Source organism: Apodemus sylvaticus, chromosome 10, assembly GCF_947179515.1.
Source record: "Apodemus sylvaticus chromosome 10, mApoSyl1.1, whole genome shotgun sequence".
NCBI classification, from domain to species: domain Eukaryota; kingdom Metazoa; phylum Chordata; class Mammalia; order Rodentia; family Muridae; genus Apodemus; species Apodemus sylvaticus.
In genome coordinates, this window is record NC_067481.1 from 111,156,541 (window position 1) to 111,228,629 (window position 72,089).

Sequence of the window (72,089 nt, forward strand, 5' to 3'; positions counted from 1 at the left end):
TTGTTGTTTAGGAGATACAAGCTTATATTTTATGATCCGTCATTTCTTCTCGTAAAGTGTTTCCAATATTTACGTTTTTGTCTTTACTCTGCAACACTGTATTTCCTTATAACGTTGTAGTCTTACATGTTCCTTCGAGAGAAAACTCTCCTGTGCATTCTCTTTTGGGGCTACACGCTTAGATATACATGCAACACCAAAGCTTTTTGAGTTACAACGTGTTGTTTAGGAAAAACAAGATAATTTTGCACGATGCGGGATTTCCTTAAAACGTGGTTATCTAATTTTGATGAAAGAAAATTCTCCTGTTGGTTCTCTTTTGAGGCTACACGTTTAGACGTACACGCCAAACCAAATCTTTTCGAGTTACCACGTGTTGTTTAGGAGATACAAGGTAATTTTGTATGATGTATTATTTCTTCTCGTAAAGTGTTTCCAATATGTACTTATTTGTCTTTACTCTGCAAAATTGTATTTCCTAATAACGTGGTATTCTTACATATTCTCTCGAGAGAAAACTATCCTGTGCCTTCTCTTTTGAGGCTCCACGCTTAGACATACACGCAGCACTAAAGCTTTTCGAGTTACAATATGTTGTTTAGGAAAAAGAAGATGATTTCACACGATGCGGGATTTCCTTAAAACATGGTTCTGTGAAAAATTTTGATGAAAGAAAATTCTCCTGTGGTTTCTCCTTTGAGGCTACACGTTTAGACGTACAGGCCACACCAAATCTTTTCGAGATACAACTTGTTGTTTAGGAGATACAAGCTAATTTTGTACTATGCGTTAATTCTTCTCGTAAAGTTTTTCCAATACGTACGTGTTTGTCTTTACACTGCAACATTGTATTTCCTAATAACGTGGCATTCTTACATATTCTTTCGAGAGAAAACTCTCCTGTGCTTTCTCTTTTGAGGCTACACGCTTAGACATACACGCAACACCAGAGCTTTTCGAGTTACAACGTGTTGTTTAGGAAAAACAAGATAATTTCGCACCATGCGAGATTTCCATAAAACGTGGTTTCTGACAAATTTTGATGAAAGAAAATTCTCCTGTGGGATCTCTTTTGAGGCTACACGTTTAGACGTACACGCCACACCAAATCTTTTCGAGTAACAAGGTGTTGTTTAGGAGATTCAAGCTAATTTTGTACGATGCGTTAATTCTTCTCGTAAAGTGTTTCCAATATGTACGTATTTGTCTTTACTCTGCAACACTGTATTTCCTTATAACGGGGTATTCTTACATATTCTTTCGAGAGAAAACTCTCCTGTGCATTCCCTTTTGAGGCTACACACTTAGACATACACGCAAACCAAAGCTTTTCGAGTTACAACTTGTTGTTTAGGAAAAACAAGATGATTTTGCAGGATGCGGGATTTCGTTAAAACGTGGTTTTCTGACAAATTTTGAAGAAAGAAAATTCTCCAGTGGGTTCTCTTTTGAGGCTACACTTTTAGACGTACACGCCAAACCAAATGTTTTCGAGTTTCCACTTTTTGTTTAGGAGATACAAGCTAATATTGTATGATGCGTAATTTCTTCTCGTAAAGTGTTTCCAATAAGTACGTATTTGTCTTTACTCTGCAACACTGTATTTCCTTATAACTTTGTATTCTTACATGTTCTTTCGAGAGAAAACTCTCCTGTGCATTCTCTTTTGAGGCTACATGCTGAGACATACACGCAACACCAAAGCGTTTCGAGGTACAAGTTGTTGTTTAGGAAAAACAAGATAATTTCGCACGATGCGGGATTTCCTTAAAACGTGGTTTTCTGACAAATTTTGACGAAAGAAAATTCTCCTTTGTGTTCTCTTTTGAGGCTACACGTTTAGACGTACACGCCAAACCAAATCTTTTCGAGTTACCACGTGTTGTTTAGGAGATACAAGCTAATTTTGTACGATGCGTTATTTCTTCTCCTAAAGTGTTTCCAATATGTACTTATTTGCCTTTACTCTGCAAAATTGTATTTCTTTATAACGTGGTATTCTTACATATTCTTTCGAGAGAAAACTCTCCTGTGCCTTCGCTTTTGAGGCTCCACGCTTAGACATACACGCAACACCAAAGCTTTTTGAGTTACAACATGTTGTTTAGGAAAAAGAAGATGATTTCGCACGATGCGGGATTTCCTTAAAACGTGGTTTTCTGAAAAGTTTTAACGAAAGAAAATTGTCCTGTGGGTTCTCTTTTGAGGCAACACGTTTAGACGTACACGCCGCACCAAATCTTTTCGAGTTACAACGTGTTGTTTAGGAGATACAAGTTAATTTTTTACGATGCGTTATTTCTTCTCATAAAGTGTTTCCAATATGTACGTATCTGTATTTACTCTGCAACACTCTAATTCCTTATAACGTGGTATTCTTACATATTCTTTCTAGAAAAAACTCTCCTTTACATTCTCTTTTGAGGCTACACGCTTAGACATACACACAACACCAAAGCTTTTCGAGTTACAACGTGTTGTTTAGGAAAAACAAGATAATTTTGCATGATGAGGGATTTCCTTATAACGTGGTTTTCTGACAAATTTTGAAGAAAGAAAATTCTCCTGTGGGGTCTCTTTTGAGGCTACACTTTTAGACGTAAACGCCAAACCAAATCTTTTCGAGTTACCACTTGTTGTTTAGGAGATACAAGCTTATATTTTATGATGTGTCATTTCTTCTCGTAAAGTGTTTCCAATATGTACGTATTTGTCTTTACTCTCCAACACTGTATTTCCTTATAACGTTGTATTCTTACATGTTCTTTCGAGAGAAAACTCTCCTGTGCATTCGCTTTTGAGGCTACATGCTGAGACATACACGCAACACCAAAGCTTTTCGTGTTACAAGTTGTTGTTTAGGAAAAACAAGATAATTTCGCACGATGGGGGATTTCCTTAAAATGTGGTTTTCTGACAAATTTTGACGGAAGAAAATTCTTCTTTGTGTTCTCTTTGGCGGCTACACGTTTAGACGTACACACCAGACCAAACCTTTTCGAGTTACCACGTGTTGTTTAGGAGATACAAGCTAATTTTGTCCGATGCGTTATTTCTTCTCCTAAAGTGTTTCCAATATGTACTTATTTGCCTTTACTCGGCCTAATTGTATTTCTTTATAACGTCTATTCTTACATATTCTTTCGAGAGAAAACTCTCCTGTGCCTTCGCTTTTGAGGCTCCACGCTTAGACATACACGCAACACCAAAGTTTTTTGAGTTACAACATGTTGTTTAGGAAAAAGAAGATGATTTCGCATGATGCGGGATTTCCTTAAAACGTGGCTTTCTGAAAAAATTTAACGAAAGAAAATTGTCCTGTGGGTTCTCTTTTGAGGCTACATGTTTAGACGTACACGCCACACCAAGTCCTTTCGAATTACCACGTATTGTTTAGGAGATACAAGCTAATTGTTTACAATGCGTTATTTCTTCTCGTAAAGTGTTTCCATCAAGTATGTATTTGACTTTACTCTGCAACACTGTATTCCCTTATAACGTTGTATTCTTACATGTTCTTTTGAGAGAAAACTCTCCTGTGCGTACTCTTTAGAGGCTACACGCTTAGACATACACGCAATGCCAAAGCTTTTCGAGTTACAATGTGTTGTTTAGGAAAAGCAAGATAATTTCGCACGATGCGAGATTTCCATAAAACGTGGTTTTTTGAAAAATTTTGACGAAAGAAAGTTTTCCTGTGGGTTCTCTTTTGAGGCTACACGTATAGAGGTACGAGCCACAACAAATCTTTTCGAGTTCCAATTGTTGTTTAGGAGATACAAGATAATTTTGTACGATGTGTTATTTCTTCTCTTAAAGTGTTTCCAATACGTACGTATTTGTCTTTACTCTGCAACACTGTATTTTTTTATAACATGGTATTCTTACATATTCTTTCGAGAGAAAACTCTCCTGTGCATTCTCTTTTGAGGCTACAAGCTTAGACATACACGCAACACCAAAGCTTTTCGAGTTACAACATGTTGTTCAGGAAAAAGAAGATGATTTGGCACGATGCGGGATTTCCTTAAAACGTGGTTTCCTGAAAAATTTTGACGAAAGAAAATTCTCCTGTGGGTTCTCTTTTGAGGCTACACGTTTAGACGTACACGCCGCACCAAATCTTTTCGAGTTACAACGTTTTGTTTAGGAGATACAAGCTAATTTTCTACGATGCGTTACTTCTTCTCGTAAAGTGTTTTCAATATGTACGTATTTGTCTACTCTGCAACACTGTATTTCCTTATAACGTGGTATTCTTACATATTCTTTCGAGAGAAAACTATCCTGTGCGTTCCCTTTTGAGGCTACACACTTAGACATACAGGCAACACCAAAGCTTTTCGAGTTACAACATGTCGTTTAGGAAAAACCAGATAATTTCGCACGATGCAGGATTTCCTTAAAACGTGGTTTTCTGACAAATTTTGACGAAAGAAAATTCTCCTGTCGGTTCTCTTTTGAGGCTACACATTTAGACATACACGCCACACCAAATCCTTTAGAGTTACCACGTGTTGTTTAGGAGATACAAGCTAATTTTGTATGATGCGTTATTTCTTCTCATAAAGTGTTTCCAATACGTACGTATTTGTCTTTACTCTGCAACACTGTATTTCCTTTTAACATTGTATTCTTACATGTTCTTCCGAGAGAAAACTCTCCTGTGCATTGTCTTTAGAGGCAACATGCTCAGACATACACGCAACACCAAAGCTTTTCGAGTTACAAAGTGTTGTTTAGGAAAAACAAGATAATTTTGCACGATGCGGGATTTCCTTAAAACGTGTTTTTTTGACAAATTTTGACGAAAGAAAGTTCTCCTGTTGGTTCTCTTTTGAGGCTACACGTGTAGAAGTACGAGCCACACCAAATACTTTCGAGTTATAACGTGTTGTTTAGGAGATACAAGCAAATTTTGTACGATGCGTTATTTCTTCCCTAAATTGTTTCCAATATGTCGTTATTTATCTTTACTCTGCAACACTGTATTTTCTTATAACGTGGTATTCTTACATATTCTTTCGAGGGAAAACTCTCCTGTGCATGCTCTTTTGAGGCTGCACGCTTAGACAAACACGCACGCCAAACTTTTCGAGTTACAACGTGTTGTTTAGGAAAAACAAGATAATTTCGCAAGATGCGAGATTTCCATAAAACGTGGTTTTCAGACAAATTTTGACGAAAGAAAGTTCTTCTCTGGGTTCTCTTTTGAGACTACATGCGTAGAGGTACGAGCCACACCAAATCTTTTCGAGTTACAATGTGTTGTTTAGGAGATACAAGCTAATTTTTTACAATGCGTTATTTCTTCTCTTAAAGTGTTTCCAATACGTACGTATTTGTCTTTATTCTGCAACACTGTATTTCCTTATAACGTGGCATTCTTACATATTCTTTTGAGAGAAAACTCTCCTGTGCATTCTATTTTGAGGCTACATGCTTAGACATACACGCAACACCAAAGCTTTTCGAGTTACAATGTGTTGTTTAGGAAAAACAAGATAATTTCGCACGATGCGCTATTTCCTTAAAACGTGGTTTCAGACAAATTTTGATGAAAGAAAATTCTCCTGTGGGTTCTCGTTTGAGGCTACACTTTTAGACGTACATGCCACACCAAATCTTTTCGAGTTACAACGTGTTGTTTAGGAGATACAAGCTAATTTTTTACGATGCGTTATTTCTTCTCGTAAAGTGTTTCCAATATGTACTTATTTGTCTTTACTCTGCAAAATTGTATTTCCTTTTAACGTGGTATTCTTACATATTCTTTCAAGAGAACACTCTCCTGTGCCTTCTCTTTTGAGTCTCCACGCTTACACATACACGCAACACCAACGCTTTTCGAGTTACAACATGTTGTTTAGGAAAAAGAAGATGATTTCGCACGATGCGGGATTTCCTTAAAACGTGGTTTTCTGAAAAATTTTGACGAAAGAAAATTCTCCTGTGGGTTCTCTTTTGAGGCTACATGTTTAGATGTACACGCCACACCAAATCTTTTCGAGTTACAACGTTTTGTTTAGGAGATACAAGCTAATTTTGTAAGATGCGTTAATTCTTCTCATAAAGTGTTTCCAATACGTACGTATTTGTCTTTATTCTGCAACACTGTATTTCCTTATAACGTGGTATTCTTACATATTCTTTCGAGGGAAAACTCTCCTGTGCGTTCTCTTTCGAGGCTACACGCTTAGACAAACACGCAACACCAAAGCTTTTCGAGTTACAAAGTGTTGTTTAGGAAAAAACAAGATAATTTTGCACGATGCGAGATTTTCATAAATCGTGGTTTTCTAAAAAAATTTGACGAAAGAAAATACTCCTGTCGGTTCTCTTTTGAGGCTACACTTGTAGAGGTACGAGCCACACCAAATCTTTTCGAGTTACAAAGTTTTTTTAGGAGATACAAGCTATTTTTGCACGATGCTTTATTTCTTCTCTTAACGTGTTTCCAATATGTACGTATTTGTCTTTACTCTGCCACACTGTATTTCCTTATAACGTGGTATTCCTACATTTTCTTTCGAGAGAAAACTCTCCTGTGCGTTCTCTTTTGAGGCTACACGCTTAGACATACACGCAACACCAAAGCTTTTCGATTTACAACGTGTTGTTTATGAAAAACAAGATAATTTCACACGATGCGAGATTTCCTTAAAACGTGGTTTCTGACAAATTTTGATGAAAGAAAATTCTTGGACCTGGGAGCGGCGGCAGCAGCAGCAGTAGCAGCAGCAGTGGCTGGTCCAGAGGAAGGGCCATCAGCAGTAGAACCAAGCGGACAGTGTCCAGGCAGACCCGGTGCCCACGACCACTGGCCATCGCTGGCCAGCCAGGCTGCAAGCAGCGGCGGATTTACGGTGCCTTTCACCACACAGAAGCCACATCAGAACTCTGCCTCCCGCCAGTCAGTTACGAGGGCTCCATATTGGTTCTCGGTTGCCAGAGAAATCAGACTGAGGTACGCAAATATAACCCGAGACCAACATCGCGGGGGTCTAAGCCCGACGGGCGTTGGCCTGCACCCAGGCCCTGAGCTGATCGGGGGTCCACCGGGGTGCAAACTCGGCCAGGAGGTTTTTTTCCTCCCGGGACGGCGCGCGCACCACCACCATTTTGCCTGGGGGAAGCCAGGGAGACCTAGCAGGCAAAACCAAACCGGCTAACAGGCATAGCCCGAGGCGGACATAGCAGGGGTCTCAGACGGTCAGGCCCTGGACTGCCCCCAGGTCCTGGGCTGCTCGGCAGGCCATCTGTGTGCCGACCCAGCCAGGAGCTTGTTTGCCTCGGCCGGCGCACACCGCCGCCATTTTGCCTACAGGAAGCCGGAGAGACCTAGCAGGCAAAACCAAACCAGCGAACAGGCATAGCCCAAGGCGGACATAGCAGGGGTCTCAGATGGTCAGGCCCTGGACTGCACCCAGGCCCAGGACTGCTCGGTGGGCCATCTGTGTGCTGACCCGGCCAGGAGGTTGTTTATCAGAGCCGTTTGCGCACCACCGCCATTTTGCCTACGGGAAGCCAGAGAGACCTAGCAGGCAAAGCCAAACTGGCTAATAGGCATAGCCCGAGGCAGACATAGCAGGGGTCTCAGACGGTCAGGCCCTGGACTGTCCCCAGGCCCTGGGCTGCTCGGTGGGCCATCTGTGTGCCGACCCGGCCAGGAGGTTGTTTATCCGGGCCAGTTTGTGCACCATCGCCATTTTGCCTACGGGAAGCCAGAGAGACCTAGCAGGCAAAACCAAACCAGCTAACAGGCATAGCTCGAGGCGGACATAGCAGGGGTCTCAGACGGTCAGGCCCTGGACTGCCCCCCAGGCCCTGGGCTGCTCGTTGGGCCATCTGTGTGCTGACCCAGCCAGGAGGTTGTTAGCCCAGCAGACTCTCCCAGCACTCTCAGGGAACTCGCACACGCCACCATCCTAGCCACCTGACACACCCAATTAACACCCACAGCTGAGGGGAACTTTGCACCGACATTGGCCTGCCAGGCTTTTGCCTAGACTCAGGGCCTGGGCAGCTAGGCTAGCCTTGTGTGCACCAACGCAGTTGGGAGTTCTGCTGCCCAGATCAGCCTGGGCGGCAGCACCACATCTCCAAGTCCTGCAAGTGGCTAGCTGGGTTTCCGGGCGGCCAGCTGGGAGAAGTCAGTGTGCTCCAGTGAATCCAGTGGGCCCCAGCAGGAGCCTTCGGGTGCCTGCTTTGGGATCTGAACAGCCTGGGCAGCAGCACCCTGTCTACAAGCAGTGCAGGAGGTAAACTGTGCACCAGAGGCCAACGGGGAAGGGGCAGCTTGCACTGGTGAGTCCAGCACTGACCAGACAAACTAACACCAGTGAGAAGTAGATGGCAAAAGGCAAACGCAGGAACGTCACTAACAGAAATCAAGGCAATATGGCAACATCTGAACCCAATTCTCCTCTACCAACACGTCCTGGATACCCCATCACACCAGTAAAACAAGATTTGGATTTAAAATCACTGGTCATGATGCTGGTACAGGAACACATGAAGGACATACTTAAAGAAATTCAGGAGAAAATGGATCAAAAGTTAGAAGCCCTTGCAAGGGAAACACAAAAATCATTGAAAGAAATCCAGGAGAATACAAAAGTCAACAAGGAGGAAATGCAAAAAACACTTAAAGAAATACAGGAGAACTTTGGTCAACAGGCTGAGGTCATGAAAGACGAAACACAAAAATCTCTTAAAGAAATACAGGAGAACTTTGGTCAACAGGCTGAGGTCATGAAAGAGGAAACACAAAAATCTCTTAAAGAATTACAGGAAAACACAAACATGCAAGTGAAGGAGCTAAGCAAAACCATCCAGGATCTAAAATCAGAAGTAGAAACAACTAAGAAAACTCAAAGGGAGACAACTTTGGAGATAGAAAGCCTTGGGAAGAAATCAGGGGACAGAGATGCAAATATCAACAACAGAATACAAGAGATAGAAGAAAGAATCTCAGATGCTGAAGATTCCATAGAAACCATGGACTCAACAGTTAAAGAAAATGCAAAATGCAAAAAGCTTGTAACCCAAAATATCCAGGAAATCCAGGACACAATGAGAAGACCAAACCTAAGGATTATAGGCATAGATGAGAGTGAAGATTTACAACTTAAAGGGCCAGCAAATATCTTCAATAAAATTATGGAAGAAAACTTCCCTAACCTAAAGAGAGAGATGCCCATGAATATACAAGAAGCCTACAGAACTCCAAACAGACTGGACCAGAAGAGAAATACTTCCCGTCACATAATAATCAAAACACCAAATGTTCTAAACAAAGAAAGAATACTAAAGGCAGTAAGAGAAAAAGGCCAAGTAACATATAAAGGAAGACCTATCAGAATCACAGCAGACTTTTCACCGGAGACTATGAAGGCTAGAAGGTCCCGGGAAGATCTCATGCAGACTCTAAGAGAACACAAATGCCAACCAAAACTACTATATCCAGCAAAACTCTCAATCACCATAGATGGAGAAACTAAGATATTTCATGACAAAACCAAGTTTACCCAATATCTATCCACAAACCCGGCCCTAAAAAGGATAATAGGAGGACAACACCAATACAAGGAGGGAAACTTCACCCTGGAAAAAGCAAGATAGTAACCTTTCATCAAACCCAAAAGAAGTTAAGCATTCAAATTTAAAAATAACGTCAAAAATGATAGGAAGTAACAATCACTATTCCTTAATATCTCTTAACATCAATGGACTTAATGCCCCAATAAAAAGACACAGACTAACTGAATGGATACGTAAACAGGACCCTACATTTTGCTGCTTACAGGAAACACACCTCAGGGTCAAAGACAAACACTACCTTAGAGTAAAAGGCTGGAAGACAATTTTACAAGCAAATGGTCTCAGGAAACAAGCTGGAGTAGCCATTTTAATATCAGATAAAATTGACTTTCAACCCAAAGTCATCAAAAGAGACGCTGAGGGACACTTCTTGCTGGTCAAAGGAAAAATACAAAAAGAAGAACTGTCAATCCTGAACATCTATGCCCCAAATGCAAGGGCACCCTCTTTCGTAAAAGAAACTTTATTAAAACTAAATTGCACCTAACACAATAATTGTGGGTGACTTCAACACTGCACTTTCCTCAATGGACCGATCAGGAAAACAGAAACTAAACAGGGACACAATGAAACTAATTGAAGCTTTGGACCAATTAGATTTAACAGATATATATAGAACATTCTATCCTAAAACAAAAGAATATACCTTTTTCTCAGCACCTCATGGTACCTTCTCCAAAATCGACCATATAATTGGTCACAAGACAGACCTCAACAAATATAAGAAGATAGAACTAATCCCATGCCTCCTATCTGATCACTATGGAGTAGAAGTGGTCTTCAATAGCAACAGAAACAACAGAAAACCCACATACACGTGGAAACTGAACAATACTCTACTCAATGATACCTTGGTCAAGGAAGAAATAAAGAAAGAAATTAAAGACTTTTTAGAACACAATGAAAATGAAAACACAACATACCCAAATCTATGGGACACAATGAAAGCAGTGCTAAGAGGAAAACTCATAGCCCTGAGTGCCTCCAAAAAGAAAATGGAGAGAGCATACATTACCAGCTTAATGACACACCTGAAAGCCCTAGAACAAAAAGAAGCTATTTCGCCCAGGAGGAGTAGAAGTCAGGAAATCATCAAACTCAGGGCCGAAATCAATCAAGTAGAAACAAAGAGAACCATTCAAAAAATCAACAAAACCAGGAGCTGGTTCTTTGAGAAAATCAACAAGATAGATAAACCCTTAGCCAGACTGACCAAAGGGCACAGAGAAAGTATCCAAATTAACAAACTTAGAAATGAAAAGGGAGATATAACAACGGAAACCGAGGAAATCCAAAAAATCATCAGATCCTACTACAAGAGCCTGTACTCAACACAACTGGAGAATCTGGAGGAAATGGACAATTTCCTTGACAGATACCAAATACCAAAATTAAATCAGGACCAACTAGACCATCTAAACAGTCCCATAATGCCTAAAGAAATAGAAGGAGTCATAGAAATTCTTCAAACCAAAAAAAGCACAGGACCAGATGGCTTCAGTGCAGAATTCTACCAGACCTTCAAAGAAGAGTTAACACCTATACTCTTCAAACTATTCCACAAAATAGAAACAGAAGGAACACTACCCAATTCCTTCTACGAAGCCACAATTCCGCTGATACCAAAGCCACAAAAAGATCCAACAAAGAAAGAGAACTTCAGACCAATTTCCCTTATGAACATCGATGCAAAAATACTCAATAAAATTCTTGTCAACCGAATCCAAGAACACATCAAAACGATCATCCACCATGATCAAGTAGGCTTTATCCCGGGAATGCAGGGTTGGTTCAATATACAGAAATCCATCTATACAATCAACTACATAAACAAACTCAAAGAACAAAACCACATGGTCATTTCATTGGATGCTGAAAAAGCATTTGACAAAATTCAGCATCCCTTCATGCTTAAAGTCTTGGAGAGAACAGGAATTCAAGGCCCATACCTAAACATAGTAAAAGCAATATACAGCAAACCGGTAGCCAGCATCAAACTAAATGGAGAGAAACTTGAAGCAAGCCCACTGAAATCAGGGACCAGACAAGGCTGCCCCCTTTCTCCTTATCTTTTCAATATTGTACTTGAGGTACTAGCTCGGGCAATTCGACAACATAAGGAGGTCAAAGGGATACAAATTGGAAAGGAAGAAGTCAAACTATCATTATTTGCAGACGACATGATCGTCTACCTAAGTGACCCAAAGAACTCCACTAGAGAGCTCCTACAGCTGATAAACAACTTCAGCAAAGTGGCAGGTTATAAAATCATCTCCAGCAAATCAGTGGCCTTCCTATACTCAAAGGATAAGCAGGCTGAGAAAGAAATTAGGGAAATGACCCCCTTCACAATATCTTGTTTTTTCTAATCAACACATTGTAACACGAAAATCTTTGGTTTTGCGTGTAAGTCTAAGCGTGTAGCCTCAAAAAAGAATGCAGAGGAGAGTTTTATCTCGAGAGAATATGTAAGAATACCACGTTATAAGGAAATACAGTGTTTCAGAGTACAGACATATACATATGTATTGGAAACGCTTTACGAGACGAAATAACGCTTCATACAAAATTAGCTTGTATCTCCTATACAACAAGTGGTAACTCGAAAAGATTTGGTGTGGCGTGTAGGTCTAAATGGGTAGCCTCAAAACAGAACCCACAGGAGAATTTTCTTTCGTCAAAATTTTCAGAAAACCACGTTTTAAGGACATCCCGCATCGTGCGAAATTATCATGTTTTTCTTAAACAACACGTTGTAACTCGAAAAGCTTTTGTGTTGCGTGTATTTCTCAGAGTGTAGCCTCAAAAGAGAACACACAGGAGAGTTTCTTTCGAAAGAATATGTAAGAATACCACGTTATAAGGAAATACATTGTTGCAGAGTAAAGACAAATACGTATGTATTGGAAACACTTTAGGAGAAGAAATAATGCATCATACAAAATTAGCTTGTATCTTCTAAACAACACGTTGTAACTCGAAAGGATTTGGTGTGGCGTGTACGGCTAAATTGGTAGCCTCAAAAGAGAACCCACAGGAGAATTTTCTTTCGTCAACATTTGTCAGAAACCCACGTTTTAAGGAAATCCCGCATCGTGTGAAATTATCTTATTTTTCCTAATCAACACGTTGTAACACGAAATGCTTTGGTTTGCCTGTATGTTTAAGCGTGTAGCCTCAAAAGAGAAGGCACAGGAGAGTTTTCTCTCGAAAGAATATGTAAGAATACCACCTTATAAGGAAATACAGTGTTGCAGAGTAAAGACAAATACATACATATTGGAAACACTTTAAGAGAAGAAATAAGGCATCGTAAAAATTAGCTTGTATCTCCTAAACTACACGTTGTAACTCGAAAAGATTTGGTGTGGCGTGTACGTCTAAACGTGTAGCCTCAAAAGAGAACCCACAGGAGAATTTTCTTTCTTCAAAATTTGTCAGAAAACCATGTTTTAAGGAAATCCCGCATCGTGCGAAATTATCTTGTTTTTTCTAATCAACACATTGTAACGCGAAAATCTTTGGTGTTGTGTGTATGTCTAAGCATGTAGCCTCAAAAGAGAATGTACAGGAGAGTTTTATCTCGAAAGAATATGTAAGAATACCACGTTATAAAGAAATACAGTGTTGCAGAGTAAGGACAAATACGTATGTATTGGAAACACTTTACGAGAAGAAATATCGCTTCATACAAAATTAGCTTGTATCTCCTATACAACAAGTGGTAACTCGAAAAAATTTGGTGTGGCGTGTATGTCTAAACATGTAGCCTCAAAAGAGAACCAACAGGAAAATTTTCTTTCGTCAAATTTGTCAGAAAACCACGTTTTAAAGAAATCCTGCATCGTGCGAAATTATCTTATTTTTCCTAATCAACACGTTGTAACACGAAATGCTTTGGTTTTGCCTGTATGTCTAAGTGTGTAGTCTCAAAAGAGAAGGCACAGGAGAGTTTTCTCTTGAAAGAATATGTAAGAATAGCACGTTATAAGGAAATACAGTGTTGCAGAGTGAAGACAAATACATACTTATTGGAAACACTTCAAGAGAAGAAATAACGCATCGTACAAAATTAACTTGTATCTCCTAAAGAACACGTTGTAAGTCGAAAAGATTTGGTGTGGCGTGTACGGCTAAACGTGTAGCCTCAAAAGAGAACCCACAGGAGAATTTTCTTTCGTCAAAATTTGTCAGAAATACACGTTTTATGGAAATCCCGCATGGGGGAAATTATCTAGTTTTTCCTAAACAACACATTGTATCTCGAAAAGCTTTGGTGTTGCGTGTATGACTAAGCATGTAGCCCCAAAAGGGAAGGCACAGCAGAGTTTTCTCTCGAAAGAATATGTAAGAATACCACGATATAAGGAAATACAGTGTTGCAGAGTAAAGACAAATACATAAGTATTGGAAACACTTTACAAGAAGAAATAACGCATCGTAAAAATTAGCTTGTATCTCCTAAACTACACGTTGTAACTCGAAAAGTTTTGGTGTGGTGTGTATGTCTAAAGGTGTAGCCTCAAAACAGAACCCACAGGAGAATTTTCTTTCGTCAAAATTTTTCAGAAAACCACGTTTTAAGGAAATCCCGCATCGTGCGAAATTATCATGTTTTTCCTAAAAAACACGTTGTCACTCGAAAAGCTTTGGTATTGCGTGTATGTCTTAGCGTGTAGCCTCAAAAGAGAACCAACAGGAGAATTTTCTTTCATCAAAATTTGTCAGAAAACCACGTTTTAAGGAAATCCCGCATCGTGCGAAATTATCTTATTTTTCCTAATCAACACGGTGTAACATGAAATGCTTTGGTTTTGCCTGTATGTCTAAGCGTGTAGCCTCAAAAGAGTAGGCACAGGAGAGTTTTCTCTCAAAAGAATATGTAAGAATACCTCGTTATAAGGAAATACAATGTTGCAGATTAAAGACAGATACGTACTTATTGGAAACACTTTAAGCGAAGAAATAAAGCATCGTACATAATTAGCTTGTATCTCCTAAACAACAAGTTGTAACTCGAAAAGATTTGATGTGGCGTGTACGTCTAAATATGTAGCCTCAAAAGAGAACCCACAGGAGAATTTTCTTTCGTCAAAATTTGTCAGAAAAGCACGTTTTATGGAAATCCGGCATAGTGCTAAATGATCTTGTTTTTCCTAAACAACACGTCGTAACTGGAAAAGCTTTGGTGTTGTGTTTATGGGTAAGCGTGTAGCCTCAAAAGAGTAGGCACAGGAGAGTTTTCTCTCGAAAGAACATGTAAGCATACCATGTTATAAGGATGCTACACGCTTAGACATACACGCAACACCAAAGCTTTTTGAGTTACAACTTTTTGTTTAGGAAAAACAAGATAATTTCGCACGATGCGGGATTTCCTTAAATCGTGGTTTTCTGAAAAAATGTTGACTAAAGAAAATTCTCCTGTGGGTTCTCTTTTGAGGCTACACGTTTAGACGTACACGCCACACCAAATATTTCGAGTTACAACGTGTTGTTTAGGAGATACAAGCTAATTTTTACGATGCGTAATTTCTTCTCGTAAAGTGTTTACAATATATATGTATTTGTCTTTACTCTGCAACACTGTATTTCCTTATAACGTAGTATTCTTACATATTCTTTCGAGATAAAACTCTCCTGTGCATTTTCTTTTGAGGCTACACGCTTAGACATACACGCAACACCAAAGCTTTTCGAGTTACAACATGCTGTTTAGGAAAAACAAGATAATGTCGCACGATGCGGGATTTCCTTAAAACGTGGTTTTCAGACAAAATTTTATGAAAGAAAATTCTCCTGTGGGTTCTCTTTTGAGGCTACAAGTTTAGATGTACACGCCACACCAAATCCTTTCGAGTTACAACGTGTTGTTTAGGAGATACAACCTAATTTTGTACTATGCGTTATTTATACTTTTAAATTGTTTCCAATATGTACCTAATTGTCTTTACTCTGCAACAATGTATTTCCTTATAACGTGGTATTCTTACATATTCTTTCGAGAGAAAAATGTCCTGAGCATTTCCTTTGAGGCTACACACTTAGACATACACGAAACACCAAAGCTTTTCGAGTTCCAACCTGTTGTTTAGGAAAAACAAGATAATTTCGCATGATGCGCGATTTCCTTAAAACGTCGTTTTCTGACAAATTTTTACGAAAGAAAATTCTCCTGTGGGTTCTCTTTTGAGGCTACACGCTTAGAAGTACACGTCACACCAAATATTTTCGAGTTACAACGTGTGTTTAGGAGATACAAGCTAATTTTGAACGCTGCGTTATTTCTTCTCGTAAGGTGTTTCCAATACTTATGTATTTGTCTTTACTCTGCAACACTGTATTTCCTTATAACGTGGTATTCTTACTTATTCCTTCAAGAGAAAACTCTCCTGTGCCTTCACTTTTGAGGCTACACGATTAGACATACACGCAACACCAAAGCTTTTTGAGTTACAACGTGTTGTTTTGGAAAAACAAGATAATTTCGCACGATGCGGGATTTCCTTAAAACGTGGTTTTCTGAAAAAATGTTGACTAAAGAAAATTCTCCTGTGGGTTCTCTTTTGAGGTTACACGTTAAGACATACACGCAACACCAAAGCTTTTCGAGTTACAACGTGCTGTTTGGGAGATACAAGCTAATTTTGTAAGATGCGTTATTTCTCTTCATAAAGTGTTTCCAATAGGTACGTTTTTGTCTTTACTCTGCAACACTGTATTTCCTTATGAGGTGGTATTCTTACATATTATTTCGAGAGAAAAATCTCCTGTGTGTTCTCTTTTGAGGCTACACGCTTATACATACACGCAACACCAAAGCTTTTCGAGTTACATGTTGTTTAGGAAAAACAAGATAATTTCGCACGATGCGGGATTTCCTTAAAACGTGATTTTCTGACAAATTTTGAAGAAAGAAAATTCTCCAGTGGGTTCTCATTTGAGGCTACACGTTTAGAAGTACACGTCACACCAAATCCTTTCGAGTTACAACATGTTGTTTAGGAGATGCAATCTAATTTATGCGATGCGTTATATCATCTCGTAAAGTGTTTCCAATAAGTACATATTTGTCTTTACTCTGCAACACTGTATTTCCTTATAACGTGGTATTCTTACATATTCTTTCAAGAGAAAACTCTTCTGTGCCTTCTCTTTTGAGGCTACATGCTTACACATACACAAAACACCAAAGCTTTTCGCGTTACAACGTGTTGATTAGGAAAAACAAGATAATTTCGCACGATGCGGGATTTCCTTAAAACGTGGTTTTCTGACAAATTTTGACGAAAGAAAATTCTCCACTTGGTTCTCTTTTGAGGCTACACGTTTAGACGTACATGCCACACCAAATATTTTCGAGTTACAACGTGTTGTTTAGGAGATACAAGCTAATTTTGTACGATGCGTTATTTCTTCTCGTAAAGTGTTTACAATATATATGTATTTGTCTTTACTCTGCAACACTGTATTTCCTTATAACGTAGTATTCGTACATATTCTTTCGAGATAAAACTCTCCTGTGCATTCTCTTTTGAGGCTACACGCTTAGACATACACGCAACACCAAACTTTTCTAGTTACAACATGTTGTTTAGGAAAAACAAGATAATTTCGCACGAAGCGGGATTTCCTTAAAACGTGGTTTTCTGACAAAATTTTACGAAAGAAAATTCTCCTGTGGGTTCTCTTTTGAGGCTACAAGTTTAGATGTACACGCCACACCAAATCCTTTCGAGTTACAACGTGTTGTTTAGGAGATACAACCTAATTTTGTACTATGCGTTATTTCTTCTTGTAAAGTGTTTCCAATACGTACGTATTTGTCTTTACTCTGCAACACTGTGTTTCCTTATAACGTGGTGTTCTTACATATTCGTTCGAGAGAAAACTGTCCTGTACGTTTTCTTTTGAGGCTACACACTTAGACATACACGCAACACCAAAGCTTTTCGAGTTCCAACGTGTTGTTTAGGAAAAACAAGATAATTTAACACGATGCAGGATTTCCTTAAAACGTGGTTCTCTGACAAATTTTTACGAAAGAAAATTCTCCTGTGGGTTCTCTTTTGAGGCTACACGTTTAGAAGTACACGTCACACCAAATCATTTCGAGTTACAACCTGTTGTTTAGGAGATACAAGCTAATTTTGTACGATGCATTATTTCTTCTCGTAAAGTGTTTCCAATACTTGTGTATTTGTCTTTACTCTGCAACACTGTATTTCCTTATAACGTGATATTCTTACTTATTCCTTCAAGAGAAAACTCTCCTGTGCCTTCTCTTTTGAGGCTACACGATTAGACATACACGCAACACCAAAGCTTTTTGAGTTACAACGTGTTGTTTTGGAAAAACAAGATAATTTCGCACGATGCGGGATTTCCTTAAAAGGTGGTTTTCTGAAAAAATGTTGATTAAAGAAAATTCTCCTGTGGGTTCTCTTTTGAGGCTACACGTTAAGACATACACGCAACACCAAAGCTTTTCGAGTTACAAAGTGCTGTTTAGTAGATACAAGCTGATTTTGTAAGATGCGTTATTTCACTTCGTAAAGTGTTTCCAATAGGTACGTATTTGTCTTTACTCTGCAACACTGTATTTCCTTATAAGGTGGTATTCTTACATATTCTTTCGAGAGAAAACTCTCCTGAGTGTTCTATTTTGAGGCTACACGCTTAGACATAGAGGCAACACCAAAGCTTTTCGAGTTACAACATGTTGTTTAGGAAAAACAAGATAATTTCGCACGATGCGGGATTTCCTTAAAACGTGGATTTCTGACAAATTTTGACGAAAGAAAATTCTCCTTGGCTTCTCTTTTGAGGCTACACGTTTAGAAGTACACGTCACACCAAATATTTTCGAGTTACAACGTGTTGTTTAGGAGATACAATCTAATTTTTGCGATGCGTTATTTCTTCTCGTAAAGTGTTTCCAATAAGTACGTATTTGTCTTTACTCTGCAACACTGTATTTCCTTATAACATAGTATTCTTGCATATTCTTTCGAGAGAAAACTCTCCTGTGCCTTCTCTTTTGAGGCTACACACTTAGACAGACACGCAACACGAAAGCTTTTCGAGTTACGACGTGTTGTTTAGGAAAAACAGGATAATTTCCCACGATACGGGATTTCCTCCAAACTTGGTTTTCTGACAAATTTTGACGAAAGAAAATTCTCCTTTGGGTTCTCTTTTGAGGCTACACGTTTAGACGTACACGCCACACCAAATCTTTTCGAGTTACAACGTGTTGATTAGGAGATACAAGCTAATTTTGTACGATGCGTTATTTCTTCTCTTAAAGTGTTTCCAATAAGTACGTATTTGTCTTTACTCTGCAACACTGTATTTCCTTTTAACGTGGTATGCTTACATATTCTTTCGAGAGATAATTCTCCTGTGCCTACTCTTTTGAGGCTACACGCTTACCCATACAAGCAATACCAAAGCTTTTCGAGTTTCGACGTGTTGTTTCGGAAAAACAAGATCGTTTCACACGATGCTGGATTTCCTTAAAACGTGCTTTTCTGAAAAATTTTGACGAGAGAAAATTCTCCTGTGGGTTCTCTTTTGAGGCTACACGTTTAGACGTACACGCCACACCAAAACTTTTCGAGTTACAACTTGTTGTTTAGGAGATAAAAGCTAATTTTGTAGGATGCTTTATTTCTTCTCGTAAAGTGTTTCCAATACGTATGTATTTGTCTTTACTCTGCAACACTGTATTTCCTTATAACGTGGTATTCTTACATATTCTTTCGAGAGAAAACTCTTCTGTGCCTTCTCTTTTGAGGCTACATGCTTAGACATACAGGCAAATCCCAAGCATTTCGTGTTACAACATGTTGATAAGGAAAAATAAGATAATTTTGCACGATGCGGGATATCCTTAAAACGTGGTTTTCTGAAAAAGTTTGACGAAAGAAAATTCTGCTGTTGGTTCTCTTTTGAGGCTACACATTTAGACGTACACGCCACACCAAAACCTTTCGAGTTGCAACGTGTTGTTTAGGAGATACAAGCTAATTTTGTATGATGCTTTATTTCTTCTCGTAAAGTGTTTCCAATACGTACGTATTTGTCTTTACTCTGCAACATTGTATTTTCTTATAACGTGGTATTCTTACATATTCTTTCGAGAGAAAACTCTCCTGTGCCTTCTCTTTTGAGGGTACACGCTTAGGCATACAGGCAAAACCAAAGCATTTCGTGTTACAACATGTTGATTAGGAAAAATAAGATAATTTCTCATGATGCGGGATTTCCATAAAACGTGGTTTTCTGACAAATTTTGAGGGAAGAAAATTCTCCTGTTGGTTCTCTTTTGAGGCTACACGTTTAGACGTACACGACACACCAAATCTTTTCGAGTTACAACGTGTTGTATAGGAGATACAAGCTAATTTTGTTAGAAGCGTTATTTCTTCTCGTAAAGTGTTTCCAATACGTATGTATTTGTCTTTACTCTGCAACACTGTATTTCCTTATAACGTGGTATTCTTACATATTCTTTCGAGAGAAAACTCTCCTGTACCTTCTATTTTGAGGCTACATGCTTAGACATACACGCAGCACCGAAGCTTTTCTAGTTACAACGTGTAGTTTAGGAGATACAAGCTAATTTTGTACGATGCGTTATTTCTTCTCATAAAGTGTTTCCAATACGTACGTTTTTGTCTTTACTCTGCAACACTGTATTTCCTTATAAGGTGGTATTCTTACATATTCTTTCGATAGAAAACTCTCTTGTGCATTCTCTTTTGAGGCTACAAACTTAGTCATACACGCAACACCAAAGCATTTAGCGTTACAACATGTTGATTAGGAAAAAAAAAGATACTTTCCTTAAAACGTGGTTTTCTGAAAAATTTTGACGAATGGAAATTCTCCTGTGGGTTCTGTTTTGAGGCTACACGTGTACACGTACACGCCCCACCAAATCCTTTCGAGTTACAACGTGCTGTTTAGGAGATACAAGCTAATTTTGTATGATACGTTATTTCTTTTCGTAAAGTGTTTCCAATAGAGTACGTATTTGTCTTTCCTCTGAGACACTGTGTTTCCTAATAAAGTTGTATTCTTACCTATTCTTTCCATAGAAAACTCACCTGTGCATTCTCCTTTGAGGCTACATGCTTTGACATACATGCAACACCAAAGCTTTTCGCATTACAACGTGTTGATTAGGAAAAACAAGATAATTTCGCAGGATGCGGGATTTCCTTAAAACGTGGTTTTCTGACAATTTTGACGAAAGAAAATTCTCCTGTGGGTTCTCTTTATAGGCTACACGTTTAGACGTACACGCCACACCAAATCTTTTCGAGTTACAACGTGTTGTTTAGGAGATACAAGCTAATTTTGTTTTTTTCGTCAAAATTTGTCAGAAAACCACGTTTTAAGGAAATCCCGCATCGTGCGAAATTAACTTTTTTTTTCCTAAACAACACGTTTTAACAGGAAAAGCTTTGCTGTTGCGAGTATATCTAAGCATGTAGCCTCAAAAGAGATCGCACATGAGAGTTTGCTCTCGAAAGAATATGTAAGAATACCACGTTATAAGGAAATACATTGTTGCAGAGTAAAGACAAATACATACATATTGGAAACACTTTACAAGAAGAAATAACGCCTCGTACAAAATTAGCTTGTATCGCCTAAACAACACTTTGTAACTCGAAAACATTTGGTGTGGCATGTACGTCTAAACGTGTAGCCTCAAAAGAGAACCAACAGGAGAATTTTCTGTCGTCCAAATTTGTCAGAAAACAACGTTTTAAGGAAATCCCGCATCGTGCGAAATTATCTTGTTTTTCCTAAACAAAGTGTTATAACTCGAAAAGCTTTGGTGTTGCGTGTATGTCTAAGCATGTAGCCTCAAAAGAGAAGGCACAGGAGAGTTTTCTCTTGAAAGAATATGTAACAATACCACGTTATAAGGATATACAGTATTGCAGAGTAAAGACAAATACGTATTGGAAACACTTTACTAGAAGAAATAACGCATCTTACAAAATTAGCTTGCATCTCCTAAACAACACGTTGTAACTCGAAAAGATTTGGTGTGGCCTGTACGTTTAAATATGTAGCCTCAAAGGAGAAATCACAGGAGAATTTTCTTTCATCAAAATTTGTCAGAAAACCACGTTTTAAGGAAATCCCAAATCGTGCGAAATTATCTTGTTTTTCCTAAACAACACATCGTATCTCGAAAAGCTTTGGTGTTGCATGTATGTCTAAGCGTGTAGCCTCAAAACAGAAGGCGCAGGAGAGTTTTCTCTCGAAAGAATATGTAAGAATACCACATTATAAGGAAATACAGTGTTGCAGAGTAAAGACAAACATGTACGTATTGGAAAGACTTTACAAGAAGAAATAACGCATCATAAAAATTAGCTTGTATCTCTTAAACTACACGTTGTAACTTGAAAAGATTTGGTGCAGCTTGTATGTCTAAACGTGTAGCCTCAAAAGAGAACCCACAGGAGAATTTTCTTTCGTCAATTTTTTTCAGAAAACCACGTTTTAAGGAAATCCCGCACCATGCGAAATTATCTTGTTTTTCCTAAACAACACGTTGTAACTCGAAAAGCTTTGGTGTTCTGTCTATGTCTAAGCGTGCAGCCTCAAAAGAGAAGTCACAGGAGAGTTTTCTCTCGAAAGAATATGTAATAATACCACGTTATATGGAAATACAGTGTTGCAGAGTAAAGACATATAGGTACATGTTGGAAACACTTTATGAGAAGAAATAACGCATCGTAAAAAATTAGCTTGTATCTCCTAAACAACACGTTGTAACTCGAAAAGCTTTGGTGTTGTGTGTATATTTAAGCGTGTAGCTTCAAAAGAGAACACACAGGAGAGTTTTCTCTCGAAAGAATATGTAAGAATACCACATTATTATTAAATACAGTGCTGCAGAGTAAAGACAAATATGTATATATTGGAAACACTTTACGAGAAGAAATAACGCATCGTACAAAATTAGCTTGTAACTCCTAAACAACACGTTGTACTCGAAAATATTTGGTGTGGCATGTACGTCTAAATGTGTAGCCTCAAAAGAGAACACACAGGAGAAATTTCTTTCGTCAAAATTTGTCACAAAACAAAGTTTTGATGAAATCCCGCATCGTGAGAAATTATCTTGTTTTTCCTAATCAACAAGTTGTAACTCGAAAAGCTTTGGTGTTGCGTGTATGTCTAAGCGTGTAGCCTCAAAAGAGAAGGCACAGGAGAGTTTTCTCTTGAAAGAATACGTAAGAATACCACGTTATAAGGAAATACAGTGTTGCAGAGTAAAGACAAATACGTACCTATTGGAAACACTTAAACTTTACGAGAATAAAAAATGCATCGTAAAAAATTAGCTTGTATCTCATAAACAACACGTTGTAACTCGAAAAGATTTGGTGTGGCGTGTACGTCTAAACGTGTAGCCTCAAAAGAGAACCCACAGGAGAATTTTCTTTCGTCAAAATTTGTCAGAAAACCACGTTATAAGGAAATCCCGCATTGTGCGAAATTATCTTGTTTTTCCTAAACAACACATTGTAACTCGAAAATCTTTGGTGTTGCGTGTATGTCTAAGCGTGTAGCCTCAAAAGAGAAGGCACAGGAGAGTTTTCTCTCGAAAGAATATGTAAGAATACCACGTTATAAGGAAATACAGTGTTGCAGAGTAAAGACAAATACTTACGTATTGGAAACACTTTAAGAGAAGAAATAACGCATCTTAAAAAATTAGGTGATATCTCCTAAACAACACGTTGTAACTCAAAAAGATTTCGTGTGGCATGTACGACTAAACGTGTAGCCTTCAAAAGAGAACCCACAGGAGAATTTTCTTTTGTCAAAATTTGTCTGAAAACCACGTTTTAAGGAAATCCAGCTTCGCGCGAAATTATCTTGTTTTTCCTAAACAACACGTTGTAACCCGAAACGCTTTGGTGTTGCGTGTATGTCTAAGCGTGTAGCTTCAAAAGAGAAGGCACAGGAGAGTTTTCTCTCAAAAGAATATGTAAGAATACCACGTTATAAGGAAATACAGTGTTACAGAGTAAAGAGAAGTAAGTATGTACTGGAAACACTTTACGAGAAGAAATAACGCATCTTACAAAATTAGGTTGTATCTCCTAAACAACACGTTGTAACTCGAAAAGATTTGGTGTGGCGTGTATGTCTAAACGTGTAGCCTCAAAAGAGAGCCCACAGGAGAATTTTCTTTTGTCAATATTTGTCAGAAAACCACGTTTTAAGGAAATCCCGCATCGGGCGAAATTATCTTGTTTTTCCTAAACAACATGTTGTAACTCGAAAAGCTTTCGTATTGCGTGTATGTCTAAGAGTGTAGCCTCAAAAGAGAAGGCACAGGAGAGTTTTCTCTCAAAAGAATATGTAAGAATAACACGTTATAAGGAAATACAATGTTGTAGAGAAAAGACAAATACGTACATATTGGAAACACTTAAACTATACGAGAAGAAATAATGCATCGTACAAAATTAGTTTGTATCTCCTAAACAGCACGTTGTAACTCGAAAAGATTTGGTGTGGCGTGTACGTCTAAACGTGTAGCCTCAAAGAGAACGCACAGGAAAATTTTCATTCATCAAAATTTGTCAGAAACCACGTTTTAAAGAAATCCGCATTGTGCGAAATTATCTTATTTTTCCTAAACAACATGTTATAAATCGAAAAGCTTTGGTGTTGCATGTATGTCTAAGCATGTAGCCTCAAAAGAGAAGGCACAGGAGAGTTTTCTCGAAAGAATATGTAAGAATACCACGTTATAAGGAAATACTGTGTTGCAGAGTAAAGACAAATACGTACATATTGGAAACACTTTACAAGAAGAAATAACCCATCGTACAAAATTAGCTTGTATCTGCTAAACTACACGTTGTAACTCGAAAAGATTTGGTGTGGCGTGTACGTCTAAACGTGTAGCCTCAAATGAGAACCCACTGGAGAATTTTCGTTCTTCAAATTTTTTTTAGAAAACCACGTTTTAAGGAAATGACGCATCGTGTGAAATTATCTTGTTTTTCCTAAACAACAAATTTTAACTCGAAAAGCTTTGTTGTTGCGTGTATGTCTAAGCGAGTAGCATCAAAAAAGAAGAGGCACAGGAGAGTATTCTCTCGAAAGAATACATAAGAATACCACATTATAAGGAAATACAGTGTGGCAGAGTAAAGACAAATACATACATAGTGGAAACACTTTACAAGAAGAAATAACGCATCGTACAAAATTAGGTTGTATCTCTTAAACAGCACTTTGTAACTCGAAAAGATTTGGTGTGGCGTGTACATCTAAACGTGTAGCCTCAAAGGAGAACCCACAGGAGAATTTTCTTTCGTCAAAATTTGTCAGAAAACCACGTTTAAGGAAATCCCGCATCGTGTGAAATTATCTTGTTTTTCCTAAAGAACACGTTGTAACTCGAAATCTTTGGTGTTGCATGTATGTCTAAGATTGTAGCCTCAAAAGAGAAGGCAAAGGAGAGTTTTCTCTCAAAAGAATATGTAAGAATACCACGTTATAAGGAAATACAGTGTTGCAAAGTAAAGACAAATACGTACATTTTGGAAACATTTTACGAGAAGAATTAACGCCTCGTTCAAAATTAATTTGTATCTCCTAAACAACACGTTGTAACTCGAAAAGATTTGGAGTGGCTTGTACGTCTAAACGTGTAGCCTCAAAAGAGAACCCACAGGAGAATTTTCTTTCGTCAAAATTTGTCAGAAAACCACGTTTTAAGGAAATCCGGCATCGTGCGAATTTATCTTGTTTTTCCTAATCAACACGTTGTAACACAAAATGCTTTGGTTTTGCGTGTATGTCTAAGCGCGTAGCCTCAAAAGAAAAGGCACAGGAGAGTTTTCTCTCGAAAGAATATGTAGGAATACCACGTTATAAGGAAATATAGTGTTGCAGAGTAAAGACAAATACGTACCTATTGGAAACACTTAAAATTTACGAGAATAAAAAATGCATGGTAAAAAATTAGCTTGTATCTCATAAACAGCACATTGTAACTCGAAAAGATTTGGTGTGGCGTGTATGTCTAAACATGTAGCCTCAAAAGAGAACCCACAGGAGAATTTTCTTTCATCAAAATTTGTCAGAAAACCAAGTTTTAAGGAAATCCCGCATCGTGCGAAATTATCTTGTTTTTCCTAAACAACATGTTGTAACTCAAAAGCTTTGGTGTTGCGTGTATGTCTAAGCGTGTAGCCTCAAAGGAGAACGCACAGGAGAGTTTTGTCTCAAAAAAATATGTAAGAATACCACGTTATAAGGAAATCGAATGTTGCAGAGTAAAGACAAATACATACTTATTGGAAACACGTTCCGAGAAGAAATAACGCATCGTAAAAATTAGCTTGTATCTCCTAAACAACACGTTGTAACTTGAAAAGATTTGGTGGGGCGTGTACGTCTAAACGTGTAGCCTCAAAAGAGAACCCACAGGATAATTTTCTTTCGTCAAAATTTGTCAGAAAACCATGTTTTAAGGTAATCCCGCATCATGCGAAATTATCTTGTTTTTCCTAATCAACATGTTGTAACTCGAAAAGCTTTGGTGTTGTGTGTATGTCTAAGCGTGTAGCCTCAAAAGAGAAGGCACAGGAGAGTTTTCTCTCAAAGAATATGTAAGAATACCACGTTATAAAGAAATACAGTTTTGCAGAATAAAGACAAATATGTATGCATTGGAGAAACTTTAGGAGTAGAAATAATGCATCGTACAAAATTAGCTTGTATCTCCTAAACAACACGTTGTAACTCGAAAATATTTGGTATGGCGTGTATGTCTAAACATGCAGCCTCAAAAGAGAACCCACAGGAGAATTTTCATTCGTCAAAATTTGTCAGAAAACCACGTTTTAAGGAAATCCTGCATCGTGACAAATTATCTTGTTTTGCCTAAACAACACGTTGTAATTCGAAAAGCTTTGGTGTTGCGTGTATGTCTAACCGTGTAGCCTCAAAAGAGAAGGGACAGGAGAGTTTTCTCTCGAAAGAATATGTAAGAATACCACGTTATAAGGAAATACAGTGTTGCAGATAAAGACAAATACATACGTATTGGAAACACTTAAACTTTACGAGAAGAAATAACTTATCGTAAAAAATTAGCTTGTATCTCCTAAACAACACGTTGTAACTCGAAAAGACTTGGTGTGGCGTGTAAGTCTAAACGTGTAGCCTCAAAAGAGAACCCACAGGAGAATTTTCTTTGTCAAAATTTGTCAGAAAACCATGTTTTAAGGAAATCCTGCATCTTGCAAAATTATCTTTTTCCTAAACAACTCATCTTAACGCATAAAACTTTGGTGTTGGGTGTATGTCTAAGCATGTAGCCCCAAAAGAGAATGCAGAGGAGAGTTTTCTCTCGAAAGAATATGTAAGAATACCACGTTATAAGGAAATACAGTGTTGCAGAGTAAAGACAATTACGTACGTATTGGACACACTTAAACATTAGAGAAGAAATAAGGCATCATACAAAATTAGCTTATATCACCTAAACAACACGTTGTAACTCGAAACGATTTGGTGTGGCGTTTACAATTAAACATGTAGCCTTAAAAGAGAACCCACAGGAGAATTTTCTTCGTCAAAATTTGTCAGAAAACCATGTTTTAAGGAAATCCCGCATCGTTCGAAAATATCTTGTTTTTTCTAAACAACACATCGTAACTCGAAAGCTTTGGTGTTGCGTGTATGTCTAGGCGTGTAGCCTCAAAAGAGACGGCAATGGAGAGTTTTCTCTCGAAAGAATATGTAAGAATACCACGTTATAAGGAAATACAGTGTTGCAGAGTAAAGACAAATAAGCACTTATTGGAAACACTTAAACTTTACGAGAAGAAATGATGCATCATACAAAATTAGCTTGTATCTCCTAAACAGCACGTTGTAACTTGAAAAGATTTGGTGTGGCGTGTATATCTAAACGTGTAGCCTCAAAAGAGAACCCACAAGAGAATTTTCTTTCCTCAAAATTTGTCAGAAAACCACGTTTTAAGGAAATCCCGCATCGTGTGTAATTATCTTGTTTTTCCTAAACAACACGTTGTAACTCGAAAAGCTTTGGTGTTGCGTGTATGTCTAAGCGTGTAGCCTCAAAAGAGAACGCACAGGACAGTTTTCTCTCGAAAGAATATGTAAGAATACCACGTTATGAGGAAATACAATGTTGCAGAGTAAACACAAATATGTACATATTGGAAACACTTAAACTTTGCGAGAAGAAATAATGCATCATAAAAAATTAGCTTGTAACTCCTAAACAGCACGTTGTAACTCGAAAAGATTTGGTGTGGTGTGTACGTCTAAATGTGCAGCCTCAAAAGAGAACCCACAGGAAAATTTTCTTTCGTCAAAATTTGTCAGAAAACCACGTTTTAAGGAAATCCCACATCGTGCGAAATTATCTTGTTTTTCCTAAACATCACGGTGTCACTCGAAAATCTTTGGTGTTGCGTGTATGTCTAAGCGTGTAGCCTCAAAAGAGAAGGCACAGGAGAGTTTTCTGTCAAAAGAATATGCAAGAATACCACGTTATTAGGAAATACAGTATTGCACACTAAAGAAAATACATACTTATTGGAAACACTTTACAAGAAGAAATAACGCATCGTACAAAATTAGCTTGTATCTCCTGAACAACACATGGTAACTCGAAATGATTCGGTATTGCGTGCACGTCTAAACGTGTAGCCTCAAAAGAGAACCCACAGGAGAATTTTCTTTCCTCAAAAGTTGTCAGAACACCACGTTTTAAGGAAATCTCGCATCGTGCGAAATTATCTTGTTTTTCATAAAAACACGTTGTAACTCGAAAAGCTTTGGTGTTGCCTGTATGTCTAAGTGTGTAGCCTCAAAAGGGAACGCACAGTATAGTTTTCTCTCGAAACAATATGTAAGAAAACCACGTGATAAGGAAATACAGTGTTGCAGCGTAAAGACAAATACATACATATTGGAAACGCTTTACTAGAAGAATTAACGCATCGTACAAAATTAGCTTGTATCTCCTAAACAACACGTTGTAACTCGAAAAAATTTGGTGTGGCATGTACATCTAAAAATGTAGCCTCAAAAGAGAACCCAAAGGAGAATTTTCTTTCGTCAAAATTTGTCAGAAAACCACGTTTTAAGGAAATCCCGCATCGTGCGATATCATCTTCTTCCTAAACAACATGTTATAACTCGAAAAGCTTTGGTGTTGCGTGTATGTGTAAGCGTGGAGCCTCAAAAGAGAAGGCACAGGAGAGTTTTCTCTTGAAAGAATATGTAAGAATACCACGTTATAAGAAAATACAATTTTGCAGGGTAAAGACAAATAAGAACTTATTGGAAACACATTACAATAAGAAATAATGTATCGTAGAAAATTAGCTTGTATCTCCTAAACAACAAAAAGATTTGGTGTGACGTGTACGTCTAAATGTGTAGCCTCAAAAGAGAACCCACAGGAGAATTTTCTTTCATCAAAATTTGTCAGAAACCACGTTTTATGGAAATCTCGCATCGTGCGAAATTATCTTGTTTTTCCTAAACAACACGTTGTAACTCGAAAAGCTTTGGTGGTGCGTGTATGTCTAAGCGTGTAGCCTCAAAAGAGAACACACAGGAGAGTTTTCTCTCGAAAGAATATGTAAGAATACCACGTTATAAGGAAATACAGTGTTGCAGAATAAAGACAAATACATACGTATTGGAAACACTTTACAAGAAGAATTAAAGCATCGTACAAAATTAGCTTGTATCTCCTAAACAACACCTTGTAACTCGATAAGATTTAGTGTGGCTCGTACCCCTACACGTGTAGCCTCAAAAGAGAACCCACAGGAGAATTTTCTTTCGTCAACATTTTTCAGAAAACCACGTTTTATGGAAATCTCGCATCGTGCGAAATTATCTTGTTTTTACTAAACAACACGTTGTTACTCGAAAATCGTTGTCGTTGCGTGTATGTCTAAGCATGTAGCCTCAGAAGAGCACGCACAGGAGAGTTTTCCCTCAAAGAATATGTAAGAATACCACGTTATAAGGAAATACAGTGTTGCAGACTAAATACAAATAAGTACGTATTGGAAACAATTTATGAGAAGAAATAACGCATCGTACAAAATTAGCTTGTATCTCCTAAACAACACGTTGTAACTCGAAAAGATTTGGTGTGACGTGTACGTCTACATGTGTAGCCTCAAAAGAGAACCCACAGGAGAATTTTCTTTCATCAAAATTTGTCAGAAACCACGTTTTAAAGAAATCTCGCATCGTGCAAAATTATCTTGTTTTTCCTAAACAATAGGTTGTAACTGGAAAAGCTTTGGTGTTGCCTGTATGTCTAAGCTTGTAGCCTCAAAAGAGAACTCACAGGAGAGTTTTCTCTCGAAAGAATATGTAAGAATACCACGTTATAAGGAAATACAGTGTTGCAGAGTAAAGACAAATATGTACTTATTGGAAACACTTTAAGAGAAGAAATAACGCATCGTACAACATTAGCTTGTATCTCCTAAATAACACGTTGTAACTCGAAATGATTTGGTATGGCTCTTACCTCTACACGTGTAGCCTCGAAAAAGAACCCACAGGAGAACTTTCTTTCGTCAAAATTTTTCAGAAAACCACGTTTTATGGAAATCTGGCATCGTGGGAAATTATCTTGTTTTTCCTAAACAACACATTGTAACTCAAAAAGCTTTGGCGTTGCGTGTTTGTGTAAGCATGGAGCCTCAAAAGAGAAGGCACAGGAGAGTTTTCTCTCGAAAGAATATGTAAGAATACCACGTTATAAGGAAATACAATTTTGCAGAGTAAAGACAAATAAGTACATATTGGAAACACTTTACGAGAAGAAATAACGCATCGTACAAAATTAGCTTGTATCTCCTAAACAACACGTTGTAACTCGAAAAGATTTGGTGTGACGTGTACGTCTAAACGTGTAGCCTCAAAAGAGAACCCACAGGAGAATTTTCTTTCGTCAAAATTTGTCAGAAACCACGTTTTAAGGGAATCTCGCATCGTGCGAAATTATCTTGTTTTTCCTAAAGAACACGTTGTAACTCGAAAAGCTTTGGTGTTGCGTGTATGTCTAAGCGTGTAACCTCAAAAGAGAACTCAAAGGAGAGTTTTCTCTCGAAAGAATATGTAAGAATACCACGTTATAAGGAAATACAGTGTTGCAGAGTAAAGACAAATATGTACGTATTGGAAACACTTTAAGAGAAGAAATAATGCATTGTACAACATTAGCTAGTATCTCCTAAACAACACGTTGTAGCTCGAAAAGATTTGGTGTGGCTCATACCTCCACACGTGCAGCCTCATAAGAGAACCCACAAGAGAACTTTCTTTCGTCAAAATTTTTCAGAAAACCACGTTTTATGGAAATCTGGCATCATGCGAAATAATCTTGTTTTTCCTAAACAACACATTGTAACTCAAAAAGCTTTGGCGTTGTGTGTTTGTGTAAGCATGGAGCCTCAAAAGGGAAGGCACAGGATAGTTTTCTCTCGAAAGAATATGTAAGAATACCACGTTAAAAGGAAATACAATTTTGCAGAGTAAAGACACATAAGTACATATTGGAAACACTTTACGAGAAGAAATAACGCATCGTACAAAATTAGCTTGTATCTCCTAAACAACAACTTGTAACTCAAAAAGATTTGGTGTGAAGTGTACGTCTAAACGTGCAGCCTCAAAAGAGAACCCACAGGAGAATTTTCCTTCATCCAATTTGTCAGAAACCAAGTTTTAATGAAATCTCGCACCGTGCGAAATTATCTTGTTTTTCCTAAACAACACGTTGTAACTCGAAAAGCTTTGGTGTTGCGTGTATGTCTAAGCGTGTCACCTCAAAAGAGAACGCACAGGAGAGTTTTCTCTCGAAAGAATATATAAGAATACCACGTTATAAGGAAATACAGTGTTGCAGAGTAAAGACAAATACGTACATATTGGATACACTTTACGAGAAGAAATAACGCATCGTACAAAATTAGCTTGTATCTCCTAAACAACACGTTGCAACTCGAAAAGATTTGGTGTGGCCCATACCTCTACACGTGTAGCCTCAAAAGAGAACCCACAGGAGAACTTTCTTTCGTCAAAATATGTCAGAAAACCATGTTTTATGGACATCTCGCATCCTGCGAAATTATCTTGTTTTTCCTAAACAACAAGTTGTAACTCGAAAAGCTTTGGGGTTGCATGTATGTCTAAGCATGTAGCCTCAAAAGAGAACGCACAGGAGAGTTTTCCCTCGAAAGAATATGTAAGAATACCACGTTATAAGGAAATACAGTGTTGCAGAGTAAAGACAAATATGTACGTATTGGAAACACTTTATGAGAAGAAATAACGCATCGTACAAAACTTGCTTGTATCTCCTAAACAACACGTTGTAACTAGAAAAGATTTGGTGTGGCCCGTACGTCTACACGTGTTGACTCAAAAGAACACCAACAGGGTAACTTTCTTTCGTCAAAATTTGTCAGAAAACCACGTTTTAAGGTAATCCCGCATCGTGCAAAATTATCTTGTTTTTCCTAAACAACACGTTGTAACTCGAAAAGCTTTGGTGTTGCGTGTATGTCTAAAGGTGTGGCCTCAAAAGAGAACGCACAGGAGAGTTTTCTCTCGAAAGAATCTGTAAGAATACCACGTTATAAGGAAATACAATTTTGCAGAGTAAAGACAAATAAGTACATATTGGAAACACTTTAGTAAAAGAAATACTGCTTCATACAAAATTAGCTTGTATCTCCTAAACAACACGTTGTAACTCGAAAAGATCTGCTGTGACATGTACGTCTAAACCTGTAGCCTCAAAAGAGAACACACAAGAGAATTTTCTTTCATCAAAATTTGTCAGAAACCACGTTTTAAGGAAATCTTGCATCGTGCGAAATTATCTTGTTTTTCCTAAACAACATGTTGTATCTCGAAAAGCTTTGCTGTTACGTGTATGTCTAAGCGTGTAGCCTCACAAGAGAACGCACAGGAGAGTTTTCTCTCGAAAGAATATGTAAGAATACCACGTTATGAGGAAATACAGTGTTGCAGAGTAAAGACAAATACGTACGTATTGGAAACACTTTAAGAGAAGAAATAATGCATCGTAAAAAAATAGCTTGTATCTTCTAAACAACACGTTGTAACTCGAAAAGATTTGTTTTGGCTCCTACGACTACACGTGTAGCCTCAAAAGAGAATGCACAGGAGAACTTTCTTTGGTCAAAATTTTTCAGAAAACCACGTTTTATGGAAATCTCGCATCGTGCGAAATTATCTTCTTTTTCCTAAACAAAACGTTGTAACTCGAAAAGCTTTGGCGTTGCGTGTATGCGTAAGCATGTAGCCTCAAAAGAGAACACACAGGAGAGTTTTCCCTCGAAAGAATATGTAAGAATACCACGTATTAGGGAAATACAATGTTGCATAGTAAAGAGAAATAAGTACGTATTGGAAACACTTTACGAGAAGAAATAACACATCATAAAAAATTAGCTTGTATCTCCTAAACAACACGTGGTAACTCGAAAGGATTTGGTGTGGCGTGTACGTCTAAACGTGTAGCCTCAAAAGAGAACCCACAGGATAATTTTCTTTCGTCAAAATTTGTGAGAAAACCACATTTTAAGGAAATCACGCATCGTGCGAAATAATCTTGATTTTCATAAACAACACGTTGTAACTCGAAAAGCTTTGGTGATGCCTGTATGTCTAAGTGTGTAGCCTCAAAAGGGAACGCACAGGATAGTTTTCTCTCGAAAGAATATGTAAGAATACCAAGTTATAAGGAAATACAGTGTTGCAGAGTAAAGAAAAATATGTACGTATTGGAAAACTTTACGAGAAGAAATAACGCATCTTACAAAATTAGTTGTATCTCCTAAACAACACGTTGTAACTCGAAAAGATTTGGTGCGGTGTGTACGTCTAAATGTGTAGCTTCAAAAGAGAACCCACAGGAGAATTTTCTTTCGTTAAAATTTTTCAGAAAACCACGTTTTAAGGAAATCCCGCATCGTGCGAAATCATCTTCTTTTTCCTAAACAACAAGCCGTAACTCGAAAAGCTTTGGTGTTGCGCGTATGTCTAAGCGTGGAGCCTCAAAAGAGAAGGCACAGGAGAGTTTTCTCTTGAAAGAATATGTAAGAATACCACGTTATAAGGAAATAAAATTTTGATGAGTAAAGACAAATAAGTACATATTGGTAACACTTTATGAGAAGAAATAACGCATCTTACAAAATTAGCTTGTATCTCCTAAACAACACGTTGTTACTCGAAAACATTTGGTGTGACGTGTATGTCTAAACGTGTACCCTCAAAAGAGAACCCACAGGAGAGTTTTCTTTCATCAAAATTTGTCAGAAACCACGTTTTAAGGAAATCTCGCATCGTGCGAAATTATCTTGTTTTTCCTAAACAACACGTTGTAACTCGAAAAGCTTTGGTGTTGCATGTATGTCTAAGCGTGTAGCCTCAACAGAGAACGCAAAGGAGAGTTTTCTCTCGAAAGAATATGTAAGAATATCACGTTATAAGGAAATACAGTGTTGCAGAGTAAAGATAAACACGTATGTATTGGAAACACTTTACTAGAAGAATTAACGCATAGTAAAAAACTAACATGTATCTCCTAAACAAAACGTTGTAACTCAAAAAGATCTGGTGTGGCGTGTATGTCTAAACGTGTAGCCTCAAAAGAGAACCCACAGGAGAATTTTCTTTCTTCAAAATTTTTGAGAAAACCACGTTTTAAGGAAATCCTGCATCGTGCGAAATCATCTTCTTTTTCCTAAACAACATGTTGTAACTCGAAAAGCTTTAGTGTTGCGTGTATGTCTAAACGTGGAGCCTCAAAAGAGAAGGCACAGGAGAGTTTTCTCTCGAACGAATATGTAAGAACACCACGCTATTAGGAAATACAATTTTGCAGAGTAAAGACAAATACGTACATATTGGGAACACTTTATGAGAAGAAATAATGCATTATTAAAAATTAGCTTTTATCTCCTAAACAACACGTTGTAACTCGAAAAGATTTGGTTTGGCATGTAAGTCTAAACGTGTAGCCTCAAAAGAGGACCAACAGGAGAATTTTCTTTCGTCAAAATTTGTCAGAAAACCACGTTTTAAGGAAATCCCGCATCGTGCGAAATTATTTGTTTTTCCTAAACAACACGTTGTAACTCGAAAAGCTTTGGTGTTGCGTGTATGTCTAAGCGTGTAGCCTCAAAAGAGAATTCACAGGAGAGTTTTCTCTCGGAAGAATGTGTAAGAATACCACGTTATAAGGAAATACAGTGTTGCAGAGTAAAGACAAAAACGTACATATTGAAAACACTTTACGAGAAGAAATAACGCATCATAAATTATTAACTTGTATCTCCTAAACAACAAGTGGTAACTCGAAAAGATTTGGTTTGGCGTGTACGTCTAAAAGTGTAGCCTCAAAGACAACGAACAGGAGAATTTTCTTTCGTCAAAATTTGTGAGAAAACCACGTTTTAAGGAAATCCTGCATCCTGCAAAATTATCTTGTTTTTCCTAAACAACACGTTGTAATTCAAAAAAGCTTTGGTGTTGCGTGTATATCTAAGCTTGTAGCCTCAAAAGAGAACGCACAGTAGAGTATTCTCTCGAAACAATATGTGAGAATACCACGTTATAAGGAAATACAGTGTTGCAGACTAAAGACAAATACATAAGTATTGGAAAAAACTTTACGAAAAGATATAATGCATCATACAAAATTAGCTTGTATCTCCTAAACAACACGTTGTAACTCGAAAGGATTTGGTGTGGCATGTACGGCTAAACGTGTAGCCTCAAAAGAGAAACCACAGGAGGATTTTCCTTCGTCAAAATTTGTCAGAAACCCACGTTTTATGGAAATCCCGCATCGTGCGAAATTATCTTGTTTCTCCTAAACAACACGTTGTAATTCGAAAAGCTTTGGTGTTGCATGTATGTCTAAGCGTGTGGCCTCAAAAGAGAATTCACGGGAGAGTTTCTGTCGAAAGAATATGTAAGAATACCACGTTATAAGGAAATACAGTGTTGCAGCATAAAGACAAATACGTACGTATTGGAAATACTTTACGAGAAGAAATAACGCATCATACAAAATTAGCTTGTATCTCCTAACCAACACGTTGTAACTCGAAAAGATTTCGTGTGGCGTGTACGTCTAAACGTGTAGCCTCAAAAGAGAACCCACAAGAGAATTTTCTTTCATCAAAATTTGTTAGAAAACCATGTTCTAAGGAAATACCTCATCGTGCGAAATTACCTTGTTTTTCCTAAACTACACGTTGTAACTCGAAAAGCTTTGGTGTTGCGTGTATGTCTAAGCGTGTAGCCTCAAAAGAGGACACAGGAGAGTTTTCTCTCGAAAGAATATGTAGGAATACCATGTTATAAGGAAATACAGTGTTGCAGAGTAAAGATAAATAGGTAGTAATTGTAAATACTTTACGAGAAGAAATGACGCATGGTACAAAATTAGCTTGTATCTCCTAAACAACACGTTGTAATTCGAAAATATTTGGTGTGGCGTGTGCGTCTAAACGTGTAGCCTCAAAAGAGAACCCACAGGAGAATTTTCTTTCTTCAAAATTTGTCAGAAAACCACGTTTTAAGGAAATCCCTCATCGTGCGAACTTATCTTGTTTTTCCTAAACAACACGTTGTAACTAGAAAAGCTTTGGTGTTCATGTATGTCTAAGCATGTAGCCTCAAAAGAGAATGCATAGGAGAGTTTTCTCTCGATAGAATATATAAGAATACCACGTTATAAGGAAATACAGTGTTGCAAAATAAAGACAAATACGTACGTATTGGAAACACTTTACGAGAAGAAATAATGCATCGTACAAAATTAGCTTGTTTCTCCTAAAGAACACGTTGTAACTCGAAAATATTTGGCGTGGTGTGTACGTCTAAACATGTAGCCTCAAAAGAGAACCCACAGGAGAAATTTCTTTCGTCAAAATTTGTCAGAAAACCACGTTTTAAGGAAATCCCGCATCATGCGAAATTATCTTGTTTTTCCTAAACAACACGTTGTAACTCGAAAAGCTTTGGTGTTTCGTGTATGTCTAAGCATGTAGCCTCAAAAGAGAAGGCACAGGAGAGTTTTCTCTCAAAATAATATGCAAGAATACCACGCTATAAGGAAATACAATGTTGCACAATAAAGACAAATACGTATGTATTGGAAACACTTTAGGAGAAGAAATAACGTATCTTACAAAATTAGCTTGTGTCTCCAAAACAACACGTTGTAACTCGAAAAGATTTGGTGTGGCATATTCCTCTAAACGTGTAGCCTCAAAAGAGAACCGACAGGAGAATTTTCTTTGGTCAAAATTTGTCAGAAAACCAGGTTTTAACGAAATCCCATATCGTGCGAAATTATCTTGTTTTTCCTAAACAACACGTTGTAACTCGAAAATCTTTGGTGCTGCGTGTATGTCTAAGCGTGTAGCCTCAAAGAGAACACACAGGAGAGTTTTCTCTCGAAAGAATATGTAAGAATACCACGTTATAAGGAAATACAGTGTTGCATAGTAAAGACAAATACGTACGTATTGGAAACAGTTTACGAGAAGAAATAACGCATCATAAAATATTTGCTTGTATCTTCTAAACAACACGTTGTAACTCGAAAAGATTTGGTGTGGCGTGTACGTCTAAACGTGTAGCCTCAAAAGAGAACTTATAAGAGAATTTTCTTTCGTCAAAATTTTTCAGAAAATCACATTTTAAGGAAATCCCGCATCGTGCGAAATTATCTTGATTTTCCTAAACAACACCTTGTAACTCGAAAAGCTTTCGTGTTGCGTGTATGTCTAAGTGTGTAACCTCAAAAGAGAAGGCACAGGAGAGTTTTCTCTCGAAAGAATAGGTAAGAATACCACGTTAATAGGAAATACAGTGTTGCAGAGTAAAGACAAATACGTACGTATTGGAAACACTTTACGAGAAGAAATAACGCATCGTACAAAATTAGCTTGTATCTCCTAAACAACACGTTGTAACTCGAAAAGATTTGGTGTGGCCTGTACTTCTAAACGTGTAGCCTCAAAAGAGAACCCACAGGACAATTTTCTTTCCTCAAAATTTTTCAGACAATCACGTTTTAAGGAAATCCCACATCTTGCGAAATTATCTGGTTTTTCCTAAACCACACGTTGCAACTCAAAAAACTTTGGTGTTGCGCATATGTCTAAGTGTGTAGCCTCAAAAAAGAAGGCACAGGATAGTTTTCTCTTGAAAGAATATGTAAGAACACCAAGTTATAAGGAAATACAGTGTTGCAGAGTAAAGACAAATACATACGTATTGGAAACACTTTACGAGAAGAAATAACGCATTATACAAAATTAGCTTCTATCTCCTAAACAACACGTTGTAACTCGAAAAGCTTTGGTGTTGCGTGTATGTCTGAGCATGTAGCCTCTAAAGAGAATGCACAGGAGAGTTTTCTCTCGAAAGAACATGTAAGAATTCAACATTATAAGGAAATACAGTGTTGCAGTGTAAAGATAAATACGTACGTTTGGAAACACTTTACAAGAAGAAATAACGCATCGTACAAAATTAGCTTGTATCTCCTAAACAACACGTGGTAACTCGAAAAGATTTGGTGTGGCGTGTACCTCTAAACGTGTAGCCTCAAAAGAGAACCCACAGGAGAATTTTCTTTCGTCAAAATGTGTCAGAACACCACGTTTTAAGGAAATCCCGCATCGTGCGAAATTATCTAGTTTTTCATAAACAACACGTTGTAACTCGAAATGCTTTGGTGTTGCCTGTATGTCTAAGTGTGTAGCCTCAAAGGGGAACACACAGGATAGTTTTCTATCGAAAGAATATGTAAGAATACCACGTTATAAGGAAATACAATGTTGCAGAGTAAAGACAAATGCGTATGTATTAGAAACATTTTACGAGAATAATTAACACATCGTAAAAAATTAGCTTGTATCTCCTAAACAACACGTTGTAACTCGACATGATTTGGTGTGGCCTGTATGTCTAAATGTGTAGCCTCAAAAGAGAACCCACAGGAGAATTTTCTTTCGTCAAAATTTTTCAGAAAACCTCGTTTTAAGGAAATCCCGCATTATGCGAAATCATCTTCTTTTCCTAAACAACATGTTGTAACTCGAAAAGCTTTGCTGTTGCTTGTATGTGTAAGCGTGGAGCCTCAAAAGAGAAGGCACAGGAGAGTTTTCTCTCGAAAGAATATGTAAGAATACCACGTTATAAGGAAATACAATTTTGGAGAGTAACGACAAATAAGTACTTATTGGAAACACTTTATGAGAAGAAATAACTCATCGTACAAGTTTAGCTTGTATCTCCTAAACAACACGTTGTAACTCGAAAAGATTTGGTGTGACGTGTACGTCTAAACATGTAGCCTCAAAAGAGAACCCACAGGAGAACTTTCTGTGGTCAAAAGTTTTCAGAAAACCACGTTTTATGGAAATCTCGCATCATGCGAAATTATCTTGTTTTTCCTAAACAACACTTTGTAACTCGAAAAGATTTGGCGTTGCGTGTATGTCTAAGAATGTAGCCTCAAAAGAGAACGCACAGGAGAGTTTTCCCTCGAAAGAATATGTAAGAATACCACGTTATAAGGAAATACAGTGTTGCAGAGTAAAGACAGATAAGTACTTATTGGAAACACTTTACAAGAAGAAATAATGCATCGTACAAAATTTGCTATTATCTCCTAAACAACAAGTTGTAACTCGAAATATTTGGTGTGGCTCGTACGCCTAAATGTGTAGCCTCAAAAGAGAACCCACAGGAGAATTTTCTTTCGTCAAAATTTGTCTGAACACCAAGTTTTAAGGAAATCCCGCATCGTGCGAAATTATCTTGTTTTTCATAAACAACACGTTGTAACTCGAAAAGCTTTGGTTTGCCTGTATGTCTCAGTGTGTAGCCTCAAAAGGGAACGCACAGGATAGTTTTCTCTCGAAAGAATATGCAAGAATACCACGTTATAAGGAAATACAGTGTTGCAGAGTAAAGACAAATATGTACGTATTGGAAACACTATACGAGAAGAAATAACGCATCGTACAAAATTAACTTGTATCTCCTAAACAACACGTTGTAACTCGAAAATATTTGGTGTGACGTGCACGTCTAAAAGTGTAGCCTCAAACGAGAACCCACAGGATAATTTTCTTTCATCAAAATTTTTCAGAAAACCACGTTTTATGGAAATCTCGCATCGTGCGAAATTATCTTGTTTTTTATAAACAACACGTTGTAACTCGAAAAGCTTTGGCGTTGCATATTTGTCTAAGTGTGTAGCCTCAAAAGAGAACGCACAGGCGAGTTTTCTCTCGAAAGAATATGTAAGAATACCATGTTATAAGGAAATACAGTGTTGCAGAGTAAAGACAAATACTACTGGAAACACTTTAAGAGAAGAAATAAAGCATCATAAAAAATTAGCTTGTATCTCCTAAACAACACGTTGTAACTCGAGTAGATTTGGTGTGGCTCGTACCTCTACACGTGTAGCCTCAAAAGAGAACCCACAGGAGAACTTTCTTTGGTCAAAATTTTTCAGACACCACGTTTTATGGAAATCTCGCATAGTGCAGAATTATCTTGTTTTTCCTAAACAACACATTGTAACTCGAAATGCTTTGGCGTTTCGTGTATGTCTAAGCGTGTAGCCTCAAAAGAGAACGCACAGGAGAGTTTTCTCTGGAAAGAATATGTAAGAATACCACGTTATAAGGGAATACAGTGTTGCAGAGTAAAGACAACTACGTAAGTATTGTAAAAACTTTAAGAGAAGAAATAACACATCGTACAAAATTAGCTTGTATCTCCTAAACAACACATGGTAACTCGAAAAGATTTGGTGTGGCTCGTACTTCTACACGTGTAGCCTAAAAAGAGAACAGACAGGAGACATTTCTTTCGTCAAAATTTTTCAGAAAACCACGTTTTATGGAAATCCTGCATCGTGCGAAATTATCTTGTTTTCCTAAACAACACGTTGTAACTCGAAAAGCTTTGGCGTTGCGTATTTGTCTAAGAGTGTAGCCTCAAAAGAGAACGCACAGGCAAGTTTTCTCTCGAAAGAATATGTAAGAATACCATGTTATAAGGAAATACATTGTTGCAGAGTAAAGACAAATACTACTGGAAACACTTTAAGAGAAGAAATAACGCATCGTGCAAAATTAGCTTGTATCTCCTAAACAACACGTTGTAACTCGAATAGATTTGGTGTGTCTCGTACCTCTATATGTGTAGCCTCAAAAGAGAACCCACAGGAGAACTTTCTTCCCTCAAAATTTTTCAGAAATCCACGTTTTATGGAAATCTCGCATCGTGCGTAATTATCTTGTTTTTCCTAAACAACACATTGTAACTCGAAAAGCTTTGGCGTTGCTTGTATGTCTAAGCGTGTAGCCTCTAAAGAGAACGCACAGGAGAGTTTTCTCTCGAAAGAATATGTAAGAATACAAAGTTATAAGGAAATACAGTGTTGCAGAGTAAAGACAAATACGTACATGTTGGAAACACTTAATGAGAAGAAATAACGTATCTTAAAATATTAGCTTGTATCTCCTAAACCACACGTGGTAACTCGAAAGGATTTGGTGTGGCGTGTACGTCTAAACGTGTAGCCTCAAAAGAGAACCCACTGAAGAATTTTCTTTCGTCAAAATTTTTCAGAAAACTACGTTTTAAGGAAATCCCGCATCGTGCGAAATTATCTTGTTTTTCATAAACAACACGTTGTAACTCAGAAAGCTGTGGTGTTGCCTGTATGTCTAAGTGTGTAGACTAAAAAGGGAACACACAGGATAGTTTTCTCTCGAACGAATATGTAAGAATACCACGTTATAAGGAAATACAGTGTTGCAGAGTAAAGACAAATAAGAACGTATTGGAAACACTTTAAGAGAAGAAGTAACTCATCTTACAAAATTACCTTGTATCTCCGTAACAACACGTTGTAACTCGAAAAGATTTGGTGTGCCGTGTACGTCTAAACGTGTAGCCTCAAAAGAGAACCCACAGGAGAATTTTCTTTCATCAAAATTTTTCAGAAAGCCACGTTTTAAGGAAATCCCGCATCGTGCGAAATCATCTTCTTTTTCCTAAACAACATGTTGTAACTCGAAAAGCTTTGGTGTTGCGTGTATGTGTAAGCGTGGAGCCTCAAAAGAGAAGGCACAGGAGAGTTTTCTCTCGAAAGATTATGTAAGAATACCACGTTATAAGGAAATACAATTTTGCAGAGTAAAGACAAATAAGTACATATTGGAAACACTTTACAAGAAGAAATAACGCATCGTACAAAATTAGCTTGTGTCTCCTAAACAACACGTTGTAACTCGAAAAGATTTGGTGTGACGTGTACGTCTAAGCATGTAGCATCAAAAGGGAACCCACAAGAGAATTTTCTTTCATCAAAATTTGTCAGCAACCACGTTTTAAGGAAATCTTGCATCATGCGAAATTATCTTGTTTTTCCTAAACAACACGTTGTAACTCGAAAAGCTTTGGTGTTGCGTGTATGTCTAAGCATGTAGCCTCAAAACAGAATGTAAAGGAGAGTTTTTTCTCGAAAGAAAATGTAAGAATACCACGTTATAAGGAAATACAGTGTTGCAGAGTAAAGACAAATACGTACATATTGGAAACACATTATGAGAAGAAATAACGCATCGTACAAAATTAGCTTGTATCTCCTAAACAACACGTTGTAACTGGAAAAGATTTGGTGTGGCTTGTACGTCTAAACGTGTAGCCTCAAAAGAGAACACACAGGAGAATTTTCTTTCGTTAAAATTTTTCAGAAAGCCACGTTTTAAGGAAATCCCGCATCGTGCGAAATCACCTTCTTTTTCCTAAAAAACATGTTGTAACTCGAAAAGCTTTAGTGTTGCGTGTATGTCTAAGCGTGGAGCCTCAAAAGAGAAGGCACAGGAGAGTTTTCTCTCGAAAGAATATGTAAGAATACCACGTTATAAGGAAATACAATTTTTCAGAATAAAGACAAATAAGTACATATTGGAATCTCTTTACAAGAAGAAATAACGCATCATACAAAATTAGCTTGTATCTCCTAAACAACACGTTGTAACTCAAAAGGATTTGGTGTGACGTGTACGTCTAAATGTATAGCCTCAAAAGAGAACCCACAGGTGAATTTTCTTTCATCAAAATTTGTCAGAAACCACGTTTTAAGGAAATCTCGCATCGTGCGAAATTATATTGTTTTTCCTAAATAACATGTTCTTACTCGAAAAGGTTTGGTGTTGCGTGAATGTCTAAGTGTGTAACCTCAAAAGAGAACGCACAGGATAGTTTTCTCTCGAAAGAATATGTAAGAATACCACGTTATAAGGAATTACAGTGTTGCAGAGTAAAGCAAATACATACGTATTGGAAACACTTTACAAGAAGAAATAACGCATCATACAAAATTAGCTTGTATCTCCTAAACAATACGTTGTAACTCGGAAAGATTTGATATGGCTTGTACGTCTAAACGTGTGGCCTCAAAGGAGAACCCACAGGATAATATTCTTTAGTCAAAATTAGTCAGAAAACCACGTTTTAAGGAAATCCCGCATCGTGCGAAATTATCTTGGTTTTCCTAAAGAACACGTTGTAACTCGAAAAGCTTTGCTGTTGCGTGAATGTCTAAGCGCGAAGCCTCAAAAGAGAAGGCACAGGAGAGTTTTCTCTTGAAAGAATATGTAAGAATACCAAGTTATAAGGAAATACAGTGTTGCAGAGTAAAGACAAATACGTAATTATTGGAAACACTTTACAAGAAGAAATAACGCATCGTACAAAATTAGCTTGTTTCTCCTAAGCTACACATTGTAACTCGAAAAGATTTGGTGTGGCGTGTACATCTAAACGTGTAGCCTCAAAAGAGAACCCACAGGAGAGTTTTCTTTCGTCAAATTTTTTTTCAGAAAACCACGTTTTAAGGAAATCCCGCATCGTGCTAAATTATCTTGTTTTTCGTAAACAACACGTTGTCACTCGAAAAGCTTTGGTGTTGCGTGTATGTCTAAGCTTGTAGCCCCAAAGAGAAAGCACAGGAGAGTTTTCTCTAGAAAGAATATGTAAGAATACCACGTTATAAGGAAGTACAGTGTTGCAGAGTAAAGCAAATACATACGTATTGGAAACACTTTACAAGAAGAAATAACGTATCATACAAAATTAGCTTGTATCTCCTAAACAACACATTGTAACTCAGAAAGATTTGATGTGGCTTGTATGTCTAAGCTTTTCGCGTTACAATGTGTTGTTTAGGAAAAACAAGATAATTTTGCACGATGAGGGATTTCCTTAATACGTGGCTTTCTGACGAATTTTGACCAAAGAAAATTCTCCTATGGGTTCTCTTTTGAGACTACACGTTTAGACGTACAGGCCACATCTAATCTTTTTAAGTTACAACGTGTTGTTTAGGAGATACAAGCTAATTTTGTAGGATGCGTTATTTCTTCTCGTAAAGTTTTTCCAATAAGTAAGTATTTGTCTTTACTCTGCAAAAATGTATTTCCTTACAACGTGGTATTCTTACATATTTTTCGAGAGAAAACTCTCCTGTGCATTCTCATTTGAGGCTACACGCTTAGACATACACGCAACAGCAAAGCTTTTCGAGTTACAACATGTTGTTTAGGAAGAACAAGATAATTTCTCACGATGCGGGATTTCCTTAAAACGTGGTTTTCTGACAAATTTTGACGAAAGAAAATTCTCCTGTGGGTTCTCTTTTGAGGTTACACGTTTAGACGTACACGCCACACCAAATCTTTTTGAGTTACAACTTGTTGTTTAGGAGATACAAGCTAATTTTTTTACGATGCATTATTTCTTCTCGTATATCTTAAGTGTTTCCAATAAGTATGTATTTGCCTCTACTCTGCAACACTGTATTTCCTTATAACGTGGTATTCTTACATATTCTTTCGAGAGAAAACTCTCCTGTGCGTTCTCTTTGGAGGCTACACGCTTAGACATTCACGCAACACCAAAGCTTTTCGAGTTACAACGTGTTGTTTTGGAAAAACAAGATAATTTCGCATGATGCGGGATTTCCTTAAAACGTGGTTTTCTGTCAAATTTTGACGAAAGAAAATTCTCCTGTGGGTTCTCTTTTGAGGCTACACGTTTAGACATACACGCCACACCAAATCCTTTTGAGGTATAACGTGTTGTTTAGGATATACAAGCTAATTTTGTACTATATGTTATTTCTTCTCGTAAAGTTTAAGTGTTTCCAATAAGTATGTATTTGTCTTTACTATGCAACACTGTATTTCCTTATAACGTAGTATTCCTACATATTCTTTCGGGAGAAAACTCTCCTGTCCGTTCTCTTTTGAGGCTACACGCTTAGACATACACGCAACACCAAAGCTTTTCGAGTTACAACATATTGTTTAGGAAAAACAAGATAATTTCGCACGATGCGGGATTTCCTTAAAACGTGGTTTTCTGACAAATTTTGACAAAAGAAAACTCTCCTGTGGGTTCTCTTTTGAGGCTACACGTTTAGACGTTTTCGCCACACCAAATCTTTTCGAGTTACAACGTGTTGTTTAGGAGATACAAGCTAATTTTGCATGATGCGTTATTTCTTCTCCTAAAGTGTTTCCAATAAGTACATATTTGTCTATACTCTGCAACACTGTGTTTCCTTATAACGTGGTATTCTTACATATTCTTTCGAGAGAAAACTATCCTGTGCGTTCTCTTTGGAGGCTACACGCTTAGACATACACGCAACACCAAAGCTTTTCGAGTTACAACGTGTTGATTAGGAAAAACAAGATAATTTCGCACGATGTGGGATTTCCTTAAAACGTGGTTTTCTGACGAATTTTGACGAAAGAAAATTCTCCTGTGGGTTCTCTTTTGAGGCTACACGTTTAGACGTACATGCCACACCAAATCTTTTTGAATTACAACGTGTTGTTTCGGAGATAAAAGCTAATTTTGTACCATGCGCTATTTCTTCTCATAATGTGTTTCCAATACGTACGTATTTGTCTTTACTCTGCAGCAATATATTTCCTTATGACGTGATATTCTTACATATTCTTTCGAGAGAAAACTCTCCTGTTCATTCTCTTTTGAGGCTAAACGCTTAGACATACACGCAACACCAAAGCTTTTCTAGTTACAATGTGTTGTTTAGGAAAAACAAGATAATTTCGCACGATGCGGGATTTCCTTAAAACGTGGTTTTCTGACAAATTTTGAGGAAGGAAAACTCTCCTGTGGGTTCTCTTTTGAGGCTACACGTTTAGACGTACACACCACACCAAATGTTTTCGAGTTACAACGTGTTGTTAAGGACATACAAGCTAATTTTGCAAGATGTGTTATTTCTCTCATAAAGAGCTTCCAATACGTACGTATTTGTCTTTACTCTGCCACACTGTATTTCCTTATAACGTGGTATTCTTAAATCTTCTTTCGAGAGAAAACTCTCCTGTGTGTTCTCTTTTGGGGCTACATACTTAGACATACACCCAACATCAAAGCTTTTCGAGTTAAAACGTGTTGTTTAGGAAGAACTAGATAATTTCTCACGATCCGGGATTTCCTTAAAACGTGGTTTTCTGAAAAATTTTGACAAAAGGAAATTGTCCTGTGGGTTCTCTTTTGAGGCTACACGTTTAGACGTACAGGCCACACCAAATCTTTTCGAGTTACAACGTGTTGTTTAGGAGATACAAGCTAATTTTGTACGATGCTTTATTTCATCTCGTAAAGTTAATGGGTTTCCAATACATACTTATCTGTCTTTACTCTGCAACACTGTATTTCCTTACAACGTGGTATTCTTACATATTCTTTCGATAGAAAACTCTCCTGTGCGTTCTCCTTCGAGGCTACATGCTTAGACATACACGCACTACCAAAGCTTTTCGAGTTACAACGTGTTGTTTAGGAAAAACAAGATAATTTCGCACGATGCGGGAATTCCTTAAAACGTGGTTTTCTGAAAAATTTTGACGAAAGAAAATTCTCCTGTGGGTTTTCATTTGAGGCTACACGTTTAGATGTACACGCCACACCAAATCTTTTCAAGTTACAACGTGTTGTTTAGGAGATACAAGCTAATTTTTTACGACGCTTTATATCTTCTTGTAAAGTTTAAGTGTTTCCAAAAGGTACGTATTTATCTTTAATTTGCCACAATGTTTTTCCTTATAACGTGGTATTCTTACATACTCGTTCGAGAGAATTCTCTCCTGTGCGTTCACCTTTGAGGCTACATGCTTAGACATACACACAACAGCAAAGATTTTCGAGTTACAATGTGTTGATTAGGAAAAACAACACAGTTTCGCACGATGCGGGATTTCCTTAATAAGTGGTTTTCTGACAAATTTTGACGAAAGAAAATTCTCCTGTGGGTTCTCTTTTGAGGCTACACGTTTAGACGTACACGCCACACCAAATCTTTTCGAGTTAAAACGTGTTGTTTAGGAGATACAAGCTAATTTTGTATGATGCGTTATTTCTTCTCTTAAAGTGTTTCCAATACATATGTATTTGCCTTTAGTCTGCAACACTGTATTTCCTTATAACGTGGTATTCTTACATATTCTTTCGAGAGAAAACTCTCCTGTGCATCCTCTTTTGAGCCTACACACTTAGACATACACGCAACACCAAAGCTTTTCGAGTTACTTCGTGTGTTTTTTAGGAAAAACTAGATAATTTCACACGATGAGGGATTTCCTTAATACGTGGTTTTCTGACAAATTTTGACCAAAGAAAATTCTCCTATGGGTTCTCTTTTGAGACTACACGTTTAGACGTACAGGCCACACCAAATCTTTTTAAGTTACAACGTGTTGTTTAGGAGATACAAGCTAATTTTGTACGATGCATTACTTCTTCTCGTAAAGTTTTTCCAATAAGTAAGTATTTGTCTTAACTCTGCAACACTGTATTTCCTTATAACGTGGTATTCTTACATATTCTTTCGAGAGAATACTCTCCTCTGCGTTCTCTTTTGGGGCTACACGCTTAGACATACACCCAACACCAAAGCTTTTCGAGTTAATACGTGTTGTTTAGGAAGAACAAGATAATTTCTCACGATGCGGGATTTCCTTAAAATGTGGTTTTCTGACAAATTTTGACGAAAGAAAATTGTCCTGTGGGTTCTCTTTTGAGGCTACACGTTTAGACGTACAAGCCACACCAAATCTTTTCGAGTTACAACGTGTTGTTTAGGAGATAAAAGCTAATTTTGTACGATAATTTATTTCATCTCGTAAAGTTTATGGGTTTCCAATACATAGGTATTTATCTTTACTCTGCAACACTGTATTTCGTTATAACGTGGTATTCTTACATATTCTTTCGAGATAAAACTCTCCTGTGCGTTCTCCTTTGAGGCTACACACTTAGACATACACTCAACACCAAAGCTTTTCGAGTTACAATTTGATGTTTAGGAAAAACAAGATAATTTCACACGATGCTGGATTTACTTAAAACGTGGTTTCTGAAAAATTTTGACGAAAGAAAATTCTCCGGTGGGTTCTCTTTTGTGGCTACACGTGTAGACGTACACGCCACACCATATCTTTCGAGTTACAACGTGTTGTTTAGGAGATACAAGCTAATTTTGTACGATGCGTTATTTCTTCTAGTAAAGTGTTTCCAATACATACGTATTTGCCTTTAGTGTGCAACACTGTATTTCCTTATAACGTGGTATTCTTACATATTCTTTAGAGAGAAAACTCTCCTGTGCATCCTCTTTTGAGGCTACACGCTTAGACATACACGCAACATCAAAGCTTTTCGTGTTACAACGTGTTGTTTAGGAAAAACAAGATAATTTCGCACAATGAGGGATTTCCTTAATACGTGGTTTTCTGACATATTTTGACCAAAGAAAATTCTCCTATGGGTTCTCTTTTGAGACTTCACGTTTAGACGTACAGGCCACTCCAAATCTTTTTAAGTTACAACGTGTTGTTTAGGCGATACAAGCTAATTTTGTATGATGCATTATTTCTTCTTGTAAAGTTTTTCCAATAAATAAGTATTTGTCTTTACTCTGCAACACTGTATTTCCTTAAAACGTGGCATTCTTACATATTCTTTCGAGAAAAAAACTCTCCTCTGCCTTCTCTTTTGGGGCTACATGCTTAGACGTACACCCAACACCAAAGCTTTTCGAGTTACAATATGTTGTTTAGGAAAAAGAAGATGATTTCACACGATGCGGGATTTCCTTAAAACATGGTTCTGTGAAAAATTTTGATGAAAGAAAATTCTCCTGTGGTTTCTCCTTTGAGGCTACATGTTTAGACGTACAGGCCACACCAAATCTTTTCGAGATACAACTTGTTGTTTAGGAGATACAAGCTAATTTTGTATTATGCGTTAATTCTTCTCGTAAAGTTTTTCCAATATGTACGTGTTTGTCTTTACACTGCAACATTGTATTTCCTTATAACGTGGCATTCTTACATATTCTTTCGAGAGAAAACTCTCCTGTGCTTTCTCTTTTGAGGCTACACGCTTAGACATACACGCAACACCAGAGCTTTTCGAGTTACAACGTGTTGTTTAGGAAAAACAAGATAATTTCGCACAATGCGAGATTTCCTTAAAACGTGGTTTCTGACAAATTTTGATGAAAGAAAATTCTCCTGTGGGATCTCTTTTGAGGCTACACGTTTAGACGTACACGCCACACCAAATCTTTTCGAGTAACAAGGTGTTGTTTAGGAGATTCAAGCTAATTTTGTACGATGCATTAATTCTTCTCGTAAAGTGTTTCCAATATGTACGTATTTGTCTTTACTCTGCAACACTGTATTTCCTTATAACGGGGTATTCTTACATATTCTTTCGAGAGAAAACTCTCCTGTGCATTCCCTTTTGAGGCTACACACTTAGACATACACGCAAACCAAAGCTTTTCGAGTTACAACTTGTTGTTTAGGAAAAACAAGATGATTTCGCAGGATGCGGGATTTCGTTAAAACGTGGTTTTCTGACAAATTTTGAAGAAAGAAAATTCTCCAGTGGGTTCTCTTTTGAGGCTACACTTTTAGACGTACACGCCAAACTAAATGTTTTCGAGTTTCCACTTTTTGTTTAGGAGATACAAGCTAATATTGTATGATGCGTAATTTCTTCTCGTAAAGTGTTTCCAATAAGTACGTATTTGTCTTTACTCTGCAACACTGTATTTCCTTATAACTTTGTATTCTTACATGTTCTTTCGAGAGAAAACTCTCCTGTGCATTCTCTTTTGAGGCTACATGCTGAGACATACACGCAACACCAAAGCGTTTCGAGGTACAAGTTGTTGTTTAGGAAAAACAAGATAATTTCGCACGATGCGGGATTTCCTTAAAACGTGGTTTTCTGACAAATTTTGACGAAAGAAAATTCTCCTTTGTGTTCTCTTTTGAGGCTACACGTTTAGACGTACACGCCAAATCAAATCTTTTCGAGTTACCACGTGTTGTTTAGGAGATACAAGCTAATTTTGTACGATGCGTTATTTCTTCTCCTAAAGTGTTTCCAATATGTACTTATTTGCCTTTACTCTGCAAAATTGTATTTCTTTATAACGTGGTATTCTTACATATTCTTTCGAGAGAAAACTCTCCTGTGCCTTCGCTTTTGAGGCTCCACGCTTAGACATACACGCAACACCAAAGCTTTTTGAGTTACAACATGTTGTTTAGGAAAAAGAAGATGATTTCGCACGATGCGGGATTTCCTTAAAACGTGGTTTTCTGAAAAGTTTTAACGAAAGAAAATTGTCCTGTGGGTTCTCTTTTGAGGCAACACGTTTAGACGTACACGCCGCACCAAATCTTTTCGAGTTACAACGTGTTGTTTAAGAGATACAAGTTAATTTTTTACGATGCGTTATTTCTTCTCATAAAGTGTTTCCAATATGTATGTATCTGTCTTTACTCTGCAACACTCTATTTCCTTATAACGTGGTATTCTTACATATTCTTTCTAGAAAAAACTCTCCTTTACATTCTCTTTTGAGGCTACACGCTTAGACATACACACAACACCAAAGCTTTTCGAGTTACAACGTGTTGTTTAGGAAAAACAAGATAATTTTGCATGATAAGGGATTTCCTTATAACGTGGTTTTCTGACAAATTTTGAAGAAAGAAAATTCTCCTGTGGGGTCTCTTTTGAGGCTACACTTTTAGACGTAAACACCAAACCAAATCTTTTCGAGTTACCACTTGTTGTTTAGGAGACACAAGCTTATATTTTATGATGTGTCATTTCTTCTCGTAAAGTGTTTCCAATATGTACGTATTTGTCTTTACTCTCCAACACTGTATTTCCTTATAACGTTGTATTCTTACATGTTCTTTCGAGAGAAAACTCTCCTGTGCATTCGCTTTTGAGGCTACATGCTGAGACATACACGCAACACCAAAGCTTTTCGTGTTACAAGTTGTTGTTTAGGAAAAACAAGATAATTTCGCACGATGGGGGATTTCCTTAAAATGTGGTTTTCTGACAAATTTTGACGGAAGAAAATTCTCCTTTGTGTTCTCTTTGGCGGCTACACGTTTAGACGTACACGCCAAACCAAACCTTTTCGAGTTACCATGTGTTCTTTAGGAGATACAAGCTAATTTTGTCCGATGCGTTATTTCTTCTCCTAAAGTGTTTCCAATATGTACTTATTTGCCTTTACTCGGCCTAATTGTATTTCTTTATAATGTCTATTCTTACATATTCTTTCGAGAGAAAACTCTCCTGTGCCTTCGCTTTTGAGGCATCACGCTTAGACAAAAATTTAACGAAAGAAAATTGTCCTGTGGGTTCTCTTTTGAGGCTACACGTTTAGACGTACACGCCACACCAAGTCCTTTCGAATTATCACGTGTTGTTTAGGAGATACAAGCTAATTGTTTACAATGCGTTATTTCTTCTCGTAAAGTGTTTCCATCAAGTATGTATTTGACACTTTAAGAGAAGAAATAACGCATCTTAAAAAATTAGCTGATATCTCCTAAACAACACGTTGTAACTCGAAAAGATTTGGTGTGGCGTGTACGTCTAAACGTGTAGCCTCAAAAGAGAACCCACAGGAGAATTTTCTTTCGTCAAAATTTTTCAGAAAACCACGTTTTATGGAAATCCTGCATCGTGCGAAATTATCTTGTTTTTCCTAAACAACATGTTGTAACTCGAAAAGCTTTGGTGTTACGTGTATATCTAAGCGTATAGCCTCAAAAGAGAACACACAGGAGAGTTGTATCTCGATAGAATTTGTAAGAATAACACGTTAAAAGGAAATACAGTGTTGCAAAGTAAAGACAAATACATATGTATTGGAAACCCATAAACTTTACGAGATGAAATAAAGCATCGTACAAAATTAGCTTGTATCTCCTAAACAACACGTTGTAACTCGAAAAGATGTGGTGTGGCATGTACGTCTAAACGTGTAGCCTCAAAAGAGAACCCACACGAGAATTTTTTTCGTCAAAATTTTTCAGAAAACCACGTTTTACGGAAATCCCGCATAATGCGAAAGTATCTTGTTTTTCCTAAACAACACGTTGTATCTCGAAAGGCTTTGGTGTTGCGTGTATGTCTAAGCATGTAGCCTCAAAAGAGAACGCACAGGAGAGTTTTTTCTCGATAGAATTTGCAAGAATACCACATTATAAGGAATACAGTGTTGCAGAGTAAAGACAAATACGTATGTATTGGAAACCCATAAACTTTACGAGATGAAATAAAGCATCGTACAAAATTAGCTTGTATCTCCTAAACAACACGTTGTAACTCGAAAAGATTTGGTGTGGCGTGTACGTCTAAACATGTAGCCTCAAAAGAGAACCAACAGGACAATTTTCTTTTGTCAAAATTCGTCAGAAAACCACGTTTTAAGAAAATCCCGCATCGTGAGAAATTATCTTGTTCTTCCTAAACAACACGTTTTAACTCGAAAAGCTTTGGTGTTGGGTGTATGTCTAAGTGTGTAGCCCCAAAAGAGACCACACAGGAGAGTTTTCTCTCAAAAGAATATGTAAGAATACCACGTTATAAGGAAATACAGTGTGGCAGAGTAAAGACAAATACGTACGTATTGGAAGCACTTTATGAGAGAAATAACGCATCTTGCAAAATTAGCTTGTTTGTCCTAAACAACACGTTGTAACTCAAAAAGATTTGGTGTGGCGTGTACGTCTAAACGTGTAGCCTCAAAAGAGAACCCACAGGAGAGTTTTCTTTCGTCAAAATTTGTCAGAAAACCACGTTTTAAGGAAATCCTGCATCGTGAGAAATTATCTTGTTCTTCCTAAACAACACGTTTTAACTCGAAAAGCTTTGGTGTTGCGTGTATGTCTAAGCATGTAGCCCCAAAAGAGAACGCACAGGAGAGTTTTCTCTCAAAAGAATATTTAGAATACCACGTTATAAGGAAATACAGTGTGGCAGAGTGAAGACAAATACGTATGTATTGGAAGCATTTTATGAGAGAAATAAAGCATCTTGCAAAATTAGCGTGTATGTCTTAAACAACACGTTGTAACTCAAAAAGACTTGGTGTGGCGTGTACGTATAAAGGTGTAGCCTCAAAAGAGAACCCACAGGAGAGTTTTCTTTCGTCAAAATTTGTCAAAACCACGTTTTAAAGAAATCCCGCATCGTGCGAAATTATCTTGTTTTTCCTAAACAACATGTTGTAACTCGAAAAGGTTTGGTGTTGCGGGTACATCTAAGCGTGTAGCCTCAAAAGAGAACGCACAGGAGAGTTTTCTCCCAAAAGATTATGTAGGAATACCACATTATAAGGAAATACAGTGTTGCAGAGTAAAGACAAATACATACTTATTGGAAACACTTAAACTTTACGAGTAGAAATAACACATAGTACAAAATAAGCTTGTATCTCCTAAACAACACGATATAACTCGAAAGGATTTGGTGTGGCTTGTACGTCTAAACGTGTACCCTCAAAAGAGAACCCACAGGAGAATTTTCTTTCGTCAAAATTTGTCAGAAAACCACGTTTTAAGGAAATCCCGCATCGTGAGAAATTATCTTGTTTTTCCTAAACAACACGTTGCAACTCGAAAAGCTTTGGTGTTGCATGTATGTCTAAGCGTGTAGCCTCAAAAGAGAATGCACAGGAGAATTTTCTCTCAAAAGAATATGTAAGAATACCACGTTATATGGAAATACACTGTTGCAGAGTAAAGACAAATACGTATGTATTGGAAACCCTTTACGAGAGGTAATAACGTATCTTACAAAATTAGCTTGTATCTCCTAAACAAAACGTTGTAACTCGAAAAGATTTGGTGTGGCGTTTACAACTAAACATGTAGCCTCAAAAGAGAACCCACAGGAAAATTTTCTTTCGTCAAAATTTTTCAGAAAACCACGTTTTAAGGAAATCCCGCATCGTGTGAAATTATCTTGTTTTTCCTAAACAACAGGTTGTAATTCAAAATGCTTTGGTGTTGCGTGTATGTCTAAGCGTGCAGCCTCAAAAGAGAATGCACAGGAGAGTTTTCTCTCGAAAGAATATGTAAGAATACCACGTTATAAGGAAATATATTGCTGCAGAGTAAAGACATATACGTACTTATTGGAAACACATTATGAGAAGAAATAACGCATGGTACAAAATTAGCTTGTATCTCCGAAAAAACACGTGGTAACTCAAAAAGATTTGGTGTGGCGTGTACGTCTGAACGTGTAGCCTCAAAAGAGAACCCACAGGAGAATTTTCTTACGTCAAAATTTGTCAGAAAACCACGTTTTAAGGAAATCCCGCATCATGGGAAATTATCTTGTTCTTCCTAAACAACAGGTTGTAACTCGAAAAGCTTTGGTGTTGCGTATATGTCTAAGCGTGTAGCCTCAAATGAGAACGCACTGGAGAGTTTTCTCTTGAAAGAATATGTAAGAATACCACGTTATAAGTAAATACAATGTTGCAGAGTAAAGACATATACTTACTTATTGGAAAAACTTTACGAGAAGAAATAACGCATCGTACAAAATTAGTTTGTATCTCCTAAACAACACGTTGTAACTTAAAATGATTTGGTGTGGCCTGTACGTCTAAACGTGTAGCCTCAAAAGAGAACCCATAGAGGAATTTTCCTTGGTCAAAATTTGTCAGAAAACCACTTATTAAGGAAATCCCGCATCGTGCGTAATTATCTAGTATTTCCTAAACAACACGTTGTAACTCGAAAAGCTTTGGTGTTGCGTGTATGTCTAAGCGCGTAGCCTCAAAGGGGAATGCACAGGAGAGTTTTCTCTCGAAAGAATATGTAAGAATACCACGTTATAAGGAAATACAGTGTTGCAGAGTATAGACAAATACATACTTATTGGAAACACTTTACGAGAAGAAATAAAGCATCATGCAAAATTAGCTTGTATCTCCTAAACAACACGTTGTAACTGGAAAAGATTTGGTGTGGCGTGTACGTCTAAACGTGTAGCCTCAAAAGAGAACCCACAGGAGAGTTTTCCTTCGATAAAATTTGTCAGAATATCACGTTTTAAGGAAATACCGCATAGTGCGAAATTATCTTGTTTTTCCTAAACAACATGTTGTAACTCGAAAAGCTTTAGTGTTGCGTGTATTTCTAAGCGTGTAGCCTCGAAAGAGAATGGACAGGAGAGTTTTCTCCCAAAAGAATATGTAGGAATACCACGTTATAAGGAAATACAGTGTTGCAGAGTAAAGACAAATACATACTTATTGGAAACACTTAAACTTTACGAGAAGAAATAACACATAGTACAAAATTAGCTTGTATCTCCTAAACAACACGTTATAACTCGAAATGATTTGGTGTGGCGTGTATGTCTAAACGTGTACCCTCAAAAGAGAACCCACAGGAGAATTTTCTTTAATCAAAATTTGTCAGAAAACCACGTTTTAAGGAAATCCCGCATTATGCGAAATTATCTTGTTTTTCCTAAACAACACGTTGTAACTCGAAAAGCTTTGGTGTTGCGTGTATGTCGAAGCGTGTAGCCTCCAAAGAGAACGCACAGGAGAGTTTACTGTCGAAAGAATATGTAAGAATACCACGTTATAAGGAAATACAGTGTTGCAGAGTAAAGGCAAATACATACGTATTGGAAACACTTAAACTTTACGAGAAGAAATAACGCATCATAAAAAAATTAGCTTGTATCTCCTAAACAACACGTTGTAACTCGAAAGGTTTTGGTGTGGCATGTACGTTTAAACATGTATCCTCAAAAGAGAACCCACAGGAGAATTTTCTTTCGTCAAAATTTGTCCTAAAACCACGTTATAAGGAAATCCCTCATCGTGCGAAATTATCTTGTTTTTCCTAAACAAAATGTCGTAACTCGAAAAGCTTTGGTGTTGTGTGTATGTCTAAGCGTGTAGCCTCAAAAGAGAAGGCACAGGAGAGTTTTCTCTCGAAAGAATATGTAAGAATACCACGTTATAAGGAAATACAATGTTGCAGAGTAAAGACATATTCTTACTTATTGGAAAATCTTTACGAGAAGAAATAACCTATCGTACAAAATTAGCTTGTATCTCTTAAACAACACGTTGTAACTTAAAAAGATTAGGTGTGGCCTGTACATCTAAACGTGTAGCCTCAAAAGAGAACCCACAGGAGAATTTTCCTTGGTCAAAATTTGTCAGAAAACCACTTATTAAGGAAATCCCACATCGCACGAAATTATCTGGTTTTTCCTAAACAACACGTTGTAACGCGAAAAGCTTTGGTGTTGCCTGTATGTCTAAGCGTGTAGCCTCAAAGGGGAACACACAGGAGAGTTTTCTCTCGAAAGAATATGTAAGAATACCACGTTATAAGGAAATACAGTGTTGCAGACTAAAGGCAAATACGTACCTATTGGAAACACTTTACGAGAAGAAATAACGCATCGTACAAAATTAGCTTTTATCTCCTAAACAACACGTTGTAACTCGAAAAGATTTGGTGTGGCATGTACGTCTAAACGTGTAGCCTCAAATGAAAACCCACAGGAGAATTTTTTTTTCGTCAAAATTTTTCAGAAAACCACGTTTTAAGGAAATCCAGCATCGTGCGAAATTATCTTGTTTTTCCTAAACAACACATTGTAAGTCGAAAAGCTTTGGTGTTGCGTGTATGTCTAAGCGTGTAGCCTCCAAAGGGAATGCACAGGAGAGTTTTCTCTCAAAAGAATATGTAAGAATACCACGTTGTAAGGAAATACAGTGTTGCAGAGTAAAGAAAGATACGTATGTATTGGAAACCCACAAACTTTACAAGATGAAATAAAGCATCGTACAAAATTAGCTTGTATCTCCTAAATAACACTTTGTAACTCGAAAAGATTTGGTGTGGCCTGTACTTCTAAACGTGTAGCCTCAAAAGAGAACCCACAGGACAATTTTCTTTCGTCAAAATTTGTCAGAAAACCACGTTTTAAGGAAATCCCGCATCGTGAGAAATTATCTTGTTCTTCCTAAACAACACGTTTTAACTTGAAAAGCTTTGGTGTTGGGCGTATGTCTAAGCATGTAGCCCCAAAAGAGTATGCAGAGGAGAGTTTTCTCTCGAAAGAATATATAACAATACCACCTTATAAGGAAATACAGTGTTGCAGAGTAAAGACAAATACATACTTATTGGAAAAACTTTACGAGAAGAAATAACGCATCGTACAAAATTAGCTTGTGTCTCCTAAACAACACGTTGTAACTTAGAAAGATTTGGTGTGGCCTGTACGTCTAAACGTGTAGTCTCAAAAGAGAACCCATAGGATAATTTTCTTTGGTCAATATTTGTCAGAAAACTACGTATTAAGGAAATCCCTCATCGTGCGAAATTATCTTGTTTTTCCTAAACAACATGTTGTAACTCGAAAAGCTTTGGTGTTGCGTGTATGTCTAAGCGTGTAGACTCAAAAGAGGATGCACAGGAGAGTTTTCTCTCTAAAGAATATGTAAGAATACCACGTTATAAGGAAATACAGTGTTGCAGACTAAAGGCAAATACATACGTATTGGAAACACTTTACGAGAAGAAATAACGCATCGTACAAAATTAGCTTGTATCTCCTAAACAACACGTGGTAACTCGAAAAGATTTGGTGTGGCCCATACCTCTACACGTGTAGCCTCAAAAGAGAACCCACAGGAGAATTTTCTTTCGTCAAAATTTGTCAGAAAACCACTTATTAAGGAAATCCTGCATCGTGCGAAACTATCTAGTTTTCCTAAACAACACATTGTTACTCGAAAATATTTGCTGTTGCGTGTATGTCTAAGCATGTATCCTCAAAAGTGAACGCACAGGAGAGATTTCTCTCGAACGAGTATGTAAGAATACCACGTTATAAGGAAATACATTGTGGCAAATTAAAGATAAATACGTACCTTTTGGAAACTCTTAAACTTTACAAGAAGATATAAAGCATCGTAAAAAATTAGCTTTTATCTCCTAAACAACACGTTGTAACTCGAAAAGATTTGGTGTGGCATGTACGTCTAAACGTGTAGCCTCAAATGAAAACCCACAGGAGAATTTTCTTTCATCAAAATTTTTCAGAAAACCACGTTTTAAGGAAATCCAGCATCGTGCGAAATTATCTTGTTTTTCCCGAAACAACACGTTGTAAGTCGAAAAATTTGGTGTTGCGTGTATGTCTAAGCGTGTAGCCTCCAAAGAGAACGCACAGGAGAGTTTTCTCTCGAAAGAATATGTAAGAATAACACGTTGTAAGGAAATACAGTATTGCTGAGTAAAGAAAGATACGTATGTATTGGAAACCCACAAACTTTACGAGATGAAATAAAGCAACGTACAAAATTAGCTTATATCTCCTAAACAACACATTGTAACTCGAAAAGATTTGGTGTGGCCTGTACGTCTAAACGTGTAGCCTCAAAAGAGAACCCACAGGACAATTTCTTTTGTCAAAATTTTTCAGAAAACCACGTTTTAAGGAAATCCCGCATCGTGAGAAATTATCTTGTTCTTCCTAAACAACACGTTTTAACTCGAAAAGCTTTGGTGTTGGGTGTATGTCTAAGCATGTAGCCCTAAAAGAGAACACACAGGAGAGTTTTCTCTCAAAAGAATATGTAAGAATACCACGTTATAAGGAAATACAGTGTGGCAGAGTAAAGACAAATACGTACATATTGGAAGCGCTTTATGAGAGAAATAACGCATATTGCAAAATTAGCTTGTATGTCCTAAACAACACGTTGTAACTCGAAAAGATTTGGTGTGGTGTCTACGTCTAAACGTGTAGCCTCAAGAGAGAACCCACAGGAGAGTTTTCTTTCGTCAAAATTTGTCAGAAAACCACGTTTTAAGGAAATCCCGCATCGTGAGAAATTATCTTATTTTTCCTAAACAACACGTTGTAACTAGAAAAGCTTTGGTGTTGCGTGTATGTCTAAGTGTGTAGCCTCAAAAGAGAATGCACAGGAGAGTTTTCTCTCGAAAGAATATGTAAGAATACCATGTTATAAGGAAATATATTGCTGCAGAGTAAAGACAAATACGAAAGTATTGGAAACACATTATGAGAAGAAATAATGCATGGTACAAAATTAGCTTGTATCTCCGAAACAACACGTGGTAACTCAAAAAGATTTGGTGTGGCGTGTACGTCTAAATGGGTAGCCTCAAAAGAGAACCCACAGGAGAATTTTCTTACGTCAAAATTTGTCAGAAAACCACATTTTAAGGAAATCCCGCATCGTGCGAAATTATCTTGTTTTTCCTAATCAACACGTTGTAACTCGAAAAGCTTTGGTGTTGCGTGTATGTCTAAGCGTGTAGCCTCCAAAGAGAACGCACAGGATAGTTTTCTCTCAAAAGAATATGTAAGAATACCACGTTATAAGGAAATACAGTGTTGCAGAGTATTGACAAATATGTACTTATTGGAAAAACTTTAGGAGAAGAAATAACGCATCATGCAAAATTAGCTTGTATCTCCTAAACAACACACTGTAACTCGAAAAGATTTGGTGTGGCATGTATGTCTAAACGTGTAGCCTCAAAAGAGAACCCACAGGAGAGATTTCTTTCGTCAAAATTTGTCAGAAAACCACGTTTTAAGGAAATACTGCATCGTGCGAAATTATCTTGTTTTTCCTAAACAACATGTTGTAACTCGAAAAGCTTTGGTGTTGCGTGTTTGTCTAAGCGTGTAGCCTCAAAAGAGAATGCACAGGAGAGTTTTCTCCCGAAAGAATATGTAGGAATACCACGTTATAAGGAAATACAGTGTTGCAGAGTAAAGACAAATACATACTTATTGGAAACACTTAAACTTTACGAGAAGAAATAACACATAGTACAAAATTAGCTTGTATATCCTAAACAACACGTTGTAACTCGAAAAGATTTGGTGTAGCGTGTACGTCTAAACGTGTAGCCTTCAAAAGAGAACCCACAGGAGAATTTTCTTTAGTCAAAATTTGTCAGAAAACCACGTTTTAAGGAAATCCCGTATCGTGCGAAATTTTCTTGTTTTTCCTAAACAACACGTTGTAACTAGAAAAGCTTTGGTGTTGCGTGTATGTCTGAGCGTGTAGCCTCAAAAGAGAATGCAAAGGAGAGTTTTTTCTCAAAAGAATATGTAGGAATACCACGTTATAAGGAAATATATAGCTGCAGAGTAATGACAAATACGTACGTATTGGAAACACATTAAGAGAAGAAATAACGCATGGTACAATATTAGCTTGTATCTCTGAAACAACACGTGGTAACTCAAAAAGATTTAGTGTGGCGTGTACGTCTGAACGTGTAGCCTCAAAAGAGAACCCACAGGAGAATTTTCTTACGTCAAAATTTGTCAGAAAACCACGTTTTAAGGAAATCCCGAATTGTGAGAAATTATCTTGTTCTTCCTAAACAACACGTTGTAACTCGAAAATCTTTGCTGTTGCGTGTATGTCTAAGCCTGTAGCCTCAAATGAGAACGCACAGAAGAGTTTTCTCTCGAAAAAATATGTAAAAATACCACGTTATAAGGAAATACAGTGTTGCAGAGTAAAGACAAATACTTACTTATTGGAAAAACTTTACAAGAAGAAATAACGCATCATACAAAATTAGCTTGTATCTCCTAAACAACACGTTGTAACTTAAAAAGATTTGGTGTGGCCTGTATGGCTAAATGTGTGGTCTCAAAAGAGAACCCATAGGAGAATTTTCTTTGGTCAAAATTTGTCAGAAAACCACGTATTGAGGAAATCCCGCATTGTGCGAAATTATCTTGTTTTTCCTAAACAACACGTTGTAACGCGAAAAGCTTTGGTGTTGCGTGTATGTCTAAGCGTGTAGCCTCAAAAGAGGATGCACAGGAGAGTTTTCTCTCGAAAGAATATGTAAGAATACCACGTTATAAGGAAATACAGTGTTGCAGAGTAAAGACAAATATGTATGTATTGGAAACCCATGAACTTTAAGAGATGAAATAAAGCATCGTACAAAATTAGCTTGTATCTCCTAAACAACACGTTGTAACTCGAAAAGATTTGGTGTGGCATGTACTTCTAAACGTGTAGCCTCAAAAGAGAACCGACAGGACAATTTTCTTTCGTCAAAATTTTTAAGAAAACCACGTTTTAAGGAAATCCCGCATCGTGAGAAATTATCTTGTTCTTCCTACACAACACGTTTTAACTCGAAAAGCTTTGGTGTTGCGTGTATGTCTAAGCGTGTAGCCCCAAAAGAGAACGCACAGGAGAGTTTTCTCTCGAAAGAATATGTAAGAATACCACGTTATAAGGAAATACAGTGTGGCAGAGTAAAGAAAAATACGTACATATTGGAAGCACTTTATGAGAGAAATAACGCATCTTGCAAAATTAGCTTGTATGTCCTAAACAACACGTTGTAATTCGAAATGATTTGGTGTGGCGTGTACGTCTAAACGTGTAGCCTCAAAAGAGAACCCAAAGGAGAATTTTAAGAGAACCCAAAGGAGAATTTTCTTTCGTCAAAATTTTTCAGAAACTCACGTTTTAAGGAAATCCGCATCATGCGAAATTATCTTGTTTTTCCTAAACAACACGTTGTAACTCGAAAAGCTTTCGTGTTGCGTGTATGTCTAAGTGTGTAGCCTCAAAACAGAAGGCACAGGAGAGTTTTCTCTCGAAAGAATATGTAAGAATACCACGTTATAAGGAAATACAATTTTGCAGAGTAAAGACATATATGTACGTATTTGAAACACTTTAGGAGAAGAAATAATGCATCGTACAATATTAGCTTGTATCTCCAAAACTACACGTTGTAACTCGAAAAGAATTGGTGTGGCGTGAACGTCTAAACGTGTAGCCTCAAAAGAGAACCGAAAGGAGAATTTTCTTTCGTCAAAATTTTTCAGAAAATCACGTTTTAAGGAAATCCCGCATCGTGCGAAATTATCTTGTTTTTCCTAAACAACACGTTGTAAGTCGAAAAGCTTTCATGTTGCGTGTATGTCTAAATGTGTAGCCTCAAAAGAGAAGGCAGAGGAGAGTTTTCTCTCGAAAGAATATGTAAGAATACCATGTTATAACGAAATACAGTTTTGCAGAGTAAAGACAAATACGTACTTATTGGAAACACTTTACTAGAAGAAATAACGCATCGTACAAAATTAGCTTGTATCTCCAAAACTACACGTTGTAACTCGAAAAGAATTGTTGTGGCGTGTACGTCTTAACGTGTAGCATCAAAAGAGAACCCAAAGGAGAATTTTCTTTTGTCAAAATTTTTCAGAAAATCACGTTTTAAGGAAATCCCGCATCGTGCGAAATTATCCTGTTTTTCCTAAACAACACGTTGTAACTCGAAAAGCTTTCGTGTTGCGTGTATGTCTAAGTGTGTAGCCTCAAAAGAGAAGTCACAGGAGAGTTTTCTCTCGAAAGAATATGTAAGAATACCACGTTATAAGGAAATACAGTGTTGCAGAGTAAAGACAGCTAATTTTGTTCGATGCATTATTTCTTCTCATAAAGTGTTTCCAATATGTACTTATTTGTCTTTACTCTGCAAAATTGTTTTTCGTAAAAACGTGGTATTCTTACATATTCTTTCGAGAGAAAACTCTCCTGTGCCTTCTCTTTTGAGGCTCCACGCTTACACATACACGCAACACCAAAGCTTTTCGAGTTACAACATGTTGTTTAGGAAAAAGAAGATGATTTCCCACGATGCGGGATTTACTTAAAACGTGGTTTTCTGACAAATTTTGACAAAAGAAAATTCTCCTGTGGGTTCTCTTTTGAGGTTACACGTTTAGGCGTACATGCCACACCAAATCTTTTCAAGTTACAACATGTTGTTTAGGAGATACAAGCTAATTTGTACAATGTGTTAATTCTTCTCCTATAGTGTTTCCAATACGTACATATTTGTCTTTACTCTGCAACATTCTATTTCCTTATAACGTGATATTCTTACATATTATTTCGAGAAAAAACTATCCTGTGCGTTCCCTTTTGAGGCTACACACTTAGACATACAGGCAACTCCAAAGCTTTTCGAGTTACAACGTGTTGTTTAGGAAAAACAAGATAATTTCGCACGATGCAGGATTTCATTAAAACGTGGTTTTCTGACAAATTTTGAAGAAAGAAAATTCTCCTGTGGGTTCTCTTTTGAGGATACAGGTTTAGAAGTACACACCACACCAAATCCTTTCGAGTTACCACGTGTTGTTTAGGAGATACAAGCTAATTTTGTACGATGCATTATTTCTTCTCGTAAAGTCTTTCCAATACGTACATATTTGTCTTTACGCTGCAACACTGTATTTCTTTATAATGTTTTATTCTTACATGTTCTTTCGAGAGAAAACTCTCCTGTGCGTTCTCTTTAGAGGCTACATGCTTAGACATACACGCAACACCAAAGCTTTTTGAGTTACAACGTGTTGTTTAGGAAAAACAAGATAATTTTGCACGATGTGGGATTTCCTTAAAACGTTGTTTTCTGACAAATTTGACGAAAGAAAGTTCTTCTGTGGGTTCTCTTTTGAGGCTACACGTGTAGACGTACGAGCCACACCAAATCTTTTCGAGTTAGAACGTGTTGTTTAGGAGATACAAGCAAATATTTTAAGATGCGTTATTTCTTCTCGTAAAGTGTTTCCAATAAGTACTTATTTGTCTTTACTCTGCAACACTGTATTTCCTTATAATATGGTATTCTTACATATTCTTTCGAGGGAAAACTCTCCTGTGTGTTCTCCTTTGAGGCTACACGCTTAGACAAACACACGACGCCAAAGCTTTTCGAGTTACAACGTGTTGTTTAGGAAAAACAAGATAATTTCGCACAATGCGAGATTTCCTTAAAACGTGGTTTTCTGAAATATCTTGAGAAAGAAAGTTTTCCTGTGGGTTCTCTTTTGAGGCTCACATGTAGAAGTACGAGCCACACAAAATCTTTTCGAGTTACAACATGTTGTTTAGGAGATACAAGCTATTTTTGTACAATGGGTTATTTCTTCTCATAAAGAGTTTCCAATACGTACGTAGTTGTCTTTACTCTGCAACACTGTATTTTCTTATAACGTGGTATTCTTACATATTCTTTCGAGAGAAAACTCTCCTGTGCATTCTCTTTTGCGCTTACACGCTTAGACATACACGCAACACCAAAGCTTTTCAAGTTACAACGTGTTGTTTAGGAAAAAGAAGGTAATTTCGCACGATGCGGGATTTCCTTAAAACGTGGTTTCTAACAAATTTTGATGAAAGAAAAATCTCCTGTGGGTTCTCTTTTAAGGCTACACGTTTAGACGTACACGCCACACCAAATCCTTTTGAGTTACCACATGTTGTTTAGGAGATACAATCTAATTTATATGATGCGTTATTTCTTCTGGTAAAGTGTTTCCAATACGTATTTATTTGCCTTTACTCTGCAACACTGTATTTCCTTATAACGTTGTATTCTTACATGTTCTTTCGAGAGAAAACTCTCCTGTGTGTTCTCTTTAGAGGCTACACGCTTAGACATACACGCAACACCAAAGCTTTTTGAGTTACAACTTGTTGTTTAGGAAAAACAAGATAATTTTGCACGATGCGGGATTTCCTTAAAACGTGGTTTTCTGACAAATTTTGACGAAAGAAAGTTCTGTGGGTTCTCTTTTGAGGTTACACGTGCATACGTACGAGCCACACCAAATCTTTTCAAGTTACAACGTGTTGTTTAGGAGATAGAAGCAAATTTTGTACTATGCGTTATTTCTTCTCAGTAAGTGTTTCCAATACGTACTTATTTGTCTTTACTCTACAACACTGTATTTCCTTATAACATGGTATTCTTACATATTCTTTCGAGGGAAAACTCTCCTGTGCATTCTCTTTTGAGGCTACATGCTTAGACAAACACGCAACGCCAAAGCTTTTCGAGTTACAAAGTGTTGTTTAGGTAAAACAAGATAATTTCGCACGATGCGAGATTTCCATAAAACGTGGTTTTCTGAAAAATTTTGAAGAAAGAAAGTTCTCCTGTGGGTTCTCTTTTGAGGCTACACGTGTAGAAGAACGAGCCACACCAAATCTTTTCGAGTTACAACGTGTTGTTTAGGAGATACAAGCTAATTTTGTTCGATGCGTTATTTCTTCTCATAAAGTGTTTCAAATAGGTACGTATTTGTCTTTACTCTGCAACACTGTATTTCCTTATAACGTGGTATTCTTACATATTCTTTCGAGAAAAAAGTCTCCTGTGCGTTCTCTTGTGAGGCTACAAGCTTAGATATACACGCAACACCAAAGCTTTTCGAGTTACAACGTGTTTTTAAGGAAAAACAAGATAATTTCGCACGATGCGAGATTTCCTTAAAACGTGGTTTCTGACAAATTTTGATGAAAGAAAATTCTCCTGTCGGTTCTCTTTTGAGGGTACACGTTTAGACATACACGTCACACCAAATCTTTTCGATTTACAACGTGTTGTTTAGGAGATACAAGCTAATTTTGTACGATGCGTTATTTCTTCACCTAAAGTGTTTCCAATATGTACTTATTTGTCTTTACTCTGCAAAATTGTATTTCGTAAAAACGTGGTATTCTTACATATTCTTTCGAGAGAAAACTCTCCTGTGCCTTCTCTTTTGAGGCTCCACGCTTACACATACACGCAACACCAAAGCTTTTCGAGTTACAACATGTTGTTTAGGAAAAAGAAGATGATTTCCCACGATGCGGGATTTCCTTAAAACGTGGTTTTCTGACAAATTTTGACGAAAGAAAATTCTGCTGTGGGTTCTCTTTTGAGGCTACATGTTTAGACGTACACGCCACACCAAATCTTTTTGAGATACAACGTATTGTTTAGGAGATACAAGCTAATTTTGTATGATGCGTTAATTCTTCTCGTAAAGTGTTTCCAATATGTACGTATTTGTCTTTACTCTGCAACACTGTATTTCCTTATAACGTGGTATTCTTACACATTCTTTCGAGAGAAAACTATCCTGTGCGTTCCCTTTTGAGGCTACACACTTAGACATAAAGGCAACACCAAAGGTTTTCGAGGTATAACGTGTTGTTTATGAAAAACAAGATGATTTCGCACGATGCGGTATTTCCTTAAAACGTGGTTTTCTGACAAATTTTGATGAAAGAAAATAGTCCTGTGGGTTCTCTTTTGAGGCTACATGTTTAGAGGTACATGCCACACCAAATCCTTTTGAGTTACCACGTGTTGTTTAGGAGATACAAGCTAATTTTGTATGATGTGTTATTTCATCTCGTAAAGTGTTTCCAATAAGTAAGTATTTGTCTTTACTCTGCAACACTGTATTTCCTTATACCGTTGTATTCTTACATGTTCTTTCGAGAGAAAACTCTCCTGTGTGTTCTCTTTAGAGGATACACGCTTAGACATACACGCAACACCAAAGCTTTTCGAGTTACAACGTGTTGCTTTGGAAAAACAAGATAATTTTGCACGATGCGAGATTTCCATAAAACGTGGTTTTCTGAAAAAATTTGACAAAAGAAAGTTCTCCTGTGGGTTCTCTTTTGAGGCTACACATGTAGAGGTACGAGCCACACCAAATCTTTTCGAGTTACAACGTGTTGCTTAGGAGATACAAGCTAATTTTGTACGATGTGTTATTTCTTCTCTTAAAGTGTTTCCAATATGTACGAATTTGTCTTTACTCTGCAACACTGTATTTCCTTATAACGTGGTATTCTTACATATTCTTTCGAGAGAAAACTCTCCTGTGCATTCTCTTTTGAGGCTACATGCTTAGACATACACGCAACACCAAAGGTTTTGATTTACAACGTGTTGTTTAGGAAAAACAAGATAATTTTGCAGAATGCGAGATTTCCTCAAAACGTAGTTTCTGACAAATTTTGATGAGAGAAAATTCTCCTGTGGGTTCTCTTTTGAGGCTACACGTTTAGACATACACGTCACACCAAATCCTTTCGAGTTACATCGTGTTGTTTAGGAGATACAAGCTAATTTTGAATGATGCGTTATTTCTTCTCATAAAGTGTTACCAATATGTACTTATATGTCTTTACTCTGGAAAATTGTATTTCCTTATAACGTGGTATTCTTACATTTTCTTTCGAGAGAAAACTCTCCTGTGCTTTCCCTTTGGAGGCTCCATGCTTACAAGTACACGCAACACCAAAGCTTTTCGAGTTACCACATGTTGTTTAGGAAAAAGAAGATGATATCCCACAATGCGGGATTTCCTTAAAACGTGGTTTTCTGAAAATTTTAACGAAAGAAAATTCTCCTGTGGGTTCTCTTTTGAGGCTACACGTTTAGACGTACACGTCACACCAAATCCTTTCAAGTTACCACGTGTTGTTTAGGAGATACAAGATAATTTTGTACGATGCGTTATTTCTTCTCGTAAAGTGTTTCCAATAGGTACGTATTTGTCTTTACTCTGCAACATTGTATTTCCTTATAACGTGGTATTCCTACATATTCTTTCGAGAGAAAACTATCCTTTGCGTTCCCTTTTGAGGCTACACACTTAGACATACAGGCAACACCAAAGCTTTTCGAGTTACAACGTGTTGTTTATGAAAAACAAGATAATTTCGCATGATGCGGGATTTCCTTAAAACGTTGTGTTCTGACAAATTTTGACGAGAGAAAATTCTCCTGTGGGTTCTCTTTGGAGGCTATACGTTTAGACGTGCACGCGACACCAAATCCTTTCGAGTTATCACGTGTTGTTTAGAAGATACAAGCTAATTTTGTACGATGTGTTATTTCTTCTCATAAAGTGTTTCCAATACGTATGTATTTGTCTTTACTCTGCAACACTGTATTTCCTTATAACGTTGTATTCTTACATGTTCTTTCGAGAGAAAACTCTCCTGTGCGTTCTCTTTAGAGGCTACATGCTTTGACATATAGGCAACACCAAAGCTTTTCGAGTTACAACGGGTTGTTTTGGAAAAACAAGATAATTTTGCACGATGCGGGATTTCCTTAAAACGTGGTTTTCTGACAAATTTTGACGAAAGAAAGTTCTCCTGTGGGTTCTCTTTGGAGGCTACACTTTTAGACGTACGAGCCACACCAAATCTTTTCACGTTACAACATGTTTAGGAGATACAAGCAAATTTTTTACGATGCTTTATTTCTTCTCGTAAAGTGTTTCCAATACGTACGTATTTGTCTTTATTCTGCTACACTGTATTTCCTTATAACGTGGTATTCTTACATATTCTTTCGAGGGAAAACTCTCCTGTGCGTTCTCTTTTGAGGCTACACACTTAGACATACATGCAACACCAAAGATTTTCGAGTTACATAGTGTTGTTTAGGAAAAACAAGATAATTTTGCACGATGCGGGATTTCCTTAAAACGTGGTTTCCTGAGAAATTTTGACGAAAGAAAGTTCTCCTGTGCATTCTCTTTTGAGGCTACACGTGTAGATATATGAGCCACACCAAATCTATTCGAGTTACAACGTGTTGTTTAGGAGATACAAGCAAATTTTGAACAATGCATTATTTCCTCTGGTAAAGTGTTTCCAATACGTACTTATTTGTCTTTACTCTGCAACACTGTATTTCCTTATAACGTGGTATTCTTACATATTATTTCGAGGGAAAACTCTCCTGTGCGTTCTCTTTGAGGCTACACGCTTAGACAAACACGCAACGCCAAAGCTTTTCGAGTTACAATGTGTTTTTTAGGAAAAACTAGATAATTTCGCTTGAAGCGAGATTTCCATAAAACGTGGTTTTCTGAAAAATTTTGACGAAAGAAAGTTCTCCTGTGGGTTCTCTTTTGAGGCTACACGTGTAGAGGTACGAGCCACACCAAATCTTTTCGAGTTACAACGTGTTGTTTAGGAGATACAAGCTAATTTTGTATGATGCGTTATTTCTTCTCTTCAAGTGTTTCCAATACGTACGTATTTGTCTTTACTCTGCAACACTGTATTTTCTTATAACGTGGTATTCTTACATATTCGTTCGAGAGAAAACTCTCCTGTGCGTTCTCTTTTGAGGCTAAAAGCTTAGACATACACGCAACACCAAAGCTTTTCGAGTTACAACGTGTTGTTTAGGAAAAACAAGATAATTTCGCACGATGCGAGATTTCCTTAAAACGTGGTTTTTGACAAATTTTGATGAAAGAAAATTCTCCTGTGGGTTCTCTTTTGAGGCTACACGTTTAGACATACACGTCACACCAAATCTTTTCGAGTTACAACGTGTTGTTTAGGAGATACAAGCTAATTTTGAATGATGCGTTATTTCTTCTCGTAAAGTGTTACCAATAAGTACTTATTTGTCTTTACTCTGCAAAATTGTATTTCCTTATAATGTGGTATTCTTACATATTCTTTCGAGTGAAAACTCTCCTGTGCTGTCCCTTTTGTCGCTCCATGCTTACACATACACGCAACACCAAAGCTTTTCGAGTTACAACGTGTTGTTTAGGAAAAAGAAGATGATTTCGCACGATGCGGGATTTCCTTAAAACGTGGTTTTCTGAAAAATGTTGATGAAAGTAAATTCTCCTGTGGGTTCTCTTTTGAGGCTACATGTTTAGACGTACACACCACACCAAATCCTTTCGAGTTACCACGTGTTGTTTAGGAGATACAAGCTAATTTTGTACTATGCGTTAATTCTTCTTGTAAAGTTTTTCCAATAGGTACGTATGTGTTTTTACTCTGCAACATTGTATTTCCTAATAACGTAGTATTCTTACATATTCTTTCGAGAGAAAACTATCCTGTGCGTTCTCTTTAGAGGTTACACGCTTAGACATACATGCAACACCAAAGCTTTTCGAGTTACATCATGCTGTTTAGGAAAAACAAGATAATTTTGCATGATGCGGTATTTCCTTAAAACGTGGTTTCCTGAGAAATTTTAACGAAAGAAAGTTCTCCTGTTCATTCTTTTTTGAGGCTACACGTGTAGACGTATGAGCCACACCAAATCTTTTCGAGGTACAACGTGTTGTTTAGGAGATACAAGCCAATTTTTTACGATGCCTTATTTCTTCTCGTAAAGTGTTTCCAATTCGTACTTATTTGTCTTTACTCTGCAACACTGTATTTCCTTATAACGTGGTATTCGTACATATTATTTCGAGGGAAAACTCTCTTGTGCGTTCTCTTTTGAGGCTACATGCTTAGATATACACGCAACACCAAAGGTTTTCGAGTTGCAACGTGTTGTTTAGGAAAAACAAGATAATTTCGCACGATGCGAGATTTCCTTAAAACGTGGTTTCTGACAAATTTTGATGAAAGAAAAATCTCCTGTGAGTTTTCTTTTGAGGCTACACGTTTAGATGTACATGCAACACCAAATCTTTTCGAGTTACAACGTGTTGTTTAGGAGATACAAGCTAATTTTTTACGATGCGTTAATTCTTCTCATAAAGTGTTTCCAAGAAGTACGCGTTTGTCTTTACTCTGCAACATTGTATTTCCTTATAACGTGGTATTCTTACATATTCTTTAGAGGGAAAACTATCCTGTGCGTTCCCCTTTGAGGCTACACACTTAGACATACAGTCAACACCAACTCTTTTCGAGTTACAACGTGTTGTTTATGAAAAACAAGATAATTTTGCACGATGCGGGATTTCCTTAAAACGTGGTTTTCTGACAAATTTGGAGGAAAAAATTCTCCCGTGGGTTCTCTTTAGAGGCTACACGTTTAGACATACACGCCACACCAAATCCTTTCGAGTTACCACGTGTTGTATAGGAGATACAAGCAAATATTGTACGATGTGTTATTTCTTCTCGTATAGAGTTTCCAATACGTACTTTTTTTGTCTTTACTCTGCAACACTGTATTTCCTTATAACGTGGTATTCTTACATATTCTTTCGAGGGAAAACTCTCCTGTGCATTCTCTTTTGAGGCTACACGCTTAGACAAACACGCAACGCCAAAGCTTTTCGAGTTACAACGTGTTGTTTACGAAAAACAAGATAATTTCGCACGATGCGAGATTTCCATAAAACGTGTTTTTCTGAAAAATTTTGATGAAAGAAAGTTCTCCTGTGGGTTCTCTTTTGAGGCTACACGTGTAGAGGTATGAGCCACACCAAATCTTTTCGAGTTACAACGTGTTGTTTAGGAGATACAAGCTAATTTTGTACGATGTGTTATTTTTTCTCTTAAAGTGTTTCCAATACGTATGTAGTTGTCTTTACTCTGCAACACTGTATTTCCTTATAACGTGGTATTCTTACATATTCTTTCGAGAGAAAACGCTCCTGTGCGTTCTCTTTTGAGGCTACAAGCTTAGACATACACGCAACACCAAAGCTTTTCGATTTACAACATGTTTAGGAAAAACAAGATAATTTCGCACGATGCGAGATTTCCTTAAAACGTGGTTTCTGACAAATTTTGATAAAACAAAATTCTCCTGTGGGTTCTCGTTTGAGGTTACACTTTTAGACGTACACGTCACACCAAATATTTTCGAGTTACAACGTGTTGTTTCGGAGATACAAGCTAATTTTGTAAGATGCGTTATTTCTTCTCGTAAAGTGTTTCCAATATGCACTTATTTGTCTTTACTCTGCAAAATTGTATTTCCTTATAACGTGGTATTCTTACATATTCTTTCGAGAGAAAACTCTCCTGTGCCTTCACTTTTGAGGCTCCACACTTACACATACATGCAACACCAAAGCTTTTCGAGTTACAACATGCTGTTTTGGAAAATAGATGATTTCGCACGATGCGGGATTTCCTTAAAACGTGGTTTTCTGAAAAATTTTGAATAAAGAAAATTCTCCTGTGGGTTCTCTTTTGAGGCTACACGTTTAGATGTACATGCCACACCAAATCTTTTCGAGTTACAACGTGTTGTTTAGGAGATACAAGCTAATTTTTT